Raw genomic sequence first — 72,089 nt, 5'->3', positions numbered from 1 at the left:
ATTTTTGAGCATATCGTTTGCCATTTTGGCACTCCTCTTGAGATAATATTAGATAGAGGACCAGGATTCAGAGGTGATGTGGTGGGAGAACTAATGAAGAAGTTAGGCATCACACGTCGGCATTCCACACCATACTATCCACAATGCAATGATCTGGTAGAGAACATGCATGGAATGATTTGAAAAATCATCACAAAATAGGTGAACAACCACACAGGGGACTGGGATAAACATCTCATGGCAGCTCTTTGGGCCTACAGAACAACGTTCCGACATCACTAGGTTTCACTCCTTTCCATCTAGTTTATGGGAAGGAGGCAATTCTACCCATTGAGGTACAAATAGCCACCTTACGAGATTTGGCTAGCGAGACACATCGTCCAATTGTAAACCTCCACAACCACATCTTGGATCTGGAGAGACTCCAAATGGATAGAGAAGAAGCAATCCATCACTATGCAGCACAGGTAGAACGACGTCAGCTTACTTTCAACCAAGGGCTTAAAAAAAAGGGACTGGAAAAAGGCATGTTAGTACTGCGATATGACAACATATTTGACACTGGAAAGGATAAGAAATTTCAACCCAGATGGGAAGGGCCATTCATCATCAAGAAACGCTATGACAATGGCAGCTATAAGCTGATGGAAGCAGATGCGAGAATTCACAAGACTAGGGTCAATGGATGGAGACTGAAAAGGTATTTTCTTAGGTTTGACCCAGAATTTGTGCTAGACATTCCAAAGGAGGGAGAACCCTCTAACTCTACAGCTGAGGAAGCAGAAGAAGGGCTAGACGCATGAATGCCTCTAGCCAAAGGGAGAGGGCTAATGATAGCCGACTTTCGAAAATCAAAGAAAAAAAACTTATTCCCCCTCCCCCCCCTTGGCCCGCTAATATTCTTTCCCCTCCCCCTCCCGCTCTTCCCCACCCGCTCGCCTCACCCTCCCCTCGGCCTCATTCCCTCCCCCTTGGCCCACTGATATATTCCCTCACTCCCACCCATTGAGTTGCTCCCCTCCTCTCATCCTTAAGCTCCCATGCAAGACAGTAGATACTATTCCCTCTCTCTCTCACCCACACATCTCCCCTACCCCACTCCATTGCCAACCCCCCCCCCCCCCCTTCACTCTCTTGTCCGGCAGCCCACGAGGCGCGACCTCCCCCCTCTCTCTCCCTCTCTCTCTCTCTCTCTCTCTCTCTCTCTCTCTCACGAGCCAGTGGAGGCACAGGAAATCTCTCTCTCTCTCTCTCTCTCTCTCTCTCTCTCTCTCTCTCTCTCTCTCTCTCTCTCTCTCTCTCTCTCTCTCTCTCTCTCTTATCCACACACCCTATCCCTCCCTCTCCCTCACAATGTCCCTCTCTCAGCACGACACTCTCCCTCTCTCTCCCTCTCGGGCGCTCAAGCCGCGCAGACCTCACATTCTCTCTCTCCTTCTCATGGACAGCAGGAGTAGAACCTCCCCCCCCTCTCTCTCCACACACACACACACACCATCACTCTCCCCCCTTTGGCGCTGTACACGAGCTCACAACAGAAACCTCTCTCTCTCTCTCCCAGCCGGGCGTTCAGGCCGCAGCAGATCCACACACACACATACACAATACACACACACACACACACCGCACACACTCACGCTCTCTCTCTCTCTCTCTCTCTACCCCATCTCCCCCTCTATCCACCTCGCGTAATTTAGCAGGCAGCCGGCCGTGAGCCATCAACAAAAGAAAATATATATATATATATATATATATATTAAATCCCCCTTCCCACGCACATTTACACGCACACACACATATACATACACACACACACGCATATACACACCGCCCCACAAAAAAAACAAAGGTTACGACTACGACATCGACGAATAAGAAGAAGGATCCAAAGCACGCGCCGCCAACAACAGAAAGAGAAAATGCATCGAAGGCATGCCCCGGCCAACTCCGAAAAGAAGTATGCTCGACATCAACGCACCGGCAGCACACCACTCGCCGACAACACGCAACCACGATGCCATTCCAGTAATTTATAGGTTATTTTCATCATTATCTTTAGTTTTCACCCGAACCATTGTAAATTTCTATTTTTTGTAAATATCCTCTCTCTAAGTGATGGTCACAAAGGCCCACCTAGAGATTCTCATCTTTTAAATAACCTCCCAAAACAAAGCAAGGGTCAACCACACCGGGCCCACCACTTGCTTTGTCTCCCGGATTAAGCTTACCCTAACCACACTGGGATTACCATAATCCAAGCAGCCCACACCTATAAATTGGCACTGAGAGGTCACTATCAGGGGGGGGCAATTTATGAGGAGTCAAGCATTTGGTAGAGTGTAGTGGGAGGGATTGACACCATCACCATCACGGGAAGGGAGGGTTTGTGTGTTGGGTTTGCCTTGGGAATTGCACCATGCGAAGGGAACCACATCCATCTCTCAACTCCAATGGTCGATGCACACACGTATACACGCTCTTGGTAGTAAGTATTCACAATCATTGAGTCGTCTTAAAGAACGCACCAAGTAGGTTGCACCACATCCTCTCCCTATCTCTCTACCACCACGGCATGCCACTTTGTAAATGTTGCATAAATATTTCACCCTCACACCCCCGAGGGTTTTCATCATTTGCAAATTTCTCTCTCTCTCTCTCTCTCTCTCTCTCTCTCTCTCTCTCTCTCTCTCTCTGTGTGTGTGTGTGCGTGTGTGTGTGTGTGTGTGTGTAAGTTTGCGGTGTTCATATCATCGTGGTTTGTGTCCTAACCGCTCAAAGCTAGGTGGTGCCCCCTGTTCACTTTATCATGGGACAGGCTCGAGGCGCGCCATTTGGCCTCCGTCGTTTTAGAGGCCGTCGAAGGTCGGGGTCCACTTTGCGTACGTCATCGCTACTCGCGACCTTTCTCTCGCTCGCCTCGCGATGACAATTATTGTTTTTTTGTTCGCCCAACACTAGCAACAGATACACCAATAGTTTGCACCACCCCACTCCAACCACCCTAAATAGCTTCATATACCTTTAGCCAATATAGCTGAGTCGTGGGTAAGAGCAAGCGAGATAGGATCGCGTGAGCCCGTAGTCCTAATTTTCCCTTGAATGTAATCCCACCACCCAATGGAAACATGACATTCAACGGATCCAATCAAACCCTAATTATTTCTCACCACTCATGCAAAATGAAGGAAAAAGTCTTTATTTTTTTATTTTCTTTTTTTAAGTAATGTTTTCTTTTCACCAAAAAAAAAGGCAAAAAATTAAATGGCCCACTGAAGCTACGTGGAAGGGAAATGTGGCTGGACGAAAAGCAAATATTGCGCGTGCGTTTCTCGCACGGGTACATTTCAACCTACATTCTAAGGTTAAAACCAGGTCTGACAGAAAGCAGTCTTTTTAGCAGAGTCTCGCTCAACAGCTAGGGTAAGGCATTGAATAACCTTAATTAGGGTAAACTCTCCATTCAGAAAGCAGTACAATATGGTACAGAATGTGCAGGCGACGGTAGGCTGTAAGAAGACCTCAAGCTTCAAGGTCACAGCCAAGGATTCTCGAGCACGTTGTAATTCTCGGGATGTCCTAGGCGCTTGCACTCCTCCTGCTTACAAACTCTCGGATAGCTGGCAGCGCTTGGAGGCACAAAGCCGTGATGGGTGCCTCTCCTTCAGCACCCGAGGCTATTACTCAGCCACCATGGACCAGACCTGCCCTTCCTTAAACACAGCCACTGCTTGATTCATCCTTTCCCTCACCATTGTGCGATGGCTTCATCTGGTTAATCAAGCAGGTACCATCGACGCAGGAAGACGGTTATCGTCTCCTGGTACTCTTGACCGCCTCCTGCTGGAGGGTTCTTGGCGATGGAGGCGCTTTCTCCCCCTACCTCAGGTGAGGGCGATGAGTGGATCAGATGGTTTACATGAACTGGATACGGCGTTGCGATATAGCAAGATGGGAGTGAGAGCGGATGATACGCACAGCTTCACAGCGTTTTTCCAACCACCATTGCCCGCGGGGAAGGCAGTAATTGCACCTGCTATCAGCTAGCACCTGTCCTAATCATTGTAGTCATTTCTCCCATAAAGTAAGATTGTTTTATTTCTTCTCCGTTGTAATTGATGATGTTGGAGTTGCACTCCATCTACCTTCCTAATAGTTTTATGAAATTACTTAGGCACTTTCAGTACTAAAGCCTCTTTGGTTATATCATGCCGGTCTTCTTTGGGTAATGCTGAGCTGCATGTGTTAGGGCATTTTGGCCCTCAGATTCTCTTGTGTTAGCACGTGCTGGCCAATTTTACACAAATTTTAAGGCTCAACAGTGAAACTTTCAATTTGGTAGTACATGCTCAAATTTTCAAAAAAACGTAAAATTTAGAGAATAGTGAAGAATAAATTAGAAAAAAGGAAAGTTTACAAAAGGCCCCAATTATAAGGGAGGACATGGGCTATCGTGATCGTGAGAGAAATGGCCAAAAATTTAAAAGACATTTCCCAAATTTTCACATTTTATGAGGTTCTAAATTTGATTTTTCCCGAACAGTGGTCCGACGTTACAAAAAACGATGCAACTGAACCCCCGTTGACATTGTTGTAGCGTTTTACATTTGTCATCTTGGTTTGTGGGCTTCTGGAAATGCACCCTCCACTCTGCCAATTTTGGCAGAGTTTGGAAAACGCTGCCCCCCTCTCTCTAGTCTCTCTCATGCGCCGTCCAGAAACGACAAGTAGCTTTACTCGCAACTGCAAAGAATGTTGAGCTCACGCAAAGCTGCCCTTGCAGCGTGCAAATGCGCTCTAATTCATATTCCTAGTGGCAAATTACAATAAATTACATGCAGTTTGAGCATGCCTCGACTAATAGTCGACGTAATTTTGACTAGTAGCTTAATGCAGCTTTCCGTCAAGGTCCAAGGTCGGGCGGTAGAGCATCTTGGCCCTCCATTTACTGTCTATTACACACCGTAATTTCAGAACGCATTGTCAGATGTAGCTAGGATACATCAGTAGCTGGAATTTGTTTGATAGTAGATACTCTATGCACCCAAACGCAATCATTGCCTACCAAGTAAGAAATGGGAAGGAATCAATGCCTGTTCTGCGCTTGAGAATTTTGCACATGCAATGGCATGGTGCCACCCTAGCACAGGTAATCTATAATTACATTCTGCAATGGATGTCCACTTGAAGTTGCTTCCCACCAATGTTCCCGATCACTCCTGATTGCCTTTGCTGCACCTTCTCCCTTGATGCCTCATGAATAGATAGTGTTGGCCCTCTTGGCCCCCCCACCCGGACCCTTGACGGTCAGGAATGGTCCCTTAGAGACCATTCACCACAATCCTCCTCCCCCATGGCTCCTGGCATCTGCCGATCGCCAAGGGGTCGAAGGATTATGGAGAATGGTCAGTGAGGGACCATTTCCTACTCCGTCAATAGTCCAGGGGAAGGGGTTACACTGTACATCTATTGATGATCAGAATATGTTGTAGTGATGTCTTGTACTGTACTGTGAGCCTGCAGTTGCCTCTTGTGCTATAATTCAGTAGACAAAAATCCGAATCACTTTGATGATGACACATCATCACTCATTACGAGGCTTTTTGCAAATTGTGGGCTGCTTGACAAGTCAGCACATGGAACATAAATTTGGCGAAATATGGCACCCTCGTCTTGGGCTATGACGGCCGAGAATGGTCTATCAGTGACCATTCCTGGGAATGGTCACTAACAGACCATTCCCTACATTATAATTTATATTTGTTGTTGATAAGAAAACGAGAACATCTTCCTCTTGAGCTTCCTCTTGAGCTCTCCAAATGAAAGTTTTCTAGCAAACATCGAGTGTCTGGCAATATTAATGCCAAAACAAATCCAAATCTAAATACAATCATGATAATTTGTGTGCGTGTATATATATTATCATATTCAATTTGAAGCTTTTCCTCCACCCCCAAATTCCTCTACAAGGAGCACAGTGTTATCTCCAAAGCATGCATGCTTACTCCCAGCCAACACGACACATAGTACAGATAATCCTCTCTCTCTCTCTCTCTCTCTCTCTCTCTCTCTCTCTCTCTCTCTCTCTCTCTCTCTCTCTCTCTCTCTCTCTCTCTCTCTCTCTCTCTCTCTCAACACTATATATATATCACACATGTAGCTTCTAATGGATTTGTGGTTGGGGGAATTAGGGCATCCATGTATAAATTTGGGTAATTTTTCAAATTCGGAGATGAATTGTGAATTCGGACCAGTTTGCACCCCATGTTTTGAACCCATGACCTCCCCGAAACTAGTTTTTCTTGGTGGGCCTTTGACATACATTATCTGATAATTTTTGGAGTGTAGCTGGTTACTTGGTTAGTTGGTTGTGATTGTTGTCACGTTGGGTTTTGTGGTGGAAAACGAGAAAATGAGTAGATCAACCAATTGATAGGCACCAATAATAGCTTAGCTTGGGACTTGATGAGCATTGCAAAGAAGCAAGTTGTGTCCCATAGCGCTCTCCCTATACAACAAAGGGCTACTAAAGAGGCTAATTACATCAAGCAAAAGTGTTGCAATTTAACCACTTTGGTAGTTTTTTGCAGATTGCACTGTTCAAACTAGTAATATTGACCATTTATTCTCTAGACCGTGGACCCATTTTCGAGACACACATCTTATTCTCAATCAAGCTTAGTTAACTTTCTTTATTTCGCATAAAAGATGAGAGAGAGAGAGAGAGAGAGAGAGAGAGAGAGAGAGAGTAAACATGTACATAATGCATTGAGTATTTCAATATATAAGTTGAATTGCCAAACTATGAGAAAAGAAATGTGTATCTATTTCATATATAGATATGATGATCGAGATTGAGCATGCACAGGTGAGGAAAACATGGAATTATGACCAACATTCAATATAAGTTGATAAAGAATAGTGTAGAGCAAATAAAGGTCTAAAGGTGTCTTTCCATTGCCATCTTCTACAACTAATTTGTGCGGATGGATAAATGTTTTCTATTTCTTTTGAAAGTCAATCAAATTATTGTTAATTAGGCCCATACATCTTTGAAAAATCCCTCAATAGGTATGTGATAGATTTACCAAGCTTTTTTTACCATATACAAAGACTGCCAACGTTTTTTACTTCTTCAAGTTAAGAAGTGAAGTGCAGTTTCGCGTAAAATTTGCTAATTTTAGAAAAGTAAATTTTTTCATTTTGAGCTTTTTATGTATTTTGTATTTAGAAACCTTTTTCATATCTTGAACCCATAATTAAGAAGTTTCATGAAATTTTGATGTCATATACAAAAGTTATGTTTCATTTACTAGAATCTTGATGTGAGCCATTTTGTGGCTTCAGCTAGTTTTGTGGCTCATTACAAGTCTAGTGGTAAGGAAGCTTTTAAAAACTCAAAGAATATAGAAAGCATAAACAAACTATAAAAAATGAACTATACTAACGACCTGATAATCGAGTACGAATGTCATCCAATTATGCAAGCTGGAGGACAATGTTTGAGTCAAGCTGCAAAAAAGCAATGTGAATAGTTAAACATATTTTCTTGTAATGAAAGGTCATAGATTGAAACTGCAAAGTATACAACGCACGTCATGCAGAGGTGCCATACAAAAGTATGGTGGAGAGCTGACATTGTGGTCTCTCCAAATATAAGAAACGAAATCCATGCCCTACTCCGTAGAGTGTATGTGTTGCGCCAAGCAAATGCATAGGCAGGGGAAATTGAATGCAAATAATGGACCTTGCAATGTTGTCAAGTTGGAGGCATGCTTGTGCAATCGAAACATCCAGTGTTGTGAATATATGTCCCTTCTGCCATACACAAAATATGCGTCAAGAAAAATACAGAAGATGGAGGATACAACTTAGACTCTTTTTTTTTTCAAAACTCACAATTGTGAGTGATTGTATTAGATTATCACTAAGAAATATACAAATCACCCCAAGCTCATGTCTATCCTAGAGGAATAGAACGTTACATCAAAGCCTAGCAACGACCTATTACCGATCCTTCAAACTTGATAGCTCGATCGAATGGCGAGAGTCACCCTAAACCAGTCATCCAAGTTTTTGTCCTTTTCCTAACACATAAATCATCTCCTTACTTTCTTGTACAATCTTTGAGCAACTAGCCATAGAGAGTTCGTTCCCAAAGACATGGCAATTCCTGCCCTTCCAAATATTACTAAAGAAACAGTATCTGTTGGTTTGAGTGCAGATTAGAAACACATGACTTCAAAAATGTTTCCCACCAAGGCACAGATCCTTCTTGAAGAATCCTATCTTCCACGTTCTTTTTATCCATTTACAGACCTTTCTTGCTAGGCCTCTAATTGATGGGCATTCTATGAACAGGTGGACGAGGTCTTCGATAGCCAATCTGCACCTTGAACATCTATAAGACCCAATACCACCTAAATATTGACACCTGTTGGCAGAACCCCCACAACACCTTCCACATATTGAAAAACCTTCCACTGAGGCCACTTTAATTTAGATTCCAAATGTTCTTTGTGATCTCAAGCCATTGAGCTTTCGAACATTGTATCTTCCATTGTTTGTTAAGGGATCGAGCTAATCAGCCTTGTTCATTAATTCTTGGTAAATATCCTTGGCACATGGTTTTAAAAAATGGCTATTCTTGGGCCATTTCCAAGATTTCCACTCGAAAGTAAAATCCCAAATCGGCATCAAAATATTGCCCAGGCCTTTTACAACTCTACTAACATGTAGCTTCTCACTGCCATTAAGTTGAAACCGGGTAGTCAGCTGGTCTGAGTTTTTTCAGCACTTGCTATTTTCATCCTAGAAGTTGGTCAACCATCAGAGTCCTTTATTGTTCACCCTTCTTGCAATTTCTCTCGAGTAAGGGTTCAAGATTATACCAGTAGTGTTACATACCAAATGGGATCGATGCAAGATATATTTCTAGAATTATCTGGTTAATTCACCCCATTCCAATACCCATGTTTCTCTATTGCACTTTCGCACCAGCTCTCCCATGATGCCACCTAGTCTCAAGCTAGACCACCTTGGGGCTAATAGTTTGTCATGCACCTTGATCCCTTTCCACTGCCCACCTTTAGGGCCAAGTTTATTCATTTCTATCATATCCTTGGTCATGATAGCCCGAGACTGGTCTTGTTTTGCAATTGAGACCACATATTTGGCACACAGGGCCTCAACATGCAGAACAGGGGTGTGAATTTCGAGGCCACCTTGTAACACTGGTCAAGCGATAACATCCCACTTTGCTCATTGCCATGGCAACAAGGCTTTAGTGTTGTTCATCCATAAAAATCTTTTAATAGGTTTCAAAAACTCCTTATAGTTACATTGGGCTATCTTGAGGAGCAAGCTAGTAAAGGTGATATAAGAAAGCATAAATAAATTGATCACTTTGACCGGCTCGGTAAGGGAAGCAGCACATACTCCCACCTTCTCTTTTTTTTTTGGATCTTCTCCAAGACCCACTTGAACCTTTGCTAACGTGTACATTGACCCCCAAGGGGATACCCAAGTGTCAAAATATCCTTCCTCTAGACAAAAACTTGCTATTTTGACGAACGAGCTGGTGAAGGCAATATAAGGAAGCATAAATGAATTGATCACTATGAACCAACTCGGGAAAGGAAGCAACCCATACTCCCACCTTCTCATTTTTCTTTGGATCTTCTCCAAGAACCACTTGAACCTTTGCTTGTGTGTAACATGCACCCCCAAGAGGATACCCAGGTGTCAAAATATCCTTCCTCTAGAGAAAATATCCCTTCATCAGACTGATGGATCAAATGAGTCATTTTTTATAAGGCAGACTTCTCAATACTACACTTCGGCCCCAAAGAACAGTAAATGTCAACACAATCCCAAGTGCCTTCCTGAGTACCCGAGGGCAGGCTTTCAAGAAGAGGAGGGAGTCCTCTACAAACATCTTGGCCAGAAGCTGGTCATTGTCGGGTAAGGATAGCCCTTGAATTTCACTCTGCGTAATAACAGCTTGAAGGGAAAAAGAATCGAGATCATAAGGATGCACATTGTGCAAAATTATACAAGAGAGCCACCAATCCAATTCTTAGGGTATGAATACCCATATCTTGATAGAAACCGTTTGATTGAAGTCAGGATAAACTGGAGTAGCTAAATTATTACTTAATATATTATCTAATTCCAATTGTTAAGTATGGCAGCACATTGGGAATTAGTTCAAGTATAGGAAAAGGCATGCTGAGGTCTCCTATGATCCTTCAAATGGGAAAGAGAGGAAAAAACAGAATCTGGAAAATCTACAAGATCTTACTCACAGACCTTGTTTTATGAAGTCTCGGCCTGCTGTGCCCTCTGTGTATGCCAGCATGTGTGTGAGTGTGTGTGTGTGTGTGTGTGTGTGTGTGTGTGTGTGTGTGTGTGTGTGTGTGTGTGTGTGTGTGTGTAAGAGGGGGAGAGAGATCATACCATGCCACAAGCCAAGGCCAACACGATGCAGCGGTTGATTTGCTCGCCGAAAACCATCACGATTAAGACGGATCAAGGCCACCAGCAAGGTGAGTAAAAGTGTGTGTACTGGGGGGCTACTGTAAAAACATACGCCCTGAGGGTTGCTTGGAAACAGTAATCTCGCAGGCTATGAGTGGATGAGGTGGAGAAGAGTTGAAACACGCTACACTGTTGTGGAGTAGCAAGCATAGATTATGTGTGTGTGTGTGTGTGTGTGTGTGTGTGTGTGTTGAGATGTATCACCTGGGCGGCATTAAAGCATGACAAGGGGGCTGCAGATCCACTCCTCACAAGGCGGATGTGCCACATGTAACGAGCGCCATCGGTTGTGAAGGCTGAGAGATGGGATTGCAACTTGACGAGATAGGATTGCAACGAGAGGCCATCAAAGTAATGCAAACTGCTGTATGGAACAAGTGTGCACGGATATTTAAGTGTTTATAGAATCTCTAAGTTAAGGAGATAATACACCACATTCAACTCTCAAATTGTGAGGCAATCTGTCCATGGATAGCATCGCTATCCCTTCATTAACGGAGAGTCTGTTCATACCAATAGGGACTCCATCTCAGAACAGGAGAATTGATATGCATTCAAGCATCCAAGGGACTTAGGAGGAGGGCTAGTAGGGAGAGTGCCACAGGAGAAAGCGAGAAACTCCCAATTGTGCCAAGACACTGTCGTCAAGATAAGTGTGTGTGTGTGTGTGTGTGTGAGAGACAGAGAGAGAGATGCATATTGCAATTTGCAAGCACCCATCCTTCCCGCCTTACCTCTTCTTGCTCCTATATGACGAAGGTAGAAGGATAAGAAATCCAGAGACTTGAGACCGACTCTACGCAACGGCCAATAGTGGCCTTCCACAAGCTCTCTAGGCAGGCGAACTAGGTGAATGTAGTAGCTATACTGGATGATGAATTGGTGGACACAACACATGGGGCAACCATGCCTTTTTTCCTTGGCAAACTCACTGACTCGATCGTATGGTCAAGCAAGTCTCCAAGGTAAGTAATAGCTAGCCCATTCTATTGGTTTCCTACTATTCCTATCTAGTCCTTGTGCTAGTAGAAACAATGACAACAAGGCAAAGGAATGACGTTGAAAGGCTTGGGATATATCTCAAATTATGTGTTTGTTTCTTTGATTTTCTTTCTAGTGCTCCAACATTCTTATTGATGAACAGCTTCATTGAAGCTTGCTCAAGCAAAGAGCTTGAATGAGTGATTGAGAGTTTACATTGTCTTTAGTATTGATGCCATGAAGAGATGTTATATTTATCCTCTCATTTGAAACATTTCCCCTTCGTGAATATTTGCAGCATGCACTCTATTTTGTCTACCCAAGCTTCATGCAGATTGGGACTGACGTTCTATCGTAATTATCAAAAAGGACTCATGTTTAATCTAAATGCGAATGAGAACGTAGACTAACCAGTCTATCCTCCCTCCCTAGCCTCTATTTCAACCTACAGAAAACCTATGAGACAGCTTTAAAAAAAGCCTATGAGAATACCTTGATTCAATGTTCTTGTCTCCTAAATCACACACATTTTCAGTGTTAATTCCTTAAAATTTGGGATCCTTAAGACCCTTTTGCGGTTCATATTTTTTCTAATAAGGCTTCTTACCCACAACCGCTACTCGCGACCTTTCTCTCGCTCGCCTCGCGATGACAATTATTGTTTTTTTGTTCGCCCAACACTAGCAATATATCCACCAATAGTTTGCACCACCCCACTCCAACCACCCTAAGTAGCTTCATATGCCTTTAACCAATAGAGCTAAGCCGTTGGTCAGAGCAAGCGACACTGGATCGCGTGAGCTCGTAGCCCTAATTTTCCCTTTAATGCAATCCCACGACCCAATGGAAACATGACATTCAACGGATCCAATCAAACCCTAATTATTTCTCACCACTCATGCAAAATGAAGGAAAACGTCTTTATCTTTTGGTTTTCTTTTTTTAAGTAACGTTTTCTTTTCACCAGCAAAAAGAGGCCAATAATTAAATAGCCCACTGAAGCTACGTGGAAGGGAAATGTGGCTGGACGAAAAGCAAATATTGCGCGTGCGTTTTCCGCACGGGTACATTTCAACCTACTTTATAAGGTTAAAACCAGGTCTGCCAGTTTCATTCCTACAGAAAGCAGTCTTTTAGCAGACTCTCGCTCAACAGCTAGGGTAAGGCGTTGAATAACCTTAATTAGGGTAAAATCTCCGTTCAGAAAGCAGTACAATATGGTGCAGAATGTGCAGGCGACGCTAGGCTGTAAGAAGACCTCAAGCTTCAAGGTCACGGCCAAGGATTCTCAAGCGCGTTGTAATTCTCGGGATGTCCTAGGCCCTTGCGCTCCTCCTGCTTACAAACTCTCAGATAACTGGCAGCGCTTGGAGACACAAAGCCGCGACGGGTGCCTCTCCTTCAGCACCCGAGGCTACTACTCAGCCAGACCTGCCCTTCCTTAAACACAGCCACTGCTTGCTCCATCCTTTCCCTCACCATTGTGCGATGGCTTCATCTGGTTAATCAAGCAGGTACCGTCGACGGAGGCAGACGGTTGCCGTCTCCTGCTACTCTGGACCGCCTCCTGCTGGAGGGTTCTCGGCGATGGAGGCGCTTTCTCTCCCTACCTCAGGTGAGGGCGATGAGCGAATCAGATGGTTTACATGAACTGGATACGGCGTTGCGATATAGCAAGATGGGAGTGAGAGCGGATGATACGCACAGCTTCACAGCGTTTTTCCAACTACCATCGCCCGCGGGGGAGGCCGAGTATATGGGGGAATTAGAGGTTGCCTGCGGGGCGTTAGGGTTTGAGAGAGTGTGGGAGAGTCTGGTAACGGAAGCCTCGGATGAGAAGCAAGGGATGACGTATGTGGTGGGCTGGAACGGCCATTATTTTGTGCTATACATACCGCCGGGGTCTGCTGCCAAGCGGGGAGCCTTTTATGTGGTGGACACGCTGGGACGGAGGCTGTCGGCGGATTGCAATCAGGCTTACATTCTCAAGCTGGACTCCTCCTCTACATTATTAATGAACTCACCTGCGCATGGTGGCGAAGGTTCTAATACTAAAATAACGAGCGGCGCAGATGCATGCAGGGTGTTCCTGCGCGATCTTTTAGCAGGTGCTGCTGTGAAGGAGGTGGTGTCAGACTACAAGAAAGGCCTGGTCTCACAGCAGAAGATTCTTCAGACTATGCAAATCGACTTTCGGGCGGTAATTGCACCTGCGATCAGCTAGCACCTGTCCGCCCTAAGCTAATCAATTGTAGTCATTTCTCCCATAAAGTCAGATTATTTTGATTTCTTCTCCGTTGTAATTGATGCTGCTGGAGTTGCACTCCATCTACCTTCCTAATAGTTTTATGAAATTACTTAGGTACAGCTTGTCTTTTGACGGTTGGCACTTTCAGTACTGTAGCCTCTTTGCTTATATCATGGTGGTCTTCTTTGGGTAATGCTCAGCTGCATCTGTGAGGGCATTTTGGCCCTCAGATTCTGCTGTACGTGTGTTAGCACCTGCTGGCCAATTTTACACAAATTTTAAGGCTCAACAGTGCAACTTTCAAATTGGCAGTAGTACAGGCTCAGATTTTCAAAAAAACGTAAAATTCAGAGAATAGTGAAGAATAAATTAGAAAAAAGGAAAGTTTATAAAAGCCATGTAAAAAGTTTACAAAAAGGAAAGTTCACAAATTCAGAGAATAGTCAAGAATAAATTAGAAGAAAGGAAAGTTTACAAGGGCTATCGTGATCGTGAGAGAAATGGGCAAAAAGATTAAAGAAATTTTCCAAATTTTCACATTTTATGAGGTTGTAAAATTGATTTTTCCCGAGGAGTGGTCCGACGTTACAAAAAATGATGCAACTGAACCCCGGTGCATGAGGGCGCATTCGCACGACATCGTTGTAGCGTTTTGCATTCGTTATCTTGGTTTATTGGCTTCTGGAAACTCACCCTCCACTCTGCCGATTTTGGCAGAGTTGGGAAAACGCTGCCCCCCTCTCTCTAGTCTCTCTCATGAGCCATCCACAAATGACAAGTAGCTTTACTCGCAACTACAAAGAATGTTCAGCTGACGCAAAACGCTGCCCTTGCAGTGTGCAAATGCGCTCTAATTCATATTCTTAGTCGAAGTAATTTTAAGTAGTAGCTTAATGCAGCTTTCCGTCAAGGTCCAAGGTCGGGGGGTAGAGCATCTTGGCCCTCCATTTACCGTCTATTACACACCGTAATTTCAGAACGCACTGTCAGATGTAGCTAGGATACATCAGTAGCCGGAATATTTGATAGTAGATACTCCATGCACCCAAACGCAATTATTGCCTGCCAAGTAAGAAATGGGAAAGAATCAATGTCTTTTCTGTGCTTGAGAGCTTTGCAGATGCAATGGCATGGTGCCACCTCAACAAAGGTAATCTATAATTACATTCTGCAATGGATGTTCACTGGAAGCTGCTTCCCGCCAATGTTGCCCGATCACTCCTAATTGCCTTTGTTGCACCTTCTCCGTCGATCCCTCATGAATAGATAGTGCTGGCCCTCTTGGCCCCCCACCCGGACCCTTGACGGTCAGGAATGGTCCCTTAGAGACCATTCTCCACAATCCTCCTCCCCCATGGCTCCTCGCATCCGCCGATCGCGAAGGGGTCGAAGGATTATGGAGAATGGTCACTGAGGGACCATTTCCTACCCCGTCACACAGTCCAGGGGAAGGGGGCAGTTGATCTGCATCGTACATCTATTGATGATCAGAATATGTTGCTGGTGATTGTCAACCTGAACTACAGTGACGTCTTGTATTGTACTGCGAGCCTACAGTTGCCTCTTGTGCTATAATTCAGCAGACAAAAATCCCAATCACTTTGATGATGACACATCAGCACTCATTACGAGGCTTTTTGCAAATCGTGGGCTCCTTCACAAGTCAGCACAAGGAACGTAAATTTGGCGAAATCTGGCTCCCCTGGCCTTGGGTTGTAACGGCCGACAATGGTTTGTCAGTGACTATTCCTGGGAATGGTCACTAACAAACCATTCCCTACATTATAATTTATATTTGTTGTTGATAAGGAAACGAGAACATCTTCCTCTTGAGCTCTCCAACTGAAAGTTTTGTAGCAAACATTGAGTGTCTGGCAATATTAATGCCAAAACGAATCCAAATCTAAACACAATCATGAAAATTTTGGTGCGTGTATATATTTTATCATATTCAACGTCATTTGAAGCTTTTCCTCCACCCCCAGATTCCTTTACAAGGAGCACAGCTTTATCTCCATAGCATGCATGATTACTCCCAGCCAACACGACAGATAGTATAGATAATCCTCTCTCTCTCTCTCTCTCTCTCTCTCTCTCTCTCTCTCTCTCTCTCTCTCTCTCTCTCTCTCTCTCTCTCTCTCTCTCTCTCTCTCTCTCTCTCAACACTATATATAGATCACACATGCAGCTTCTAATGAGATCTGTGCTTGGGGGGACTTAGGACATCCATTTATAAATTTGGGCAATTTTTCAAATTTGGGGATGAATTGTGAACTCGGACCAGTTTGCACCCCAAGTTTTGAACCCAGGACCTCCCCGAAACTAGTTTTGCTTGGTGGGCCTTTGACATACATTATCTGATAGATTTTGGAGCGTAGCTGGTTACTTGGTTAGTTGGTTGTGACTGTTTTCGCCTTGGGTTTTGTGGTGGAATTAGACGAGAAAATGAGTAGATCAACCAATTTATAGGCACCAATAATAGCTCAGCTTGGGACTTGGTGAGCATTGGGAAGAAGCAAGTTGTGTCCCATAGCGCTCCCTATACAACAAAGGGCTACTAAAGAGGGTAATTAAATCAAGCAAAAGTGTTGCAATTTAACCTAGTCCTTAACGTACTTTGGTATTTTTTTGCAGATTGCACCGTTCAGACTAGTAATATTGACCATTTAGTCTCTAGACCTTGGACCCATTTTTCAGACACCCATCTTATTCTCAATCAAGCGTGGTTAACTTTGTTCATTTCGCATAGAAGATGAGAGAGAGAGAGAGAGAGAGAGAGAGAGAGAGAGAGAGAGAGAGAGAGAGAGAGAGAGAGAGAGAGAGAGTAAACATGTACATAGTGCATTGAGTATTTCAATATATAAGTTGAATTGCCAAACTATGAGAAAATAAATGTGTATCTATTTGATATATAGATATGATGATCGAGATTGAGCATGCACAGGTGAGGAAAACATGGAATCTAAACTTAACACTAGTCATGTAAAAAATCAGCCACTTTTGTGGCTTTTTGAGACTTTAGTAAATAATTTCCCAACATTATGTTAGTTATCTAAAGAGAAAATGATTTCTGGGAATTATGACCAACATTCAATATAAGTTGATAAAAAATAATGTAGAGTAAATAAATGACTAAAGGTGTCTTTCCATTGCCATCTTCTACAACTAATTTGTGCGGATGGAGAAATGTTTTCCATTTCTTTTGAAAGTAAATCAAATCATTGTTAAGTAGGCCCATACTTCTTTGAAAAATCCCTCAATAGGTATGTGATAGATTTACCAAGCTTTTTTGACCCATATACAAAGACTGCCAACGTTTTTTACTTCTTCAAGTTAAGAAGTGAAATGCAATTTCAATGATTTGCTAATTTTAGAAAAGTAAGTTTTTTAATTTTTAGCTTTTTATGTGTTTTGTATTCAAAAAACTTTCTCATATCTTGAACACATAATTAAGAAGTTCCATGAAATTTTGATGTCATATACAAAAGTTATGTTTCATTTACTAGAATCCTGATGTGAGACATTTTTTGTGGCTTCAGCCAGTTTCGTGGATCATTACAAGCCTAGTGTTAAGGAAGCTTTTAAAAAGTCAAAGAATATAGAAAGCATAAACAAACTATAGAAATTGAACTATACTATCGACCTGATAATCGAGTACGGATGTCATCCAATTATGCAAGCTGGAGGACAATGTTTGAGTCAAGCTGCACAAAAGCAATGTGAATAGTTAAACATATTTTCTTGTAATGAAAGGTCATAGATTGAAACTGCAAAGTATACAATGCACGTCATGCAAACGTGCCATACAAAAGTATGGTGGAGAGTTGACATTGTGGTCTCTCCAAATATAAGAAACGAAATCCATGCCCTGTCCCGTAGCGTGTATGTGTTGCGCCAAGCAAATGCATAGGCAGGGGAAATTGGATGCAAATAATGGACCGAACTAATTAGCCTTGTTCATTAATTCTTGGTAAATGTCCTCGGCACATGGTTTTAAAAAATGGCTATTTTTGGGCCATTTCCAAGCTTTCCACTCGAGAGTAAAATCCCAAATCGGCATCAGAATATTGCCCAGGCCTTCTACAACTCTACTAACAAGTAGCTTCTCACTGCCATTAAGTTGAAATTGGGTAGTCAGCTGGTCTGAGTTTTTTCAGCACTTGTTGTTTTCATCCCAGAAGTTGGTCAACCATCAGAGTCCTTTATTGTTCACCCTTCTTGCAATTTATCTCGCGTAAGGGTTCAAGATCATACCAGTAGTGTTACATAGCCAATGGGATCGGTGCAAGATATATTTCTAGAAATATCTGTTTAATTCACCCCATTTCAATACCCATGTTTCTCTATTCCACTTTCACTCCAACTCTCCCATGATGCCGCCCAATCTCAACCCCGGGGAGGTCACCTAAGAAAAATGTAACTTATCACGTGAGTTCAACAGAAGGGTATTTAAAGTTCTTAAAACTTACATAAATATATATACAGAAGGAAATTATTTTTTCAAATTTGAAGAAAACTTACAGATTTTAAAAGAAAAGGCTACATTATATTCTTAACAAAATTCACAGATAAGGGGTTTTACAGACATATCTTGAACGCACGTAATATGGTAGTTTTACACATAGTGAACCCCCCAAGGTCTCAAGCTAAACCACCTTGGGGCTAATAGCATGTCATGCACCTCGATCCCTTTCCACTGCCTACCTTGAGAGCCAAGTTTTGCCATTTCTATCATATCCTTGGTCATGATAGCCCGAGACTGGTCTTGTTTTGCAATTGAGACCACATATTTGGCACACAGGGCCTCAACATGCAGAACAGGGGTGGGAATTTCGAGGCTACCTTGTAACACTGGTCGAGCGATAACGTCCCACTTTGCTCATTGCCATGGTAACAAGGCTTTAGTGTTGTTCATCCATTAAAAAAAATTAATAGGTTTCAAAAACTCCTTACAATTACATTGGGCTATTTTGAGGAGCAATTTGGTAAAGGCAACATAAGGAAGCATAAATAAATTGATCACTTTGACCGACTTGATAAGGGAAGCAACACATACTCCCACCTTCTCATTTTTCTTTGGATCTTCTCCAAGACCCACTTGAACCTTTGTTTGTGTGTAACATCCACCCCCAAGGGGATACCCACGTGTCAAAATATCCAAGTCCTCTAGATAAAAACTTGCTATTTTGAGGAGCGAGCTGGTGAAGGCAATATAAGGAAGCATAAATGAATTGATCACTATGAACCGACTCGGGAAAGGAAGTAATACATACTCCAACCTTCTCATTTTTCTTTGGATCTTCTCCAAGACCCACTTGAACCTTTGCTTGTGTGTAACATGCACCCCCAAGAGGATACCAAGGTGTCAAAATATCCTTCCTCTAGAGAAAATCTCCCCTAATCAGATTGATGGATCAAATGAGTCATTTTTTATTAGGGAGATCAGTCTAGACTTCTCAATACTACACTTCGGCCCAAAGACACAGTAAATGTCTACACAATCCCAAGTGCCTTCCTGAGCCCAAGGGCAGGCTTTCAAGAAGAGGAGGGAGTCCTCTACAAACATCTTGGCCAGAAGCTGGTCATTGCCAGGCAAGGATAGTCCTTGAATTTCACTCTGCGCAATAACAGCTTCTAGCATCATTCACTTTCATGAAGGGAAAAAGAATCGAGATCATAAGGATGCACATTGTGCAAAATTGAGCCTACATGATTGTTCATCAGTGGTCAGGGCTTAATAACAAGCTAATTTTATGCTAAATGTATGGAAAATTCTCCTTTAACGAGACAAATTTCATGTTATTAATGCTAAAAATAAGTATTTTATAAGTAACCACTAAGGGTATATTATGGACTAGCACTGCAGTACTCGAAGTGATCTACAGACCTGTCTTTACGGCTTGTTGATTGGAGCTATGGAGAGGCATACATTGCAGAAAGCTACTCTCAATTATAAGTGGATGCAATTTGAGGGCATCTCTCCAAATTCTATCATTGATGTTTGCACCTTCACATGGGCGAGAATCTAAAATAAGATTGCTAGTTAGAAGCTGTTCTAGAAAGCTAGCTATGTTGGTGATGCTTTAGTCGACATGTAAATCAAATGTGATATGTGACATTCAAGTGGTTTTATAGAGAGAAAAAGAGAGAGGGCAACGACGAAGACGTCGTTGCCCCTCTTCAAAAGCATTGAGAATACTTTTTTTCTATTTTAGGGGGAACATAAGTGGCATAGCATGCAAAGTTAGGAAAAAGTAAAAGAAAGAGGTGGAAAAAGAGGTGTTTCTTTGGGATTTTTCTCTCTCTCAAGTTTTGGCATCGAAGATCTTAGGAGGAGCTTAAGAAGAGTAAGCGAAGGGAATCGAAGAAAGCAAGAGGAAGGCGGTTCTCATTCAGATAATCACAGAGAGAGAGAGAAGTGTTGATATCTCTTCTTGGCATCGATGTTCGTTACGATCATCAATGCACTTTTCCTCAGATAATTCAATTTCAATCATCACCATCATCAGCTTGAACTTTGTTAATCTTCTTGATAAGTGTTGGAAACGTTAACGACCCGCTTAATCTTCACAGGGAGCTTAAACTCCTAAGTTTTCAATTAACCTGAGTGACAAAGTCGTTAACTACCCGCCTTGGTTATCGATTAAGCTATACTCAAAGCTTTATTCAACTTATTTATGATTACGGCGATTGCCAAAGCTATCAATGTTTTTTATTCTCTTTCACACACACCTCTCACAGTGAGAGGCCCCGCGCCTTCTTAGCTCATGATTCAAACACATACCCCCTGACAACGGAATATGCAAATCCTCCGGTATTGCAATCCATTAGTGTGTGTGTGTGTGTGTGTGTGTGTGTGTGTGTGTGTGTGTGTGTGTGTGTGTGTGTGTGTGTGTGTGTGTGTGAGAGAGAGAGAGAGAGAGAGAGAGAGAGAGAGAGAGAGAGAGAGAGAGAGAGAGAGAGATGCATATTGCAATTTGCAAGCACCCATCCTTCCCGCCTTACCTCTTCTTGCTCCTATATGATAAAGGTAGAAGGATAAGAAATCCAGAGACTTGAGATGGACTCTGCGTAGCAGCCAATAGTGGCCTTCTATAAGCTCTCTAGGTAGGCAAACTGGGTGAATGTAGTAGCTATACTGGCTGATGAATTGGTGGACACGTTTTTCCTTGGCAAACTCACTGACTCAATCCATAGCTTTTCTGACTCTGATCGTATGGTCAAGCAAGTCTCCAAGGTAAGTAATACCTAGCCGATTCTATTGGTTTCCTACTATTCCTATCCCGTCCTTGTGCTAGTAGAATCAATAACAACAAGGCAAAGGAATGACATTGAAAGGCTTGGGATATATCTCAAATTATGTGTCGTTTCTTTGATTTTCTTTCTAATGTTCCAACAATTTTATTGATGAATAGCTTCATTGAAGCTTGCTCAAGCAAAGAGCTTGAATGAGTGATTGAGAGTTTACATTGTCTTTAGTAATTGATGCGATGAAGCGATGTTATATTTATCTTCTCAGTGGAAACATTTCCCCTTGGTGAATATTTGCAGCATGCACTCTATTTTGTCTACCCAAGCTTTGTGCAGATTGGGACTGACGTTCTATCGTAATTATCCAAAAGCACTCATGTTTAATGTAAGTGCGAATGAGATTGTAGACTAACCAGTCTTTCTAGGAGTACAATTTATTTGATAAAGAAACAGAGACATCCTGTCAACTGTGTAGTGCAGAGGTGTCAATGTGGATGTTTACTAAAGAAAGACAATCTACACGATTACGGATACGCTATGTGAAAGCTTTACTTTCACAAGATGTGGGCTTCTTTGACACCAGTATATCTACTGGTAAGTTGTAGTTGGCATTGCAAGTGATACCACTCTTGTCCTACAGGCAATTGGATCTAATGTTCAAATTTTTAGCTTCTTATTTTCCTTGTAAATATTGCAAAAGGACAATTCACAATGTCAACATGTGTCATTTCAACATTCTTTTGTGAAAACTCGATGAACATGCTTGTGGTTTTTGTGTATTTTTTATAGATGTGGAACTTGTTCCATCACATGGGTCATTTTGTGTGCGGTATGGTGGTTGAATTTCTCTCTGTGTGACAGTTATCTTTGGTCACTCTGGCCATGCGGCTTGCACCTATTTGATGATTGGAATTTCTGTTACAAGCCAAGGAGCATACTTATGAACATCGAAAGTGGCTTTCAAGGTTAGAACCTTTATTGCGATTGTGCGTGTATCAAAAATGTGTTCCCTTGCCTGCTTGTTCAAGGTACATATATATCTCTTGTAGGCTATTGCACAAATGAGGTCAGTGCACTCTTTTTTTGGAGAGAAAAAAGCATTTCAATCTTATTTAGATGTTTTGCAATCTATCAAGAAGGCGAGGATGAAAATTGGGTTTTCCGAGAGGTTTGGAATAGGATTACTGTATGGAATGACCTTCATGTTGCAATTATGCATCGTATGTTGCATTTGCCTTACTGACATATGTGGTATGCATGGACAGATTGGGGAACTACTGGAATTAAAACCATTAGTGTCACCCTTGCACTGCCTAATACTGATGTGTCCTTCACTGTTGGCCAAGCTCATTTGGGTGCTATCTATTTTTAGTACAAGCAAGGTGAACAACTACTAAAGCTTTGGATTGAGTTTTCCATGTATTTTTTGGCCATTATTTCAATAGACCAGGGCTGAAAGGCAGCTAAGCTTGTAATTTTTTAACTCAAGTACCAAGAAAAACTTATATGTATTGAATCATGAAACTTGGCCTGAGCATCCAGATGTACATATGTATAAAGTAGCAAATGTATTGCGTAAGTGTGTAAGCTATTTTTACTTTATAACTTGATGATGCATGCATCAATGATTGGAAAAGGACGTGATGGTTGCACGCAATAGCATTCCTTGCTTGTTATTTTGGCTTGAGAGAAGGAGTTGTTCCATTTGTAGGCCATAAGGATCCTTGAGGATATCAAATGTGATGCTACATGGTACGTTTCTTCTCAATTACAGCCGTGGTCTAGTGGCTTGGTCTGCTAGTTTGTTACAAAATTGTTTTAAGAGACCAAGGTAAACACAAGTGCATCCACTGTGCATGCACTTTGAGATGCCATTGTTGAAAACCATCAGCAGTTGTTTTGTGATGGCAAGGATCATTTGGGCACTCGATTGACATGCCAAACTCTGGTATGTTACGTAATGCCCTCATACTCTCATTTACAAAACACACATCTATACATGCTTTATGTAATTGTATGAATGTAGCTAGCATGCTCGTTGGCCATGTCTCTTTGAGTTGTGTGCATACATCTTAATGGTGGCTAAATTATATGCACGTAAATGTATGTGAAGGAAATGGAATACATGTAAATACATAATGGTCAATGGAGCTACTATTTTTTTGTCATACGGATGCATGTGTATGACTTAAAATACAACCAGCAAAGATTATGAGTGGTCGTCCAAACATCTAGCTAGAAAGCCATTAATCGTACATTGCAAACATACCTTGGGGCTGCAACCCCGCGAATACTCCCACTCCTCCTGAGTCACCTATTCTCGCCACATTGTTGTGTACTTTTCAGTTGGTTGTGTAACCATATTAAGCTCATGAATGCTGGTAGGCTCTCAAGACCCACCGGATAATGCATCCGTGGCTGTCTTCCCCGTCTACACTCGCTACGTGCTCTTTGTTTCTCTTGCTTTGCATCCTCGTACTATGAAATCCACTTTTGCATCACTAAATTGTGAAGCATGCAGAATCGATTGATCTTAGCCTCTAGATGTTCCGTCTTTTTCTTTTCAACATCGAGATTGCATATCAGAATCGCAGATATGCACTCATCATCTCTGGTGCACCAAAGTGTATCTTGGCATGATCAAATCCATCTATCTACTCTCCAATCTAAACTAAGGACTCTGATACTAGCCAGCCCTCTACCATGCTACCCTCCGTACGTGCTATCTGACACACATCTCCCTTGAGTATTTTCATGAAACGTTCTAAAAAGAACATCCATCTGGAATGCACTATGCCTGCTATTTCCACCTCATCAACTATGTGAACAAGAAGATGCGCTTGAATGGTTAGCATGGTATTAGGAAAGTGTTTCTCGAACATGCAAACAACCTCCACAGTGTTTAGTTTGGTGGATGGCCTGGAGCCTACATGGATCTCCTTTGGAAGATCCATTGCACCAACTTTGTGATGTTGTGCAACTCCGCTCCCATGATAAGAAAGATACCAAAAAGATGCACATCGAGCTTAATTGAAGCTTACCTGATTCATGATCAGTGTTCAAGGCTTGCTAACAAGCTAGTTTTACAATTAAGTATGCGAGATGCGGCTTTAATAAAAAGGCCAAAAGATTCCTTAATGATGTTAAAAGAGAGTATGTTTGAAGTGAGCACAGATCAGAGTTTATGATCTAGAACTATCTTTACGGCTTGTCGATTGAAGCTACGATGAAGAAGTTATATTAGTTTGAAGATGAGTCAGTTGCAGATCTGTATCGGATTGGGCAAGTGCAGGTGAGGGATGAGAGATGAAGAGAATGAATGCTCAATCAGATCAGTTGGAACCGGCCTACCCATTCTAAACTGAAAAGAAAAAGCATTTGAATCAAAGAAGGTGATAAGTTGTCATATCTGTCATAGCTTGAATGGTAAAAAAAAAGACATTGTTGAAGCCAATGATCAACGTTATATGACAAAGACAGTGAACAAAACAATGAAATAAAGATGGCAGAAGTTCGCAGTTATATTTTCTTGTTTTCTTTCAAAAAATAATATTCTCTCAACCTTAATGGATGTCTAGAACAAATGTTATAACCTAATGGAGTTGTTGTTTTATGTTGTTTAATATAGAAAGGTTGTAAGTTTCTAGCTTTGTGTATATTCGTACTAGTTGCTAAAGTGGTAATTTCAAAATTTTCCTCGAAAGGTCTATGTGTCTGCATGTCCGCTCGCATTCGCTTTGAAGGATTGCGCTTGTGCTGGCTTATGCATTTATGGATGTTATTCGTAACTGCGATATATCTCCTATGGTTTTTCGTGCAGCGTATACTGTAGACTATGTATTCTTCCCGCGACACTGCTTTTTTGGGGTGGAAGGCCGATACTTGTCTCTGGTTGTTCATGAGTGTCTAAATCTGCAGTCCATGCAGATTGGTTAGGTCAATAAAAGATGATGGTACTACGGAGAAATGAATGGAAGCTAGTGATACTTGTTATCCATACTTGCCTTGGTCTATTGCAACTGGCTCGTGTGGAGAGGCTGGTTGGCGGTAATTTACTGTCTTGTGTTCGTTGTAGTGCCATGCTACCTTCTGGATTGTGATAGGTGGATTAGTTGCGTCGTGCATGTGGTTTGCCGAAGTCATGAAATTTGTCAAGATAGCGGCACAGTTTTCTTGAGTAGCTTTTGAAACTTCAGCTAAATCAATATTGTAACCAAACCGCAGCTGCCTTATCGTGTACAATGTAATTCCTTCAGTTTTTGTGTCGAGGAGTTGTTGTGCAGTAGGCAACATACTCTCATCATCCTCGTACTAGATATCAAGCTCTTCAAGTATTTGCTTCATGAGACCTGCAAGATGTAGGAGCAAGCTGGTTAGCATAACAGACAGAAGGCATTATATTTTTCTTTTCTAATAGTACTTGTTGTCATTCTGTCTGTGTTTGGTGTGGCCATCGTTTGGTTTAGAGCTTTATATCTTGCGTCGCACTTATTCATGAAGTTGCAACGCTCTTGAAAAGTATGGAACCCCTCAATATACGCATGGGGTTTCTCGCCTGCTGAGTTAGCCAATCTCATTTTCTTAGTCAGTGTATACATAGGTAGATGCAAGATCAGACAAGCGTGCAAAATGTACCGTGTTGTGATCCATTGTCTGGTTTAGTTTCCTGCACGCAAAAAATAATTATTTTGATGATCTCTTACAGTATTTCTGAAGGATAAGATCCGACAAACGTTTAAACGCAAATGAATGAAGTGAAAAAGGGAAGAGCAGTAAATTTACAAAAGGTGGATCAGAGTGAGCAGGGGTGATAGGGAGGAACTCTATGAAAGCGATATCTTTTGCATGGCGCACTGAGCAAGACATAATGTACGTAGTAGCAGTGGACCAATAAGTGGAGCTTGTGATGTGGCATGAGTAGCACTGATCACTTTGATGCCTGCATACTGGCGGCAACTGTGCCAAATCACCAAACAAGAAGACCTTTTTATCTTTGAATGGGTGTAGCAGTGTGCCGTTGGTGACATTCACAATTTGTCGTACTATGAGATCAAAAGTTTGCTTTGTCAACATAGAAATCTCGTCTATGATAATCGTGTCTCCTTCTTTAATACTAATGTATCTGTCATCAGTTTCGGAGATGACAAGGGATACTGTTGTGTGCGTACTGGTATCTTGAATTGGTAGTGGACAGTTGTTGCGATGCTGCCTAACCTCGTTGCTGCTGTACCAGTCGAATCAACGAGTGTGACAGTTTTCCCTTGCATTATGAGTTGGCTTGTGATATATCTAATGAGGAAGCTTTTGCCACTCCCAGAAGTGCCTGTGATCACACGCACTCCACCATTTGCTGCTGTGAGCTTCCTGTAGATGTCTTCTTGTTCAGATGTCAGTGACGCGTTTTGGACATTTTAAAGCTCGTTTAGAAGGGAAGAGATATGAGAAGGCGTGTCCTGTTGCTCATAGTCTGTTTGCACATCTGGAGATTGAAATGCGGTAGCCTTTGTTGAGGATATCTTCTGTAGTATCATGTTGTGAAATTGGTGTGTTTGATCTGTTGTGAGTATATTTCATTGTGTACTCTGTAATGTACATCTCAAGGTCCTCATCTGTCAGTATCAAATTTCTAAGTTTGCACTCAAGATAGTATAACCTGGACGTGTTCTCCGGTGAGATCAGTCGGGATTCATTTCTGAAGGTGATGCTCTTTAGCAGCATGTTGTAAAAGAAAGCCTCCGGATGATGCCCTGGGTGAAAGTCTGTGAAACGTACCAGTCGGTGTTGCCGCTGCAGCGATTGGCCGTAGGTATTCTCCTTTGAAATGCTTTTCTTCCTTTCTTTTCACTTCGTCACTTTGTAATTCTTGTGGAAGTCATAGAATGCAAGCTTCTCGAGAGTTTGTGATCGTGCGCAATACAGATCAACAGGGTGCAACACGACATCATTGTTGTGAGAAATGATTCGTTGTCGTAGTGCCCGGGGTGATGAGTCGATGTATTGGAGGCTATCACTCTTTGAAATGATTGGGATTTGCAAACAATTTAATGCCACTTCTGTTGCTGAGATAGGTTTCGACAGTAAGGAGGCTGAGATCAGCTTCAATTTTACAGTGTCAAGGCCACCTAGGCCTAAGCGCTCTGCATCTTCTGAGCGGATGTTGAGATGGCCCATTGGTTCAGTTTTGAGTGCATACTTCAAGAGGTAGTCGGACAACGATGAATTGGTGACCCACTGTATATTCATATGTGCACCCCATAACAGAAGAAGTGTAGGGTGGTACGGTACAACATTTCTGTCTTCATGTCGGGGCCTAAAGTATTGCCATCTGTGATTTTGTTCGTTGAAGACTGGGTTTGGATTTGGTTGCGCATGGAATGGAAACCCGTGTTTACATACTCCATCTCTTTGACCGTGGTAACAACTTGTACGGCACTTGTGAAATTGTTTCCTGAGTACGAGTTCTCGGAGGCGGCTTACTTCTGGCAAAACTACAGAGCTAGTTTCTGTCGGGATGTATGCAGCTATTGCAGCAGATAGTTGCTCTTTGTCTTCTTCATGCATCCACAGTATGACATGAGCATGCAATGATCCTCTATTTTGGACCTCATATCTAACCAAGTGGTGTTGCACACGGCCCAACACACCTTTCGAAGTATATATTTGGACATAATCATTTGGAACTTAGAGTGGAAGTTGAGGGCGCATTCGACTGGGCAGTCTCTCCAAGTCAAGGAGGCGTTCAACTGACGTGCAATTTGCTCGATCGTGTCAATCTCGGGCCATCTTGTGTATGTGACCTCATCGGCAGTGAAAGTCAAGAAGAAATTAGGCATTCCCCATTCGTCCACCATTGCTATCAAGTCCTTTAGGTTCTTGCGGTGCCACGAGCAAGAGCCTGGCATGCTGGAAGGGGTGTTGTACCGAAGCACATGTCTCAAAGTATCTTCGTCAGTTGTTGTACGATTGGCCCTCTTGTAGTTTCCAATGTCCCTTTGCAACAAGCTCGTGTGTGTGTATTGTTAGCCAATAGAAGTGCCTACTTCAGTTGGTACATTATGAGCAGGTATGGCTTGTACAGGGTGTAAAATGAGAACAGAACCGATGCACGTATCTTTACATATGTAATGAAGTTGAGTTTACCATCATACTGGCCTTTCCCAAAAGGGAACAGGAATGGAAACGTTGTTGTCTCTATTGTGATGTCGTTCACAAAGCTTGTTGCGGCAGGGATTCCATTGGGCTTGAAAATAACTATTCTCTCATGCAATTGTTGACGGCCACGGAGCTATAGAGAAGCAAATTCGTAAGTATCGCTAGCGGTGAATGCTCTTCGCCTGACTGGTTCAACGATGTTTTCAATGATACCAAACATCAAACTTGTGTCAAGATGCGCCATCAGTGCAAACTGTGTGTTGTCTTGTTGTTGTTGAATGATCTTGCTCACACTATCTTGACTTAGTATGCAGAGGCCAAGCTTCTTATTCGGTCGTTTAGCAATCGACATGTACTTTTGTAGTACGAAGTTGTTCTCAAGATTGAATGCAAGTATGTCTGCCACTTGTGATGTAGCTAGATCTTGCTCTATGAAGGTTTTTCTATGCTCTTTACTCCATGATAGTAGATGGTTATCTAATATGGAATGTCTGTCTAGTGTACCTCGTGCAATTGTTGTCGCTGTTGAGATGGCATTGACAGATATGTCAATGACGTTTAGTAGCTGCATGTGAAGCTGATTTCTGTTCAATATTCTTCTTGTGTAGTCTGGAAGTAAGGGCACACAATATCTGCGAGGTGCACTTGAGCTCTCACAAATGGAGCACTGCACCCATTGCATTTCTATTTGTGTAGCCGCTAAGCTGGATAACAATAGACTGCTAGCAATCATTGCAATCGATGTCTCGTCTGGAGCTCGAGTACAATCAAAAGAGGCACTTATTTGGATGAAAACTACACCACAAACAAAGCATATGCTTGAAGGTCTGAATATCACTATAACGTCTGAACTCCATCCGATATACTAAATTGACGATATCAATCCATGATTGTGAGCATGGTAGAAATCTAGCCTTCTTCTTGATTGAAGTGCGATGTCTCGCTTTCGATCTCTTGAGGTATATCCTACGCTTTCGGTGATGGTCCATTGGATGCTTAAGTCAGACTCAATCTTAATGATTCAATGCGATGAGAACCTTGTGACATTTAGTTACTAGTCACGTCTAACCAACGAACAGTTCAAGCGTTTGAAACAACCATGTACATGGTGCTGGATTGTGTTGTTGTGGGGTTTCGAACTGGGAAAAGGCAAGCAATAGCTGATTTCCTGAATGTCCCTTGCAAAGAATAAGTACGAAGCGTTAGAAAAGTAATAGCACAATGTTGAAGGTTCTAAGCATACTCTCATTATTTGTATGTGTTCTTTACTTCTTATGTTATAGAAAAAAAGAAAACGTGCTGGTGTCCCAGCACGGGGGAGTTTGAACAGTCCTCCCTAATTTTAATAATACGAGGGAACGTGCCATTCCCACGGTAGCATGCAATTTTCGGTGTGTTCCTTTTCACTGTGTCTTCAACGTTCAAGATTAAAATGTGGCACTTCTTACTCACCGCACGCTGGAATATGTCGTTGTTGCAAATGTAGAGGAGATGTGTCCAAGTTTCTCTTGATCTGTTTGCAGGGAAACATGGTAGAGTTAAACCATAAGTAGTTGCGCCTGCAAAATTGAGCTGAGTAAGGCAGTTGAAGGTGGACATACACACAAAGCTGCTATGATTTCTACGTCGGGAAGGCGTAGAGGCTTTACTGCAGATGAAGGTCAATTCGAATATGGCGATGAGGCAAACAGTGACATTGTCGACCTTCTACTGCTGGAATGAATAGGGAGGAGTTTGGCCTATAGAATCTACGACATTGAAGAATGCTCTTGCTATGTCGACGAGGTAGGATTTTTTTCTACGAGCGAGAAGGCCTAGTTATTATCGTGAACACTACTGCCATTCCTTCTAGCGAGACCTCTTTATCCTCAGCATGGACACCCCCTGCTCGTGCATAATAACTCTCCCCTCCTAGACGCTGCACAATGTGGACATGGTCGCAAAACATCAAATAAGTTATCCAAGCAATATGCACTAGCAAGGAATGAAGATCTACAAGACAATTGGCAGCATTGTGAAACAAGTAATCATGAAGCAAACAATTAGAGCTAATAAGAGAGATTTGCTAGTAGTGTCGTGTGTTGTGACTAGCCCCGGTCTTCTAACGCCATCTGTGTACTCCATGGCCCTCGAGGTCCTCCAACTACTCCTACCGACAGCATGCAATAGATCGTATTGCATCAACGCTAGTACCACACCCTACATCATCGCCACAAACCCTGGAGCAATGAGGGATTTTCTAGTAGTGTTGTGCGTGTGATTAGCCCTGGTCTGCTAACGCCATCTGTGTACTCCATGGCCCTCGAGGTCCTCCAAATACTCCTACTGATAGCATGAAAAATAGATTAATTTTGTAAAAATACTCGCTAGTATTGTAAAATTTCCAATTCAAATTTGTCTTGGAGGGATTTCTGTAGGTTTGTGAAAATGAATTTTCCCGAACACTGCTATAGATGAGTTGTGTCATTAGGTGCTTGTGTGTGTGTGTGTGTGTATGTGTGTCTCACAAGCATTTTTTTTGGACTAAGAAGTCGCATAGAAGGGCCGGATTAAGGATTTAGGTGGTCATTGACATAACAAGTTCAAATATCCCGATTCTAGATGATAGGTAATGTTGGTGTACCTATGGGTACAAAGCAATTGATGGCTCCCTTTATCATAGGTGAGGCATTTAACAAGACTGTATATTGTTTATATGCTTTTTTAGTTTTCGTGTAGCAAGGACGGAGTCTGTTTTCAGCACATCTGAAGTCTCTTCCAAGTTGCCAACTATGTACAGGTGCTGAGCCTTCTAGACTATTGTACACAATACAAAAAAATCCTGGTAACACACTATCCCCAATGTTCGACATCTCTGCATAATGGAAACAGATGGCTAACGTGAGCATCTTTGCATACCCAAATTGTGAATATGTCTGGTTTAAGTCTGTACTTCAAATCATGAGAGCCTGACTAGAGTTCTTCAAACTAAACATGTTGCGTCTCTCTAAATGAAGAAGTCATGAGAACGACCAGATCAAAGAAGTACCTTTTACCAAGCATCGCTATAGGAATCGCTATATAGCGACGTTTATAGCGATGCATATAGCGACTGTTATAACGATGCTTATAGCGACGTTTCCGTATCAATGCTGTTATCTACGGTCTTAACGATACCGGGGGTTATAAAAACCCAATGTATTTCCATCGCTAACAACGTCACAAGAGCACACAACCTCTTGTAGTGTCTCTCTCTCTCTCTCTCTCTCTCTCTCTCTCTCTCTCCTTCATTTTGAAGTCTCTCCTCCTATTTAAACTAGTCTTGCTTGGTGGGCCTTGCTATATAACATCTACAGAACATAACAGGACATGTGCAAATTGACTTTTAGCAGCTAGCAGTGAAGGAACAAGAGCAAGACTAATTTGGGAAGGGCGGCACTGCATGAAAGGGATACATACTTGAAAAATGATATAATGTATATGGGAGGAGACAAAGTTAAGTGCATCAATTATTAGAGAATATAGGGGTGGTTAGAATTGAGATTATATCCGAGTGAGGTTCTATGTCTACAAATAAATGTTTCTTCTAGTATACATGCTACATATAAATTCTTGCAAACAGAAAGTATTTCAAGAAGAAATTTTTCATTGAATGATTGGTAGTGCAACAGGTCGGCTCGCATTTTTGAAGGTGGATTTCGAGTGTGTTTTTCCTTTCTTCCTTTATAGTTGTTCGTGTTTTGCCTTTCTTCTTTTGTAGTTATTCCTAGTACAATGAATGAGGGTAATGTTGACAGGCACCCCTTTCGGTATTTCTTTTTATATTAATCTGTGTTCAAAGTACAAGAAAGTTGGCGGGTTCTCACTCTCTGACTTTGCGTCCAGATGCTCTGGGAAGTGAGGTCCAACCAACTTATTTATTGATACAAGGGATACCCAAAAGCAGAGCCCCAAAATAATTAATTAGAAAAGCTTTTAACTCGCAATAGGCCCAAAAGCTGCCACAAAAATCAGCCAGCTCCTTTTACGCAAATCCATACGAAAAGGCCACGTTAGCAGTGTCAACGCAATCTACGCCTTAAAACCTGGGAGTTGTACAATGCCACATGTCAGCCTGTCGATGCATAATCCGGGACCTACCACGTCAGCAGTGTGTGTCCATCTATGTGGGCACTTTCACGTCATCAATTTATGACAAACCCCCCTCTTGAAAGAATTATAGTCGTCCTCGATTATGCCTGCAAAAACAGACAGAGTCCATAAATTGTCTTAGTAGACACTGATTGTTAGTACCAACGTACTAGAAACGACATATCTAACACATGCACCAATCGACAGTCACATCAATTGACATCACAAGACATTACTTGACATCACATGACAAATCATGTGATGTATTAGTACTATAATACATCACATACATTTGGCAAGCAATTGTATGCAAAACGTTGCATGTGTAACTCACGTGCAGATCGACATTGAGTGTATAGTTTTGAAAATGAGATCCAAATAAACGAAAGCAAAGGAAGTAATGCAGAAAATTCTAAAACAAGTAAGTAGATAAAGCATGAATGAGTTGCAACAATAAATGAGGTGCTTTATTGACCTGCAATGCTGTACTCCTTCTTTTTTATTGTCTAATCTACAGGTCGATATGTGAGTCAAGCTACAAAAAAGAAATGTGAATAGTTAAACATATTGTCTTGCAATGAAACGTCACACTGAAAGTGCAAAGTATATTGTGCACGTCATACACAGGTGCCATACAAAAGTATGGTGGAGAGATGACACTGTGGTCTCTCCAAAAAATTGTAAGAAATGGAAGCCGTGCCCTGCCCCATAGCGTTTATGTGTTGCGCCAAGCAAACGCATGCGCATGGAAAATTGGATGCAAATAATAGACCTTGCAATTGTCGAGCTGGAGTCGCACTTGTTTAATTGTAACGTGTAGTGTTGTGAATATATGTCCTCCCTGCGATACACAAAAGATGTAGATGTAACTTTATGCTCTATGTCCTATGATCAATATTACCTTCTCTCTCTCTCTCTCTCTCTCTCTCTCTCTCTCTCTCTCTCTCTCTCTCTCTCTCTCTCTCTCTCTCTCTCTCTCTCTCTCTCTCTCTCTCTCTCTCTCTCTCTCTCTCTCTCTCTCACACACACACACACACACACACACACACACACATACACACACAGCTATAAGGTGCTTCGGTCAGCAATTATGTCTTCTTGTCTCCTTCTTGACTAACCTGCGTTATGTATTGATACCAAATTGATGTCTGCGTTTGCAACCATCTGAACTTGATTTGATAACTGCTCCGTACATGAACCTTTGCTCATAGGATCCACCACCGAATTATGGTCATTGGCAAGAAGGGAGATTCGAAGCAGTGACTGCTATGCGTTCGAATCCACACGACCATCATGCCCTGCTTCGTATGCATCTACTGAAGAGCAACATTGCAATATACTGTTGTTGCTAATCTCAACTGCGGCCGCATTGGCTGTCGATTCCACACGAAATTGGCCATATTTTCTGGAAAAATTCTAGTATCCCATTCAGATGTTGAATGGCTAGCAGTAAACTACTGCTGGAGGATAATAGGTGATGACATATTGGTATGGCTGTCTCCAGAAATTCCATTAATTCGCAGTCCTTGTTCTTCGGCTTCTCTTTGTGTGGAAAAAAGAATTAGCTTCTATTTCTACTCTTTGACTATTCTTTTGATTCTGGTTGGTAGCGTAGGCACCTGCATGATTGACTACTTGACTTCCATGGATCTCCTTGCAGCTACATATTAACCAACTTCCACGGATACCATATTTTGCGTTGAATTGGTCATGAGAGATGCTTCTATTTGTCTATAGATCATTCTGAAATGCTTGCCTCATCAAATTTTCAGATAGGCTATCAAAAAAGTTCGACGAGGAGTGTGACTGAAGTCAACAGCTCATCAGACCATGACTTGCACTAGTGGCAATATTCCCCAATGCCTTTCCCTCAACATTGAGTTGTCTCCCACTAATCCCCTCATAGTCTCTGGTAAAAGCACAAGCAGCTAGCATTGAAGCCGCTGGCTTAATTACTTGAGGATAACCATCATAAGCTTTGGTGTGATCGATCTTGCTAAGCTTTTCTGCCCTCATGTCCACTTCGACATTTATTCTTTCCATATCTTCAGCATCTTCCATCTACATCGCCAACAACAGAAAAATGTGTTGAATAGGCCTGCAAATGCAATGAGTTTTGGACGTGGTTCAACTCTAGATTAGGCCAACTAATCATCGACTGACATCTGATTATCTTCTGTTTTAGTAGCACTAGAACATACCTCTGCCATTGGTTGATCACACAAAATATCTGATCTTTGAGAATGCTCATTGCGTTGGGAAGCATCCGAAGTACCCTCTAGCTTGATCATCTACAAAATATAACCAGCATTTGAAAGGTCTCTGGTACTCCTTCTTGATTCTGCTCGGCTTACTTCTACACAGGCAAACTGCGCGAAAAAGAATTGGTGTGAATCTTGAGAATTAGGCATGGGGACCTGCTGCAGTATATCATTTCCATGAACATTGAAGGATGGTTGAGGGCACAAGGTTGTTGAGTCTGAATGAGCTATACTTGGAGTGGCATAATGCTGTCCGTAATTAATTGCACCTACAGAAATAAGCTGAGTAAGGCTTATAATTAGGTGTTGAAGCTAATTCACTGCAAAAGAAGGTCGATTCAAATATGACCATGGGGACAAACCTACAGACAAAGCTCCAAGATGCTTCTTCCTTCTGGGGAACCTTCGAACTGCATATGGAGATGATCGAACTGCTTCTGTACGAGAGTGGTTTTTTTATTTTATTCGGTTGGTAGCTTTTTGCACGGAGTTCTTTTTAGAGTTTTTCATGGCAGTGATGTTTTTTTTTTTAATTTATATCTTATTCCATGTGGTGGCTTCTACTACTTCAAAAGTACTTGGGCTCACCAAGTAAAAAAACTAGAGTGCTTCGTCAGCGTGTATAATCGGAAGTGGTAGAAGCATCGAAGCATTGAAGAAGAGTATAAATTAGTAAAAAGATCATAGAAGTGAAAGTTGAGAGAGAGAGAGAGAGAGAGAGAGAGAGAGAGAGAGAGAGAGAGAGAGAGAGAGAGAGAGAGAGAGAGAGAGAGAGAGAGAGAGAGAGAGAGAGAGAGAGAGAGAGAGAGAGTGCGCTTATTTTTTTTCCGACAAATCTTGTTAGCGCAAGGGAGTAGAAGTCACTCATACGTACAGGAATGTATATATTGTTTTCTTGTCATGCAAGCACTGAACAAGAGCATACATCCGCAAAGAAGAATGAAGAAATGAAAGGTCATAGGGGGGGGAGAGAGAGAGAGAGAGAGAGAGAGAGAGAGAGAGAGAGAGAGAGAGAGAGAGGGAGGGAGCGCTTATTATTTATTTTTGCACAAATCTTGTTACGCTAAGTGAGTGTAAGTCACTAAAACGATTTGATGTAAATAGTATGACCAAAAGTTGATGAATTAAGAACGGAACTAAGCAAACGAGAGTTGGGAAGACTTTGAATGTAGCATGCAATGACTTCTTTACAATGAAATGGACAGAAATTCTGTGGAGAAGAGGAGGAGGACTAGGTAACAACACATATCAGTGGGATTTTTTGATGCAGGAAGAAAGGGCTATATCGGTAAGATGCTCTTCAAAGTTGCACATGTGGCTAACTGGTTGATAGAAAAATAACGCGAAACGAATTGTTTAGCTGATTGAAGGTGGTTAGGGACCACGTTAGAGTAATTAAATTCTATAGTCTCGAGCGAGTACGTCCGCAATCTGCACGAACAACATACAATGGGGTTTTCTGGAGCAACCAGCCAGCACGACGATGTCAATGGTGATTTGTCGACCAAGTGTATTCCAAGTGATGTAATGTGGATGCCACGGGGTAGGTGGTTGAACTGGCCATGGAATGAACTCACTCCATTTATGCATGTAGTGTCTGAGCACCCGCTCTTGCAAATGTGGGTAAAGACAGTATTGCAACTTATACATTGCAGTCTCAAATTCTGGTTGTTGCTCAATCAGATCAGCTGGAACCGGCCTACCCATTCTAAACTGAAAAGAAAAAGCATTTAAATCAAAGAAGGTGATAAGTTGTCATAGCTTGAATGGGAAAAAAAAAGACATTGTTGAAGCCAATGATCAACGTTATATGACAAAGACAGTGAGCAAAACAATGAAATGAAGATGCCAGAAGTTCGCAGTTGTATTTTCTTGTTTTCTTTCAAAAAATAATATTTTCTCAACCTTAATGGATGTCTAGAACAAATGTTATAACCTAATGGAGTTGTTGTTTTATGTTGTTTAATATAGAAATGTTCAAAGTTTCTAGCTTTATATATATTCGTACTAGTTGCTAAAGTGGTAATTTCAAAATTTTCCTCGAAAGGACTATGTGTCTACATGTCTGCTCGCATTCTCTTCGAAGGATCGTGCTTGTGCTGGCTTACGCATTTATGGATGTTATTCGTAACTGCGATATAGCTCCCATCGTTTTTCGTGCAGCATATACTGTAGACTATGTATTCTTCCTGCGACGCTACTTTTTCTGGGGTGGAAGGCCGATGATTGTCTCTCGTTGTTGATAAGTGTCTAAATCTGCAGTCCATGCAGATTGGTTAGGTCAATAAAAGATGATGGTACTACAGAGAAATGAATGGAAGCTAGTGATACTTGTTATCCATACTTGCCTTGGTCTATTGCAACTAGCTCGTGTGGAGAGGCTGGTTGGCCGTAATTTACTGCCTTGTGTTCGCTGTAGTGCCATGCTACCTTCTGGATTGTGATAGGTGGATTAATTGCGTCGTGTGTGTGGTTTGCCGAAGTCATGAAATTTGTCAAGATAGCGGCACAGTTTTCTTGAGTAGCTTTTGAAACTTCAACTAAATCAATATTGTAACCAAACCGCAGGTGCTCCATCGTGTACAATGTAATTCCTTCAGTTTTTGTGTCGAGGAGTTGTTGTGCAGTAGGCAACATACTCTCATCATCCTCGTACTGGATATCAAGCTCTTCAAGTATTTGCTTCATGAGACCTGCAGGATGTAGGAGCAAGCTGGTTAGCATAACAGACAGAAGGCATTATATTTTTCTTTTCTAATAGTACTTGTTGTCATCCTGTCTGTGTTTGGTGTGGCCATCGTTTGATTTAGAGCTTTATATCTTGCGTCGCACTTATTCATGAAGTTGCAACGCTCTTGAAAAGTATGGAACCCCTCAATATACGCATGGGGTTTATCGCCTGCTGAGTTAGCCAATCTCATTTGCTTAGTCATGAGGTAAAATCTCTTAGGTTGTATCATTGGTTGCGTTTCCTTTGCATTGTTTGTGTATTGCTTGAAGAGCTGCATAGTAAGATGAGTAATTTGATTCGCATGTGTATACATAGGTAGATGCAAGATCAGACAAAGCGTGCAAAATGTACCGTGTTGTGATCCATTGTCTGGTTTAGTTTCCTGCACGCAAAAAATAATTATTTTGATGATCTCTTACAGTATTTCTGAAGGATAAGATCCGACAAACGTTTAAACACAAATGAATGAAGTGAAAAAGGGAAGAGGAGTACATTTACAAAAGGTGGATCAGAGTGAGAAGGGGTGATAGGGAGGAACTCTATGAAAGAGATATCTTTTGCATGGCGCACTGAGCAAGACATAATGTACGTAGTAGCAGTGGACCAATAAGTGGAGCTTGTGATGTGGCATGAGTAGCACTGATCACTTTGATGCCTGCATACTGGCGGTAACTATGCCAAATCACCGAACAAGAAGACCTTTTTATCTTTGAATGGGTGTAGCAGTGTGCCGTTGGTGACATTCACAATTTGTCGTACTATGAGATCAAAAGTTTGCTTTGTCAACATAGAAATCTCATCTATGATAATCGTGTCTCCTTCTTTAATACTGATGTATCTATCATCAGTTTCGGAGATTGACAAGGGATACTGTTGTGTGCGTATTGGTATCTTGAATTGGTAGTGGACAGTTGTTGGGATGCTGCCTAACCTCGTCGCTGCTGTACCAGTCGAATAAACGAGTGTAACAGTTTTTCCTTGCATAATGAGTTTGCTTGTGATATATCTAATGAGGAAGCTTTTGCCACTCCCAGAAGTGCCTGTGATCACACGCACTCCACCATTTGCTGCTGTGAGCTTCCTGTAGATCTCTTCTTGTTCAGATGTCAGTGACGCGATTTGGACGTTTTGAAGCTCGTTTAGAAGGGCAGAGATACGAGAAGGTGTGTCCTGTTGCTCATAGTCTGTTTGCACATCTGGATATTGAAATGAGGTAGCCTTTGTTGAGGATATCTTCTGTAGTATCATGTTGTGAAGTTGGTGTGTTTGATCTATTGTGAGCATATTTCATTGTGTGTACTCTGTAATGTACATCTCAAGGTCCTCATCTGTCAGTATCAAATTTCTAAGTTTGCACTCAAGATAGTATAACCTGGACGTGTTCTCCGGTGAGAGCAGTTGGGATTCATTTCTGAAGGTGATGCTCTTTAGCAGCACGTTGTAAAAGAAAGCCTCCGGATGATGCCCTGGGTGAAAGTCTGTGAAACGTACCAGTCGGTGTTGCCGCTGTAGCGATTGGCCGTAGGTATTCTCCTTTGAAATGCTTTTCTTCCTTTCTTTTCACTTCGTCACTTTGTAATTCTTGTGGAAGTCATAGAATGCAAGCTTCTCGAGAGTTTGTGATCGTGCGCAATACAGATCAACAGGGTGCAACATGACATCATTGTTGTGAGAAATGATTCGTTGTCGTAGTGCCGGGGGTGATGAGTCGATGTATTGGACGCTATCACTCTTTGAAATGATTGGGATTTGCAAACAATTTAATGCCACTTCTGTTGCTGAGATAGGTTTTGATAGTAAGGAGGCTCAGATCAGCTTCAATTTTACAGTGTCAAGGCCACCTAGGCCTAAGCGCTATGCATCTTCTGAGCGGTTGTTGAGATGGCCCGTTGGTTCAGTTTTGAGTGCATACTTCAAGAGGTAGTCGGACAACGATGAATTGGTGACCCTCTGTATATTCATATGTGCACCCCATAACAGAAGAAGTGTAGGGTGGTACGGTACGACATTTCTGTCTTCATGTCGGAGCCTAAAGTATTGCCATCTGTGATTTTGTGCGTTGAAGACTGGGTTTGGATTTGGTTGCGCATGGAATGGAAACTCGTGTTTACATACTCTATCTCTTTGACCGTGGTAACAACTTGTACGGCACTTGTGAAATTGTTTCCTGAGTACGAGTTCTCGGAGCCGGCTTACTTCTGGCAAAACTACAGAGCTAGTTTCTGTCGGGATGTATGCAGCTATTTCAGCAGATAGTTGCTCTTTGTCTTGTTCATGCATGCACACTATGACATGAGCATGCAATGATCCTCTATTTTAGACCTCATATCTAACCAAGTGGTGTTGCACACGGCCCAACACACCTTTCGAAGTATATATGTGGACATAATGATTTGGAACTTAGAGTGGAAGGTGAGGGCGCATTCGACTGGGCAGTCTGTCCAAGTGAAGGAGGCGTTCAAGTGACGTGCAATTAGCTCGATCGTGTTAATCTCAGGCCATCTTGTGTCTGTGACCTCATCGACAGTGAAAGTCAAGAAGAAATTAGGCATTCCCCATTCGTCCACCATTGCTATCAAGTCCTTTAGGTTCTTGCGGTGCCATGAGCAGGAGCCTGGCATGCTGGAAGGGGTGCTGTACCGAAGCACATGTCTCAAAGTATCTTCGTCAGTTGTTGTACGATTGGCCCTCTTGTAGTTGTCAATGTCCCTTTGCAACAAGCTCGCGTGTGTGTATTGTTAGCCAATAGAAGTGCCTACTTCAGGTGGTACATTATGAGCAGGTATGGCTTGTACAGGGTGTAAACTGAGAACAGAGCCGATGCACGTATCTTTACATATGTACTGAAGTTGAGTTTACCATCATACTGGCCTTTCCCAAAAGTGAACAGGTATGGAAACGCTTCAGTCTCTATTGTGATGTCGTTCACAGAGCTTGTTGCGGCAAGCATGCCATTGGTCTTGAAAGTAACTGTTGTCTCAAGCAATTGTTGACGGCCACAGGGCTATAGCGAAGCAAATTCGTAAGTATCGCTAGCGGTGAATGCTCTTCGCCTAGCTGGTTCAACGATGTTTTCAATGATACCAAACATCAAACTTGTGTCAAACTGCGCCATCAGTGCAAACTGTGTGTTGTCTTGTTGTTGTTGAATAATCTTGCTCACACTATCTTGACTTAGTATGCAGAGGCCAAGCTTCTTATTCGGTCTTTCAGCCATCGACATGTACTTTTGTAGTACGAAGTTGTTCTCAAGATTGAATGAAAGTATGTCTGCCACTTGTGATGTAGCTAGATCTTGCTCTATGAAGGTTGTTCTATGCTCTTTACTCCATGATAGCAGAGGGTTATCTAATATGGAATGTCTGTCTAGTGCACCTCGTGCAATTGTTGTCCCTGTTGAGATGGCATTGACAGATATGTCAATGACGCTTAGTAGCTGCATGTGAAGCTGATTTCTGTTCAATATTCTTCTTGTGTAGTCTGGAAGTAAGGGCACACAATATCTGCGACGTGCACTTGAGCTCTCACAAATGGAGCACTGCACCCATTGCATTTCTATTTGTGTAGCTGCTAAGCTGGATAACAATAGACAGCTAGCAAACATTGCAATCAATGTCTCGTCTGGAGCTCGAGTACAATCAAAAGAGGCACTTCTTTGGATGAAAACTACACCACAAACAAAGCATATGCTTGAAGGTCTGAATATCACTACAACGTCTGAACTCCATCGGATATACTAAATTGACGATATCAATCCATGATTGTGAGCATGGTAGAAATCTAGCCTTCTTCTTGATTGAAGTGCGATGTCTCGCTTTCGATTTGGTGAGGTATATCCTATGCTTTTGGTGATGGTCCATTGGAGGCTTAAATCGGACTCAATCTTAATGATTCAATGCGATGAGAACCTTGTGATATTTAGTTACTAGTCACGTCTAACCAACGAACAATTCAAGCGTTTGAAACAACCATGTACATGGTGTTGGATTGTGCTATTGTGGGGTTTCGAACTGGGAAGAGGCAAGCGATAGCTGATTTCCTGAATCTCCCTTGCAAAGAATAAGTACGAAGCGTTAGAAAAGTAATAGCACAATGTTGAAGGTTCTAAGCGTAATCTCATTATTTGTATGTGTTCTTTACTTCTTATGTTATAGAAAAAAAGAAAACGTGCTGGTGTCCCAGCACGGGGGAGTTTGCACAGTCCTCCCTAATTTTAATAATATGAGGGAACGTGCCATTCCCACGGCAGCATGCAATTTTTGGTGTGTTCCTTTTCACTTTGTCTTCAACGATCAAGATTAAAATGTGGCACTTCTTACTCACCGCACGTTGGAATATGTAGCTGTTGCAAATGTAGAGGAGATGTGTCCAAGTTTCTCTTGATCTGTTTGTAGGGAAACATGGTAGAGTTAGGCCATAAGTAGTTGCGCCTGCAAAATTGAGTTGATTAAGGCAGTTGAAGGTGGACATACACACAAAGCTGCTATGATTGCTACGTCGGGAAGGCGCAGAGGCTTTACTGCAGATGAAGGTCAATTCGAATATGGCGTCGAGGCAAACAGTGACATTGTCGACCTTCTACTGCTGGAATGAATAGGGAGGAGGTTGGCCTACAGAATCTATGATATTGAAGAATGCTCTTGCTATGTCGACGAGGTAGGATTTTTTTCTACGAGCGAGAAGGCCTAGTTATTATCGTGAACACTACTGCCATTCCTTCTAGCGAGACCTCTTTATCCTCAGCATGGACACCCCCTGCTCGTGCATAATAACTCTCCCCTCCTAGACGCTGCACAATGTGGACATGGTCGCAAAACATCAAATAAGTTATCCAAGCAATATGCACTAGCAAGTAATGAAGATCTACAAGACAATTGGCAGCATTGTGAAACAAGTAATTAATCATGAAGCAAACAATTAGAGCTGATAAGAGAGATTTGCTAGTAGTGTTGTGTGTTGTGACTAGCCCCGGTCTGCTAACGCCATCTGTGTACTCCATGGCCCTCGAGGTCCTCCAACTACTCCTACCGACAGCATGCAATAGATCGTATTGCATCAACGCTAGTACCACACCCTACATCATCGCCACAAACCCTGGCGCAATGAGGGATTTGCTAGTAGTGTTGTGCGTGTGACTAGCCCTGGTTTGCTAACACCATCTGTGTACTCCATGGCCCTCGAGGTCCTCCAAATACTCCTACCGATAGCATGCAAAATAGCTTAATTTTGTAAAAATACTCGCTAGTATTGTAAAATTGCCGATTCAGATTTGTCTTGGAGGGATTTCTGTATGTTTGTGAAAATGAATTTTCCCGAACACTACTATAGATGAGTTGTGTCATTAGGTGCTTGTGTGTGTGTGTGTATGTGTGTCTCACAAGCATTTTTTTTGGACTAAGAAGTCGCATAGAAGGGCCGGATTAAGGATGCAGGTGGTCATTGACATAACAAGTTCAAATATCGCGATTCCAAATGATAGGTAATCTTGGTGTTCCTATGGGTACAAAGCAATTGACGGCTTCCTTTATCATAGGTGAGGCATATAACAAGACTGTATATTGTTTATATGATTTTTTAGTTTTCGTGTAGCAAGGACGTAGTCTGTTTTCAGCACATCTGAAGTCTCTTCCAAGTTTCCAACTATGTACAGGTGCTGAGCCTTCTAGACTATTGTACACAATACAAAAAAAGCCTGGTAACACACTATCCCCAATGTTCGACATCTCTGCATAATGGAAACAGATGGCTAACGTGAGCATCTTTGCATACCCAAATTGTGAATATGTCTGGTTTAAGTCTGTACTTCAAATCATGAGAGCCTGACTAGAGTTCTTCAAACTAAACATGTTGCGTCTCTCTAAATGAAGAAGTCATGAGAACGATCAGATCAAAGAAGTACCTTTTACCAAGCAAAATTGTAGGATAATTTCTGAAGCGGTGCCTGTGACGACGTAACTGAGGCACCGGGACCCGGGTGTTTTATCTTCTCCGACAACCGTCTGCTTCCTGTGAAGGACTTCTTCTGTGCCTGCGAAGTGCTTCTGTTGCGAGCTGCTCGTGTTGATTTTAAGTTGACGGCGGCGTAGCTTGAGAGGCGGAGTTTCTTGAAATCGCTGCCACGCTAACGAAGTAAAAAAGCGCCATATACTGAGAAACAAGCATGGCAGGTTGCAACCTCACAACCAAATGTAGACGAATCACAGAAGAGCATCGCTGGAATCTCAAATGATCTAATCTTGAAGCCTTGGGAAGACGGCATCGACCTCTTCGCATTCTTCGGTTGGACCCAGATCAGACCAAGGAGAGGTGGTAGGGTATGCCAAGCGAAATTTGGGGTTGAGAGCTTGCATGGCTTTTAGACCGCGCTGATAGATATCTTTGGCATTTCTAGAAGCGTGAAGATACATCTTATTCGAGTCCCATTGAAGGTTATACAGAGCTTGTACCACTGATATGGTACTGTTGATACTGCCACGAGACGAGGCCTGATGGGATGATGCGGCGGTGATGGACATTGTTGGATGATTAGGCCATGTCATCACACAAGTCAGCAACCCACGCACCACACACGTGGTCAGATGCCAAACGGCATGCACCTTAATGAATCGCATGAACGTGTAACTGTCTCCATAACTATATAAAACCACTACCTTGGCAATAGAAAATATATCTCATTCTGGGCTATCACCTTCTTGGGTGCCTCAGCAATAGAAAATATATCTCATTCTGGCCTATCACCTTCTTGGGTGCCTCAGGTTTAACAACCTCCTTCTCTCTCTTTCTTGATCACGCCTCTGCGTGCTCTCTTTCTCTATTCCTTTCTCTCACATGGTATCAGAGCAGCATGCGACCCTGGCTGCCCTGTACCAAACCCCACCATGCCTCCTCCGCATACCTTGCAGCTATGGCGAAGAGCCTCATGGCTGGTTCTCCTCGCTGCCTTGCGGCAAGCACGCCATGCCTCCTGCTTTGCAAGCCCTGCTGTGGCAAAGCGTCGCACTTCCAACCCGGCCTAATGGTGATGCTACCATCATTGAAATTTTCCTTGGGAACTTGGATGCCGAAGAGTACCCTGCTGCAGACGAAGACTCTCATGTAGATGACGACCGTGCTACAAAAGCAGATGTTGCTGCCGCTGGTGCTGCCACCCCTACGGTCGCTATTAAAGCAGAACCTGCTGCAGTTCAACTTACCCAAGCCCTACCCCTTTCTAGCGCTGCCCAGCCAACAGGCCATGCTCTTGCCGCTGTTCCTTCCCACGCTGCAGACGGAGGTGCCACCACACCTGTGAAGGAAAACCTAGCACACCTGCATGCGTCCTGCGCAGCCAGCCCTTCTGCAGTCAATGCCGCAACTCCAATCTTTGGTATCGCCGATGCAGATGCGCAAGCACGCGCCTGTGCCGCTTGCCCTGCAGTCGAACTTGCTGCTGCCATCTCCGGCGCTGCCAATCCTGCAGGACAAGATCACGCTGATGCTGACGGTAGTGGTGCTATTGAGATCCCTGCTGAAGTCAACCCAGCAGACGTGACAAAACCGGCCCAACCTCCTTCTCCTGGTGCTGCGAAGTCAGCCGCAAACCGAGCAACCACCTCAGCAGTAGAAGCAGACGACCACCCGACTGCCGCTCTTGAGGTCATAACTGCAGCACAAGGTGATGTAGGCGCTGGTCCTGCCTACCCTCGAGATGCCGCCACCCTTGCGGCCATGCCATTCGTCAACCATGCCGCAGATGATGCTGCAGCTGCCGTAGGTCGTACCTCAACACCTTCATACGCTGATGCTGCCGCAGCCCTACCTGCCGCCCTTGATGCAACCGCTGCAGACGAAGTGTGGGCAGCCAGCGATGCAACTGTGACTGACGTCACGCCTACGGCACAACTTGCAGACGAGCCTACTGCGGTCAATATTGCCACCACCCCTCTCGACTTTCCAACTGCTACGGCCAAGAAGGATGCCCTTGCTGCCGCAGTTACTATAAGTGTAGCCATCATAGCAACCATTGTTGTTGTTGCGAACCTCGCTGCCATCAAAACTAATGGCACGCACGCTGCTGCCGCCCTTGGTGCAATCCCTGCAGAAGCACCACCTGCAGACGAAGTCAACCCTGCTGCAATTGAGTCAACCCTGCTGCAATTGAAGAAGCAGTTGCAGCCGACAACCTTGCTGTCGACAACGACCCTGATGCAATGGCCCTGGCAGACGGACCTGCTGCGGCCAAGATTGCCACCTCCCTTGCAGAAGAGGACGAAGCAGCCCAAGACGGTGCTGAAATTGTTGATGCTCCCAATCCCGCTATTGGTGAAGCGGCCTGCATGTCTCATCCCTTCTGGATGACTGCACCATGCCTCCCCGCTGCTGCTGAAGGTCATCTATGGCACTTTGAACCTCAAGTCGCTCATCTTGAGGCTCACCTCCCTAAAGCCAGCGCCCACAGTACTTCAGCCATGAGGAATTCAGCCTCGCAGTCTCCTCCAGCTTGCAACACTGCACTCTCCCACCCTCTGCATGATGCTTCTTATTCATGGAATGCTCCTGTAGCGCCCAACCTTGCTATGCACACCACCTTGCCCTGCAATTGCAATGGACACAATGCAGATGACCATTCAACTTCCTCGGCCTTACTCCCGGCTGCCATCCCAGTCTCTGGAGTCCCTCCAGGCAAAGAAACCACCCTGCTTCATTACCATAAAGCAATTGATGAAGCAATCTACCAAGCTCCATTTGAGGCTGTCAGCTCAGCATGCAATGCTGATCCGAACGCTGCTCCAACTTTCCTTCAAGCTACCTTGAATGCTTCTTCCAATCCAGCATCCATATTGGATTTACTTGATGCTTATATTGTTGTCCCTCTTTCACCTGAGCATCATTTCCACCCTCTACCCATTGAGAGACCCCTCCACACCAACACTGAGGGCGCTGATACAAGCATGTATTTTCCTTCGACACTTACCAAAGCCATTCATCTTTCACTGACAGATAGAGTGCTGCAAGGTCACTTGCAAACAACACAGGTTTTCCTAACCTCATGGCCTTCCATTGCCTTTGATCCCGGCGGACAAGTTGACACAACCTCTCGTCCCGAGCCACTCTCTTCAAACTACCACCTTACCATGCAGGAGATGCTAACAACCTTCCTTGACAGCCTACAGCAGGCTGTTTGCCTCAACGGTCTAGTCCTGCCCATCTCCATTCTCATATATCAAGTGGCCAACCTCTACAATCTACTCTACTACCAGTACACCTTATCCTCGACATCGACTAACACTCCCAAAGATGGATGTGTGCTTTCATTTCGCTTGTGGGGGCGAATATGTGGTGTTCAAGCTCTTGAAAGCATGCATGCCGCGGACCAGATCATAGAACCAATCAAAGCTCGTACAGCCTGAAGATCCGAGTTACTGGATTTCTTCATGGAAAAGTCAACAATTGATCCGGTTGATCAATTTGCAGCCGAGATGTCAAAATTGCATCATGTAAATTTTGCATAAGCATGATGTACAAACCTCAGGCATGTAGCCTTGCATTCACCATGAATCTGTATCTCATGGATGCCCTTGTATGACGACATGTCTTATGGGGGCGTGTTGGATGATTAATCCATGTCATCACACAAGTCAGCAACCCACGCACCACACATGTGGTCAAATGCCAAACGGCATGCACCTCAATGAATTGCATGAACGTGTAATTGTCTCCATAACTGTATAAAACCACTACCTTGGCAATAGAAAATATATCTCATTCTGGCTTATCGCCTTCTTGGTGTAGACAGCTACTGTATAGAACACAAAGAGAGAGAGAGTACACAGACAGTAACACCAGAAGTAGGTACGAACGGTTATGTTTTATTAAGGTGCACGTTGGTTCATATGTACAATAGACGACCCCTCGGTCATCATGTGACGATTCACATTTATAATTGTTAATCTGAAGTTACGTATTTGTTTATTTGCCAATACCCCCCCATAAACAAATATGTTAGCTGTCTCCAAACTCCATTCCGATTGTCTCTGCACACTTGAACAGTTGCACAGAGCTCAAGCTTTTAGTGAACATGTCAGCAGCATTATCTTTAGAAGGCTTGTATAGTAGAGCTATCTTTCGAGCTTCAACCTGTTCTCGCACAAAATGATTGGCAATATCAATGTGTTTAAGCTTGTCTGATTGCCTTGCCTTTTTAGATGACTCTATGGCAGACATAGAATCTGAATATAAAACCATAGGAAGGTGAACATTAAAACCAAGTTCAATTAGGAGATTGTTGATCCATAAAGCTTCTTTTGTAGCTTCAGATGCTGCTTTATACTCTGACTCAGTGCTTGAGAGAGAGATGGTTGCTTGCCGTTTACTTCTCCATGATATGGCGCCTCCTGAAAGGGTGAAAGCAAAACCACCAATCGAATGCCGTGATTTCCGATCTGTGGCCCAGTCAGCATATGTGTAACCAATAACTTGAAGACCACCTGTTGTATTTTCCCTTCGAAAGGTAATACCCATATTTCGTGTAGTATTTATGTATTCAAGTAGGCGGTTAGCTAGTACTAGGTGCTCATGTCGTGGAGAATGCATATACCGTGAAAGCATACCAGCAGCAAAAGCTAAATCAGGGCGAGTGCATGAGACTAGATAGCGTATACTACCTAGAATGCTACGATATAAATTAGCAAGTGGATCATGCTTCCATAATATTGTATTAGTCTCTAGCAATGTATATTTTTCATATCGCATCAATGGTAGTGGTGTCCAGCAAAGCTTGTGCAAATTAGTATTAAACTTCTTTACAATGCCTTCTGCGAATTTTGCTTGAGTGAGATGCAGTGTGCGTGTTGGGCGATGCCTAAATATTTGCATGCCTAGAATATAACTCAATTCCCCCCCATCACTCATGCGAAATGTAGCAGTCAATTCTGATTTTATTTGTTGTAGCAAAGGGATAGATGTTGCTAACAAGAAGATGTCATCCACATAGAGAGCCAAGATGACAAACTGGGATCCACGCCATCGAATGTAGACTGAAACATCAGTTTGGAGCCGCCAAAAGTGAATGGATTGCATAAAGGAGTGAAATCGTGCATTCCATTGGCGAGGAGATTGCTTTAGGCCATACAAGGCACGAAGGAGTAGGCAAACATACTCAGAATAGTCCGGATGGACAAAGTAGGGAGGTTGAACCATATATATTGCTTCTTCTAGTTCACCATTTAGAAAGGCTGTTTCAACATCCATTTGGTGCATTTCCAAGTCATACTGGACTCCAACAGCCAATAGAGTTCGCAAAGATGCGAGACGAAGTGTAGGAGAGAAGGTCTCAAAGTAGTCCACGCCAGGTTCTTGAGAGAAACCGCGAGCAACAAGGCGTGCTTTATAGCGCTCAATTGAGCCATCAGGACGATATTTACGCCGAAGAAGCCACTTACAAGTAATGGGTTTGCGATTCCGTGGAAGTGGAACCAATACCCATGTATTGTTATGTCGGAGAGAGGCCATCTCAGCCTCCATGGCAGCACGCCAAAGGTGAGCATCAGGTGAGCCAAGAGCAGCAGCAACACTAATAGTGCCATCAAGAGGAAGAGTATAATCATCGGGTTCTGAAGGAAGACTAGAGGGCTCAGCCAGAGCAACATTAAGGCGACCAAGTATATCAGACAAACTGCGAGTCTTTGCTGGAGGAGACTCAGTGGAGGTGGTAGAGGTTGAGGGAGAACTTCCCACACCTCGAGCATAATGGTTAACTCGTGAAGAGCTAGGGTTATTGGAAGGTTGAAACACAGGGCTTTCATAATGAAGGCGGGTGAAGGGGTTGCGAGGAACTCTCGCGGTGGTGGTATGATGGACTAGGTGAGATTTATGATGCAAGGGAGCAACAGGACTAGAATTTAACATGTGAGATGTGTGTGTGATGGGACTAGATGGTGTGAGTAGGCTTGCGGTAGGAGACAAGAGAACAGGGGAGACCACTTCGCGAGGAGCTGGTGTGACAGGTTGTGGACCAATAGGAGGAGCCAAAGGAGGTGGAGGAGGTGGAGGAGCAGCAGGTGCAGCAGGAGCATTAGGTGTATTGCTGGTCATCATCTCAAGAACTCCCCAAGAAGGGCCAGAACCTGCCGTAGTGTTGGAAGAAGCTGAAATATTTGCAGAAATGGAGCTCGAGGAAGGCTCGGTAGTAGAGGAAGGAGTCGCGATCAGCGCATGCTCTTGAAAGAAGAGATCACGACTAAAGGAGAAGGTACGAGTCGTAGGATGATAGACGCGATATCCTTTGATTCCAAAATGATCACCATAGCCAACGAGAATGCCTCTCTTGGCATGAGAAGAGAGCTTATCACGCTTGTCTGCTGGGATGAGAGTATAGCAAGGTGACCCAAATATGCGTAGATGCGAGATATTGGGTTTCTCGCCAGCCCACAGTTCATAAGGAGTTTTGTTTGGAAGAGTGCGTGTAGGCAGCCGATTTTGTACATAGCAAGTTGTAGCAGCAGCTTCTTCCCAAAAGGATTGGGAGACACCAGCAGTGAGGATCATGGCACGCACCGCATTCAGCAAGGTGCGATTTTTTCTTTCAGCCACGCCGTTTTGTTGAGGAGAGTAGGGCACCGTAAGCTGATGAAAGATGCCCTCTTGCATACAATAGTCCTTGAAAGCATTGGAAACATACTCACCGCCATTATCTGTGCAGAGATTACGAAGGGACTTATTTAATTGGCGTTCCACAAATGTCTTGTAGTGCTGAAAATGAGTAAGCACTTCAGATTTCTGCTTGAGGAAGTACAACACCGTGTACTTCGACCAATCATCAATAAAAGTAAGGATGTATGAAGAGCCTGTAAGAGAGATTGTAGGCATTGGGCCACACAGATCTGAGTGGACCAGCTCCAAGAGGTCTTTGGTCTTACTTGTGGACCTTGGGAATTTGGTCCGTGTCATCTTGCCAAAGATGCATGCTTCGCATAAAGAAATGCGGCTCAAGGTAGGTGTAAACCCTGTAACCATCCCATGAGTCTGGATAGTACGCATCGCTTGGACATGAGGATGTCCCAAGCGGTAATGCCACAATAAGGTCTCCTCATCCTGAGAGCCATGGGCTGAATAAGCTTCCATGCTTGGCGGTATCACCTCAAGGCCAAGAGGGTATAACTTGCCCCGTTTGGAACAGATTAAGTTTGTTGGAACACCAGAACTACAAGGCGTCTTGATGACACCATTAGGAAATTTTGGAGGTCATTTGGAGGGCCATATGAAGAGAGAGAAAAATAGAGCGCGTCCAATGAGCATGAAGGCTACGTTACGTAGAAAAGTACCTGGAAAAACTCAAAAAATAGGAAAATAGCATAAAACTTTCACGAAACTAGGATTGTAGCATAGTAATTTCTTTACTTTTACCGAGCTTTTAGGTGCTTGCGTGTGGGCCCACTTCTGATATTCTCTCATGGTCATTAACGTACTGGAGGGTGACCATTAAGCCCGCACAAGATATTGGAATTTTGAAACACTTTCCCTCCATTAGAATGCTTTCAAAGTGAATCTCCCTCCACTAAAGCTTTTCTCTGAGAGTTATGGCATCCACGTCTTCTCGCCCAAGAGCCTCAAGGTGTTTACTGTCTCTCACACCAACAAACAACAACGGCACTTTGCCTAGAAGGCCAAGTAGTAGCATATCCTCAATTACAATACCAGCTTCAATAAGTGCAGACAACCAATGGGTTGGACAAAGGATAAACAAAGGTTCATGGGTCCTCATGCAACCAAGAAGACCCAAGAGGTTTAGTGGTATCAACGTTTACCGCTCAGCATGGAAAGCCAGGGTGTTGGATTTCAAAGTTGAGATCGGCAAAAGATCTGTAAAGGAAGTTCTTGTTCAACATGTGTTTACCCATCCAGAGGTGATAGCAAACGGTGGAAATGTATCAAATATACATCAACCACGTTGCAATTGTAAGTACTCTTGACATGTGAACTTACTGATACTCTCATTATAACTTTTCTTATATATTTTGCAATGTTTCTCCCGCTTGTTATGAGTAATGTCTCTACTCTTCACAACTCAATTACATTAGATTTGTCATTTGTACTTATTGATACTCTTAGTTTAACTCTTCTTTTATATATTGCAGATGTTTATCCCTCTTCTTATGAGCAATGGGAGCCTGTGGAGTGCATAATAGGCCTCTTCCATGTTGTACATGCCCATATTGGTTCTCTACAGTATTCAGAGAGGAGCACCAAAAGATTGGCTGATGAGGGAATCTTTTTTTATGACCACTTTTACCAACTCAGCTCAGGCAATAAGAATGGCATGTTGGTGAAACTACCTCTACCGACTGATTGGAACACTGTGGACTGGCCAGTTCCCGAGGAAACAATGGTGGAGGCAATGCGAAGTAAGCTCTACAAGGATATACAAAGGTCTCTGCGTAGCTCTGTTCCTACCAAACTGGTTCGAATTGCAAACTTTTGTCCTGTTGCACTCTTCATAGAGCTGTTTCATAGCTACAACATCAGAGTTACAAAAACTATGTTCATGTGCAAGTCATTTCAGCAGTCATCCTGTGACAAACTTCTTGACAAAGGATGGTATGCAAAGGAAGAGATTGGTTTACGGTGCGAGGTCGCGCTTGATACTCTAGTTGTCAAGTACATGATTGCAAGCCAATCACTATTACTCTCATTTTGGTATATGCGATCACAAATGCTAAACGGTAAGTACATTCCTATGGACCAAGTTTCTGCAGGTTTGGAAGATAATCCTACTGTGGATGTGGAAGTGATTGATAAAGAGAATGGCCTACTATTGGTGGTTACAATAAGGGAGCTATGCAGTCTTCAGCATTTGCGAAATGACATCATTGAAGAGTCAATGGACAAGGAACTATCAGATTTTTCCTTTTTCTTAGCTGGCCGTAAGGTGATGCGGCGAAGAGAAAAAGATATTTTGTGCAAAGAGTTGGATGGTCGGGTTGTAGTAGTGTCAATGTAACAGATATTCTTGTAAACCCAAGTGTATACAAATGACTTTCAAGACATGAAGTTTATTGATCTCATTTTTCAATTGTGCCCTGTGAAAAAGTGTGCTTGAAATACATTTGTTTACCACGTCAAATCTCTCTCTCTCTCTCTCTCTCTCTCTCTCTCTCTCTCTCTCTCTCTCTCTCTCTCTCTCTCTCTCTCTCTCTCTCTCTCTCTCTGTCTATATATTAGAAAAACACAGATAGAAGAATCATCTTAATTCATTAGAAAGTACAAACTCGTCCGTGAACAATGGACTGAGATACAATTTCTGTAAGTATGGAATCAGAATATCTTCAAGGTAAAAATCGAAGGAATGCCCCTCGAAAGAAGGTGGTGAGATGGTTGTTCCCGGCGGATTTAGTTCTCCCTTTTCGGGAGTATCGTCAATTAGTAGTGTATTAGTTGCATCAAAGGGTACACCGATTTGGCTAAACGGTTTGTACAAAAGAGGTAATCCTGGTTTTTTAGGGTGGTAGTGGCCCTCAACAGTAACGCATTTTCTTTGATCATACAAAAAGGCAAAATCTGACGTGTGAGCTTGGCATACACTGCAAACTATTGCAACTAGTGGCGATAAGTTTTGCCTTTGCATTGAAGACCATATGCCAACTCTGAAGCGCGGAAGAAGAAACTCAATAAACTCCTTGGTTCCTGGACGAACCACGACTCGACAAGTTCCCATCCGAAACGTTTGCAAATCATCAAAGGGTCCTCTGTCACCGAGAGGCACCCGCATCAGCAGCAATCCATTGACGTCCAAGATAATCAACCTCTGTAAAAGTTGACAAGTACATATAAGTAGTTAGAAGCTGAACATATTTTGCCATACTTGAATAGACATTACCGGAACAACCGTATCTACAGGTAGCAAGGGTCCATACTGGGTCTCTGTAGTGTTCATGTCATTGTTGCTCTCCTCCGCTTTATCTTCATAGTCATCATTCAAAGCTTCATCAGGGGTCTCCCCCATGGCCCTTTCTGCCTGATTCAAGGTTGATCGGCTTGCCTCATACATCCTTTCCTGATCCGTATCATTTTGCTCGTCCCGAGGCCTGCTTTCCTCATCCATAACCTTTTGCTCATCTATAGGCCTGCTTTCCTCATCTTCGGTTTCAGCCATAGGCTCTTTTGGCTGTTCCACAGGCTGACTTGCCTCTTTTATTGTCTCCTCCGGTTGAACCTTAGCTGCTTCCATATGCTCATTTGTCCTTTCCTCATCCTCGACTCTTTGATCTTCTGCTGATATGACACCCTCGGCCCGATGCGATTCCACTGTATCGGATGTAGGGGTTTGTCGTGGTGGCACGTCATGTTTTGTAAGATCAATAGTGCGCTCATCCAAGCCGCTATCTTCAAGCTCTCTAGGGCTAGACATAGTAAGCAGGTGTTGTATTAAACTTACCCGGTATCTTTGCAAATAATCATATGTGTAGTTTTTTAAAGCACTCTGCAAAATTGAAAGACCACATGATGAGAATTCTTTTATAGACTAAACCAAAACTAACTGAATGCATTGCAAAATGGGTACCTTAGTCGTGAAAGGTTTTAATGCAAAGTAGCTTTGCAGGACATATTCTGCATGGAGAAGACATCTCCAGCCGCAAGAATTCCCATCGGTTTGATTTGGGACAGGTACTTCTTTGATTGTGGCCTTGTATAGTTCATACCTTCCACATAGCTTGCCATAGGCAAGCAACAACCTCTTTATACAACTGCATTAGGCAATGTCAAGATGTTAGCATGAGGCTTCAAATTTACATGGATATCTATAATAAACACTTTCTGACACAAAACACTTACAGCCTAATTTCAGGGTGGGTTCCTTTTATTGAATTGAACACCCACACTGCTGGTTGGTCAACATCAAGGCATATGAGACTCCAGTGATGGTTGTTCTCATATGGGAAGATGATCACAGTAACTTCCAGCATAGCACAGTGGCGGAACCAGCTCTCAAATGTCCCAGATGGACTATTCTTTTGTCTAATAATTACAGACATTTGTGGATCAAGGAGAAACACCTCTGTGTGAGTGTGCAGTGGGAGTTGACTTTTGATCAGGCTGCAGAGACCTTACCTGAGTTAGCAAAACTATTATCTGAGTTTTCAAAGCTAGCAAGATAGTAACACTTACTTAAGACAAGCATAGATAATTGTGTCTGAAATCTGAGCATCTGGATTCTGCAATAAATCAATGTCCACCTTTTCCAAAGCTAGGCTTCTGGTTCCATCTACAAATGGTATGTCTGCAAGCAAACCATTCTTCATTGAAAGCAGAGCTTCTTGATTCATTGCCTCTATAGACAGGGTCACATTGCACTCTGTTTGTTTCTGGGACACCTCTGCTACTTTTGCTTTCTCCTGAAGCTCTGCTTCCCTCATTTCCTCTGTTTGGCGAGCAATAGTCTCTGCCTTTGCCCTTGTATTCACATCATGTGTGACATCTACAACTGTGAGCTGAGGCACTAGCTCCGGGGGGTATAACAAAATTTCTCTCATTTTCTTGTCCTTGCACACATTGGGGACCAGCAGTTTGTCATACCTCCACCTTATTCTTTTCAATGTCTCACTATCTTTGTCCATTATAGTAACCCTGTGGGCATGGGCTGCAACAATGGTCATGTCACTGAAGTACTCCAGTAGAAAGTCCTCAGCTGCTTCCTGTAAAGCCATCAATGCCACCACCTTCCACCTTTTGGTGCCCCAGGTAGCTTCATCACATATGGACCTCACCATCCTCTGGAAGGGCAGTTTTGGTATGCATAAATCTACACATTTTTGTGCCTTTCTGATTTCTCTGAAAAGTCCCATGCAGGTTTGGAGCTTCTTCATCCTTGGCCCTTTCAGAATTTTATTTGGTTTTCCAAGTCTTTTCTTTGGGGTTGCTGATCTACCACTTGCTTTCGATGCTAATCCTGGACCCTTGCCTGCCTTCCTTGCAGTGGCTTTTGTTCTAGCCATCTTACTGTACACCAAAAGAAGAGTCTCAATCCCCTTCTCTCTTTCTATGAATCTCTCTCTCCCTCTCTCTCTCTCTCTCTCTCTCTCTCTCTCTCTCTCTCTCTCTCTCTGACTCTCTGTGTCTCTCTCTCTCTCTCTCTCTCTCTCTCTCTCTCTCTCTCTCTCTCTCTCTCTCTCTCTCTCTCTCTCTCTCTCTCTAGCTTAGCATATATAACTAGAGAGAGAGAGAGAGAGAGAGAGAGAGAGAGAGAGAGAGAATCCACATTACTAAAGGCGCGCATAGACCACCGTTTAACCTCAACAAACACGTCCGCGCGCCGTTAGTATAGGTTAAAATAACACACCGATACTATCTCTCTCTCTCTCTCTCTCTCTCTCTCTGCTCAATGGACTGTACTAACGGCGCGCATAGATACATGAACTACGTGTATGACTCTCTACGCGCGCCGTTGGTATAGAGAGAGAGGGAGACAGAGAGAGAGAGAGAGAGGGAGAGAGATTGTGTGTGTGTGTATTTTTAAGATGTGTGTCTCTGTGTAAGTGTGTGTGTTTGTGAGTGTGTGTGTGTGTGTGTGTGTGTGTGTGTGTGTGTGTGTGTGTGTGTGTGTGTGTGTGTGTGTGGGTGTGTATATGTGTGTGTGTGTGTGTGTGTGTGTGGGTGTGTATATGTGTGTGTGTGTTTGTGTGTGGGTGACAGAAACAGAGATAGAGAGATTAGGCAAAGCCAGAGGGAGAAGCAGACCTTCTTTATCTCGCTGCGTGGGGTTGCTGTCGGAGACGCAGGATTTGCTCTTGCACACTCTCTATCTCACTCTCTCACTCTCTCACTCTCTTTCACAAGGTGTAGTTTTTCTCTCTCTTCACCGCTTTATATGGCGTACAAAAAGTATACGAAAATAATTATGACCACACGTGCGACCGCATGCAAATATATTTTAATTGATTGTGACACGTGGGGCGCCGCCGTGTGTATCCGTTAAAGGTGTGATTTTGAGAGAGAGAAAGAGAGAGAACAATAGAGAGAGAGTGAGAGAGAGAGAGAGTCTTAGAGAGACAGAGAGAGAGAGAGAGAGCAGATTGTCACAAAGAGAGAGAGAGAGAGAGAGAGAGAGTCTTAGAGAGACAGAGAGAGAGAGAGAGAGAGAGAGAGAGAGAGCAGATTGTCACAAGAGAGAGAGAGAGAGAGAGAGAGAGAGAGAGAGAGAGAGAGAGAGAGTCTCAGAGAGAGAGAAAGTGTGATCAGCTTGTCACAGAGAAAGGGAGAGGGAGAGACACAGATTGAGAGAGATAGAGAAAGAGGGAGTCCTTACTCTCAGAGGGAGAGAGAGAGAGAGAGAGGGAGGGAGAAAGACAGACTCCCTTGACACAGAGAAAAGCAATGGAGGAGACACCTCCCTTTGAGTTCCTGCAAACCCCACCAAAAAAAGGTGATCTCTCACTCTTTCTCTCTGTATATCTAGCAGTTGGTGTGTGTGTGTGTGTATGTGTATGTGTGTGTGTGTGTGTGTGTGTGTGTGTTCTTCAACACACACACACACACCTCAATACCCATAGTTCCATAGACAAATACACAGACACATCCTCTCTCTCTCTCTCTCTCTCTCTCTCTCTCTCTCTCTCTCTCTCTCTCTCTCTCTCTCTCTCTCTCTCTCTTTGCATTAGTCCATTGGACTAAAGGCGCGCGAGGAAGGGAAAGTTCCTTTGGCTACTCTCTCCGCGCGCCGTTAGTAATGCTATTTCTCTGGCAGTTGTACTTAAGGCGCGCGGAGAGGTTTGCACAAGGCACATTTCCTTCTTCGCGCGCCTTTAGTCCTATAGACAAATGCAAAGTGAGAGAGAGAGAGAGAGAGAGAGAGAGAGAGAGAGAGAGAGAGAGAGAGAGAGAGAGAGAGAGAGAGAGAGACTAGGTGTGTTTCTGTTTTGGTGAGAGACAGATATATTTATTTATTTATTTATTTATATTTATAGATATATTTATATCTATAAGGGGAGAGAGAGAGAGATCATGATGGTTGGGTTTTGGCAGAATTGTGATGTTTGCTCTTGGTTTTGACTTGTTATGTTTCTTGATGATTAGGATTAAGGTCCAGTAGGCAGAAGAGGCTGAAACCAGATCCAGGGCTTGTGCCAGGATTTCAAACCTTGCAGGCTCAGTTGCTTAATGTATCTGCCAAAAGAACTGTTGACTTTTGTCAGGACATATCTGAGGAAAAGTTTGTTGGTGAAGACCAATCAGAGAGGTCACCAGGGCAAGAAGATTCCTCACCCGACAAGGGTGTGGTGCCCTGTAAGGTACATCTCAAGAAAAATACCAGAAAGAGAAATATAGACTTCTCCGATGATGCAGATGTGCTAGAAAGTACAAAATGTAAAGAAAAGGAGGATGTAACTTCTCTGGAAGACCCAGCTGCAACTGATGAGAGGCTGTTTGATTTTGCAGCATCTTGTGGTGCTGGGGACAAGTATGATCTAATTCATTCTATGTTTAATCCAAAGTTTGACATTGAAGACCTATTAGCTCAGCACAGTAATTTCTTGCAGTCCTACAGAGATAAGTTTGAGGTGATGGTGCAGGTAGGAAGGGTTGTTCTGCCTACTATGACTCTTGTGCATTTAAATGACTGTGGTGGAAAGGGACAGGGAGTGAAGAAGTATAGGGAGTTACCACCCTCTTGCCGACATTCAGTCTGCCCTTTGCACCAAAAAGAATGCAAACTCATTCAGGAAGCCTTTGGCTTTATGATTTACCTCAACAGCCTGTTTGGATTCCTCATGCAGAATCCTGATGAGGTGTTAGAGGAGCAGGATGCAGCACCAGAAGAGGAATGCGAGGAGACAACTCATATGCAAGAAGTCGAGGAGGTTGAAGACACAGTTGACCTTGAGGTTGAGGCAATTGAAGTACAAAGAAGTAAGATGCTCTCCGTGAAAACCACAGAAATCAAACTTCCATTGGATGTCAGTAACTTCACTGAGAAGCATGCTCAGATGATGTTGCCAGCTGTGCCTGAGTTCAGGATTGGAGACAGGACCTATATCTTCTTACATGATGTGCAAAGTGTGTTTTATTTAAGGGAGGATTTCTCCCTGGCTATTATTTCCAGAGTCCAAGAGGAGAGGAGTGGATTTGTTTCAGAGGATAGTAGTGATGATGAGGCAATGGAAACATCCAGCAATCCAATGGAATGCCTTCGAAGATGCTTTGAGAAAGCTGAAAAATACAAGGAGACACTACCTGATGAAGCCACCTTCCAAGCAATAAGACAAAGCCTAAGACCATCGAAAAGTAACAAAGAAGTGGAGGATTGGTTTAACCATTCAGGTCAGGGGTCAACTACATCTGTAGACCTGTGGCAAGAAAACCTCTTTCTGCAGGATGAGAGCTTCATGGTATCTCTCTCTCTCTCTCTCTCTCTCTCTCTCTCTCTCTCTCTCTCTCTCTCTCTCTCTCTCTCTCTCTCTCTCTCTCTGTTTGTGTCATTTCTGACATTGTATGTGCAGTCTTGGATTGCTGACAAGGATGACTTCCTTCGGCGCCGGACAAGAGAGTATCGAGGAAGGGATGCGGCCCTAGCACAGTACCTTTCAAAGCTCTGCGAGTCACCGATAGTAGTTTTTCACAATTCCATGTCACAAGAGGGTTCAATAGCAACTTACACATTCAAGACACTATCACGCTTCTTGGGTGGACCGGTGCTGCCCAAAAGTGCAGATAAAGTCATTCTTGTTGACAAAGTGTTTGCTAGAGATTGTTTTGGTTACTGCCCAGGCTATACAGGTGGTCGGGCAGCGTATTACTACACGTACACAGCAATGGCACTAGCTCTTGGTAGACAAAACCCAGATGAACTTTTAGAGTATGGCAAACATCTCATGATTCGTTACAAGGGTGACGTGCCAAAAAACAAAATTGAACCTGCAAAATCTTGATACACTTCAAGTAGCAATTGTATAAGATCATGTATTACATAAATTTTTTACAATGCCATCCACTCAGAGTATCTTTCTCCACTTGTGATTCACATACACCATTGTCTCTCTCCACCTTCGTTGACTTTCACGAGCTCCGGAGTTGTTGTATGCCATTGATCTTTTAGATTTTTGTTGTTGTAAATGTTTGATTGCTTGTGCTGTTGCTGAATTTGCCAAGACTTCTTTTGCCTGCATTCGATGAATGATTCTACGATAGAACCATTCAAATAGTTCTCTCAAACTGTTAGCCTTGATTCGAGAGCCACCATGTCGTGTGTGCCTGAAATAAGCATTTCTCGCCATGTAATGAGACTTTTCCATCCCTTGGGTATTCCATATTGCCGGGTTCCCATACTTCTGTATAAAATATGGCAAATGATTGAAGATGATGTGCTGCATATGAAAACAGATTAGTTAGAATGTTTTACACTCACATATTTGCACATAAGAGAGAATGAAATACACAATAATACCATGTAGTGAGTAATCTGGGTGTCTGTCCATGCTGTCTTGAATGATTTTTTCAGAAGGTTGAGATTTTCCTTGAACTTGTTCATATCACCTTGTGACCAGTCATCTTTGTCGCACATCAAAAATAGGATGTCTATTGATCGCCAAACCTCAGCCTTCGCGTTACGAGTAGTTGGTTCGTGGTCTTTGACTGCAATATGTAGCTTTTTCCAGCTCTGATACTCTACCTTGCTAACATAAGATGTGTTATATATTTTTCCATGTTTTGTTAGCTTTGGATCTCTTGTACCTTGGGGCTTAGATAAAAACCTCCGTGCCTTCACCCCACCGATGGATGGTTTGCATGGGACATCCTTCTCAGCAGTTGATCTCTTTTCATCCCGCTGGATTTTCACATTGCCACCATGAAGCCCCATATCCGACAGTACCATTTCTAAGCACTGCAAGGCTACTTGTCGTTCTGCAGAGTTCTTAATCTTCCAAGCAAACCCGATGTATAAGTAGACCAATTTCTCTAAAATTCTACAAAGGGCATGCATTGTACAAATGTGAACATTCACAAGTGGTATTTTCAAAACTGGTCGAAAAGCAGGATCCTCAATGTGACGTGTTGGAGCTTTTCTCCACCACTTTGGGTTCATGACCTTTGCAGGCTCCATGCAAAACAAACACGGTGACTTTGCCATTGCACCCATTCCACAATTATACATGCACTTTAATGTTTTAAGGTCACCTGCAAGATGCCACTGAACTTGAAAGTCTCCCCTTCCATCTAGACGTAGTACCTCTCCCTGGTTAGTCTGTCGATCAATCAGCTCCGGAATATTAGTTCGATGGAACACCCAATATAGAATCTCATGATCTTCTTTCTTTACCTGCAACACAAAATAAATGAGACTTAAGTAGATCTGAATATTTGAGCTTACTTGAGAATATCGCTTACCTCAAACGCACCAAGCCACCATATGTTAGATTCTGATTGAACACTAAAATATAAAGGATCATCACTGGGACACTTTGAGAGGGCTCTATTCATTAAAGTAATAGTAACACGCTCTAGCTTTTTCTCTTTAACAAGCTCACACTCATCCAGTTTTAACACAAAATGTAATAGTCCACGTGACTCTTCAAATGTGACGTTGTAAAACTCCACCATTCTCTTCTGTAGTATCCGCAGGTCCATAAAAATATTGTTGAACTCATCATATGCCACAGTGTTGGCTCCATGGCCACTGTAAGTTGCTTTAATATGAAAGGGCTGTCCAAGATAGTCTCCCTGTGCCTCGTTAAGCTGAAGCCTCTCTTTCCAAACACTTGAGGCTGATGGTAGAAGTTTGGATTTTATACCCTTCCTAACAAAGATGGTTGAGACAGACTTTTGGATAGCCGAATATCCTCTTTTGCTTACACCAAGTGAATCAAGTGTGCCTTGTATCTCTTTTGCAGGCACTGAGTTCTCTGAAATAAAGCGGTCCACTACATTTCTTTGTAGAACCTTAAACTTCTTGTCATGTACTATATCTGCTGCCAGGCTTCTACTTATAAGTGGCTTCAATCTCTTTCCTATATTGGCTTTGGGGTCAATGTTTTCCTTGTCAGGATAGATTGAGTCTCTACATGAAGACAATGCATAAGTAAATAACAGAAAATTTGCTTCGCTAACACTATTTAGGCACATGAAAACAATGCATAACAAGAAAGAACAAAGTGATTACTTAACTAAGACAATGTAGCCAACCAAGAAGCATCACCTTAATGCTCGGATTCTTTTCTTGAGACCTCCTGATGCAACCTGCAATGTTTCAAGATTGCGCAATTTCTTCTTTCGGATACGACCACCCAAGATGGTGTCCTTCATTTGACAACTTCGCACCTTTTCTTTCAGTTCTTGTACCTCTGTTTTTTGTTGCAAAATGGTAACCTGATCTGTAGAATGTAAATGTGAAAGGCGAACAATCTCACATTGTTGAGATTGGAAAATGCTCTTGTAAGTTCCAGCTTCTCTTGTAAGTGATTTACAATAACCCAGAAGGCCGTTTTCTCCATCACCAGCAAAGGTCAATAAGCTTGTAGGATTGACAAACGGTGGAGACGCATTAGTTATTGGATTCTTAGGGTAGAGAGAGCCTCTCGTCCAGATATCTATGTGTTTAGCTCCTTGAGCTCTGAGCGTGTCTATGGAGGTGGGAGGTATATGTGTGTTTGTTTTACTGCGCTTAATCAATGGTTGGTACTCATTGTCCAAATCAATGTGAAGGTGATATTTGGCTCGTTTGTGGGTAACATTTGTGCCATTTGAGGAGTGCGCCATTAGCCAAATGTGCAGGTTTAATGGAAAGTGAATAGCGGCTGCGGATTTGTCCCTCCATGTTAGCCTCATTCCCTCCGTATTGACGTTGTTCATTCAATACAACTAAAAAGAGTATTATCCCTCAATCACTACGAACGAATGTTCAGAGGGGTAAGGAATGTACTTAAAGTACACTTTTTGAAGTTTTACTATGAAAGACCCAGCTCTTTTATTTGTCATTTTTTCTAGAGAGAGAGTGCAAAAAATACATTTTCTTAGAAGGCCCTCCAAATGACCTCCGAAATTTCCTAATGCAATAATTATATTGGAACTCCACACTAGTACCATGGCTGGTCAGCTCATTAACCGAGAGAAGGTTCTTTGTTAAATCGGGAACATAATAGATGTCAGGGACCATAATAGTGGTGCCATTTGGTAGCCTCAAATGGAGGGATCCTTTTCCGGCAGCGTTATAGAGAGCGTCATCACCAAGTCGAACCTCCAATGAAGAGGTGACAGGTTGGTAATCATGCAGCCAGGCTTGTGTTCCTGTCATATGATGTGTAGCGCCAGTATCAAGGTACCAGTCCTCAGCATGAGAAGTGGAAGTGGCAATGGCAGCATAGAGATGCATTGTGTTTACATCTTCACTCAGGTCATCAGTCCCATAGGCTATGTTTGCATTCATCCGAGTGTTGGAAAAACGAAGCTGACGCCTCTTTGTGCGGCATTGACGCTCTGTATGACCTCTACGATGACAAAAATTACATGTGGGTACAACTGAAGCAGAGGTGGAAGATCTAAAACTGTTACGAAAGCGAGGAGTGTAAGGTGTTGGACTAAAGGTTGGTCCTGATTGTCTAGAGAAGGAAGATCCTGCATTTGAACTAGATTGCCTAAGCAAGTGAGATTGACGGGATAGAAATTGTCTAGGTCGGAAACGAGTGTGTGTTCTAGAACCTCCTGCAAGCATAGCTAGGGGAGTGGTGGAAGATGTGCTGGAAGGTGTCAACAGTGTATTGGTCCGCCGATTTCGAATTTGATCTTCCTATCTTATATTAGCCAGCAGAGTTATTAGCTTCAAATTAGGTGTATTAGAATGTTGAGAAACGAAAGACTGCCATGAATCAGGTAAAGCATTCAACAGCACATTTACTTGAACCTCCTCGGGGAGGGTGAGTCCAGCAATTAAAAGGTTGTCATTCGCAGCCTGCCATGCTTCAAGAAAAGCCTCAGTCGTGGCATAGGATTCCATTTGGATCTCATTCAGTTGCTTGTGCAGGAGAACTCGGGATACGACATTTGTCTGTTGGTACTGTGTCTTCAAAAATGTCCACATCTCCTCAGCAGTTTCCAACGTTCTAACCAATTGGAGTTGGCGATCACCAAGATGTAGCACAATTTCTGTTCGGGCTTCAAGGTCTTTCTTTTTCCAGGCTGCAATTTCATCCGCAGTAGGTGGTGCTGCACCAGCAGCAACAGGTTGTTGTGCAGGGTCAGGTTCAGCACCATTTGTCACGCCCCAGTTTCCAGCCTTTTCCAGGACCATCTTTATTCTAAGGCTCCAGGGAAGGTAATTCGAGCCTTGAAGCTTTTTGATCTGGTAGAATTTGGACACGGTGGATGAAGTGCTCGCTGCAGCCATGCTTCTTGATGAGTCCGGATCAAACCAAGAATCAGAGCGTGCAGGGAGAAGCGTGAGGGCGCTAGTACTCTAGAGGATTAGTAGTTGTCAGCGAATGATACCATGTAGACAGCTACTATATAGAACACAAAGAGAGAGAGAGTACACAGACAGTAACACCAGAAGCAGGTACGAACGGTTATGTTTTATTAAGGTGCACGTTGGTTCATATGTACAATAGACGACCCCTCGGTCATCATGTGACGATTCACATTTATAATTGTTAATCTGAAGTTACGTATTTGTTTATTTGCCAATACTTGGGTGCCTCAGGTTTAACAACCTCCTTCTCTCTCTTTCTTGCTCACGCCTCTGCGTGCTCTCTTTCTCTATTCCTTTCTCTCACAGACATGAGGATCATCCCAACGGAATGAACAAGGTTGTTGCAGAGCCTTGCCCTGTACAACTCGTGCGCATTCGTGAAATCGTGGGAATTGGGAAGCAAAGTCGTAGATTTTGAGGAGATTTCTCTCCTCGCCTCACTGGACATTGCGGACGCCGTCGTCAACGACGATAGTCCTGCCCAAATCAAGGCCTTCTCTGAGGCCCTTGAGGATCTTCTTACCACGGTTGCCACTTGGTACGGAGAAGGCCTCCAGCTTCTGCGTGAAGCGATACCCGAGTCGCTTGTCCATGGTGTCAACGAGGGCTTTGGCAAGCGCTCAGTTTCGCGTCTTAGGGCCATACAATTCCGCTCTGATCCTAATAGGGGTTTTTACTTGCTGAAGAATCTGCGGCATCATGAGTACTAGTTGTGTATTGATCCAGGGCCACCAGGAACTCCAGTGCCCGCCACGGTGCGAGAGGGATATATATGGATCCGGATCATGAGAATTAGCTGCTGTGCAGGACTGCTGCCGCTGGGATACACCAGCGTGGCATCGATGTCCACCAACACATCCACCATCTGCTGCTGCACACCTGCACGTCAACGATGGCAGCTCATGCAACATGTTACCATGGGGAGGACGACGGGCATCTGTGTGTGTGTGTGTGCGCGCGCAAATTGAACTGCTTCTGGAGAACCTGCAATGCTATAGTTTTTATTATTATTATTAACAGGGGTTTTGTTAGCTTTTTGTTAGTGTGAAAAACTGCTAGTCAGAAGCTGCCACGTGGTTCGTGCGATCAGATTAAAAAAGGGAGCCTTTGGTTCACCAAGTAAAAATATCTTAGACTAATTAATAGCATCAAATAACTGTTTTTTGTTTCAATTTGAGAAGTGCTGAAATGGCATATATAATTTTCGATATTTTACTTGATCTTAATTCGATACAAACGCAGCTAACAGCTAACGAAGTTATTTTTTGCTTTTCTCTTTTTAAGTAACGTTTTCTTTTCACCACCCAGCAAAAAGACTGAAGCTACGTGGAAGGGAAATGTGACTGGACAAAAAGCAAATATTGCGCGTGCGTTTTCCGCACGGGTACATTTCAACCTAGGTTAAAACCAGGTCTGACAGTTTCATTCCTACAGAAAGCAGTCTTTAGCAGAGTCTCGCTCAACAGCTAGGGTAAGGCCTTGAATAACCTTAATTAGGGTAAAATCTCCATTCAGAAAGCAGTACAATATGGTGCAGAATGTGCAGGCGACGCTGGGCTGTAAGAAGACCTCAAGCTTCAAGGTCACAGCCAAGGATTCTCGAGCGCATTGTAATTCTCGGGATGTCCTAGGCGCTTGCTCTCCTCCTGCTTACAAACTCTCAGATAACTGGCAGCGCTTGGAGGCACAAAGCCGCGATGAGTGCCTCTCCTTTAGCACCCGAGGCTACTACTCAGCCACCATGGACCAGACCTGCCCTTCCTTAAACACAGCCACTGCTTGCTCCATCCTTTCCCTCACCATTGTGCGATGGCTTCATCTGGTTAACCAAGCAGCTACCGTCGACGCAGGCAGACGGTTGCCGTCTCCTGCTACTCTGGACCGCCTGCTGCTGGAGGGTTCTCGGCGATGGAGGCGCTTTCTCTCCCTACCTCAGGTGAGGGCGATAAGCGGATCAGATGGTTTACATGAATTGGATACGGCGTTGCGATATAGCAAGATGGGAGTGAGAGCGGATGATACGCACAGCTTCACAGCGTTTTTCCAACCACCATCGCCCGCGGGGGAGGCCGAACATATGGGGGAATTAGAGGTTGCGTGCGAGGCGTTAGGGTTTGAGAGCGTGTGGGAGAGTCTTGTAACGGAAGCCTCGGCTGAGAAGCAAGGGATGACGTATGTGGTGGGCTGGAACGGCCATTATTTTGTGCTATACATACCGCCGGGGTCTGCTGCCAAGCGGGGAGCCTTTTATGTGGTGGACACGCTGGGACGGAGGCTGTCGGCGGATTGCAATCAGGCTTACATTCTCAAGCTGGACTCCTCCTCTACATTATTAATGAACTCACCTGCGCATGGTGGCGAAGGTTCTAATACTAAAATAACGAGCGGCGCAGATGCATGCAGGGTGTTCCTGCGCGATCTTTTAGCAGGTGCTGCTGTGAAGGAGGTGGTGTCAGACTACAAGAAAGGCCTGGTCTCACAGCAGAAGCTTCTTCAGACTATGCAAATCGACTTTCGGGCGGTAATTGCACCTGCCATCAGCTAGCACCTGTCCGCCCTAAGCTAATCAATTGTAGTCATTTCTCCCATAAAGTCAGATTATTTTATTTTGATTATTTTGTAATTGATGCTGCTGGAGTTGCACTCCATCTACCTTCCTAATAGTTTTATGAAATTACTTAGGTACAGCTTGTCTTTTGACGGTTGGCACTTTCAGTACTGTAGCCTCTTTGCTTATATCATGGTGGTCTTCTTTGGGTAATGCTCAGCTGCATCTGTGAGGGCATTTTGGCCCTCAGATTCTGCTGTACGTGTGTTAGCACCTGCTGGCCAATTTTACACAAATTTTAAGGCTCAACAGTGCAACTTTCAATTTGGCAGTACAGGCTCAGATTTTCAAAAAAACGTAAAATTCAGAGAATAGTGAAGAATAAATTAGAAAAAAGAAAAGTTTACAAAAGCCCCTAATTATAAGGGAGGACACGGGCTATCGTGATGGTGAGAGAAATGGCCAAAAAGTTAAAAGAAATTTCCCAAATTTTCACATTTTATGAGGTTCTAAATTTGATTTTTCTCGAAGAGTGGTCCGACGTTACAAAAAACGATGCAACTGAACCCCGGTGCATAAGGGCGTATTCACACGACATCGTAGTAGCGTTTTGCATTCGTCATCTTGGTTTGTCGGCTTCTGGAAACGCACCCTCCACTCTGCCAATTTTGGCAGAGTTGGGAAAACGTTGCCCCCCTCTCTATTGTCTCTCTCATGCGCCCTCCAGAAACGACAAGTAGCTTTACTCGCAACTGCAAAGAATGTTGAGCTCACGCAAAACGCTGCCCTTGCAGCGTGCAAATGCACTCTAATTCATATTCGTAGTGGCAAATTACAGTAAAGTACATGCAGTTTGAGCATGCCTTGACTAATAGTCGAAGTAATTTTGACTAGTAGCTTAATGCAGCTTTCCGTCAAGGTCCAAGGTCGGGGGGTAGAGCATCTTGGCCCTCCACTTACTATCTATTACACACCGTAATTTCAAAACGCACTGTCAGATGTAGCTAGGATACATCAGTAGCCGGAATTTGTTTGATAGTAGATACTCTATGCACCCAAACGCAATCATTGCCTAGCAAGTAAGAAATGGGAAAGAATCAATGCCTATTCTACGCTTGAGAGTTTTGCACATGCAATGCCACCTCAGCACATGTAATCTATAATTACATTCTGCAATGGATGTCCACTAGAAGCTGCTTCCCACCAATGATGCCCGATCACTCCTAATTGCCTTTGTTGCACCTTCTCCTTCAATCCCTCTTGAATAGATAGTGTTCTCCTCTTGGCCCCCCCCCCACCCGGACCCTTGACGGTCAGGAATGGTCCCTTAGAGATCATTCGCCACAATCCTCCTCCCCTATGGCTCCTGGCATCCGCCGATCGCCAAGGGTTTAAGGATTATGGAGAATCACTACAAGAGGCTCTTCACATTAGCGACGCTCACATAGCGACGCTCAAAAAAAAAAAAATCCCGGCGTCGCTATGAGCGTCGCTATAAGCGTCGCTATGAGCGTCGCAAATTTACAAAGAAATTTGCGACGCTCATAGCGACGCCAGCTGGGGTAAAAAAAATAACCGAGCGTGCTCAAAAACTCAGATCTCAGATCTGAGTTTTTCGGCGCCCTCAAGCAAAGAGCAGGTAACGCTCTCCCTCACTCTCTCTCTCTCTCTCTCTCTCTCTCTCTTTTTCTTTTACACACACACACACACACACACACACACACACACACACACACGAGGAGAGGAAGGAGAGCCAGGTATGCTCCTTCCCTCTCCTCATTCTCATGTTCCCTTCCCCTCTCTCTCTCCCTCTCTCTCTCTCACACACACACACATACACACACACATAGTGTTTTTGAGAGAGAGAGAGAGAGAGAGAGAGAGAGTGCAAAAACGCACACACATACATAAACAAAGAATGCACACACACATTGAGAGAGAAAAAGAGAGAGAGAGCATGCATAAACAAAAAACGCACGCATTGAGAGAGGAAAAGAGAGAGAGAACATGCATAAACAAAAAACGCACACATTGAGAGAGGAAAAGAGAAAGAAAACATGCATACGATCCAAAAAAACGCACACACATTGAGAGAGAAAGAAAGAGAAACTAAGGGAGCGTCGTAGGAAACTAATTAAAATTAAAAGACCTAAAGATCTAGCCGACGAGGAGTTGAACTGAAGACCTATTATTCAAGAGAGAAATGGCATAATCAATCTATCATACTTGGCATGGGTGATAGAAAGGTTATACCATTTATCTCTTTTTATTGGCACACACATCCACACACGCGCACACACACAGGAAGAAGAGAGTTATAACGTCGTAGGAAACTATCTTAAAAGACGTTAAAGATTAGGTTATATGTAGACTTACATTAAATTAGATTTAGGTTTATTTTTAACTAGATTTACGTTTATTTAAGCTAGATTTAGATTTACGTTATATTAGATTAGATGCGGGTCTCCATAGACTGCGATGCCTGCATGAAGCGGGTGAAGAAAGCCCTCAATGGAATATAGGGTATTGCTGCCTTCACTCATGGTGGGCTCCGTCGATCCAAAAGTACTGGTGAAATGTCTTCAGAAGATAGGGAAGAAGGTGGATCTTCAGGGCGGCAAGAGTCACTACATCCCCGACACAATGACCATCTAGACAACCTCTAGTCATTAGACTTACGTTAAATTAGATTTAGCTTTATTTTTAGTTAGATTTACGTTTATTTAGATTTACGCTTATTTACGTTAGATCGAGTCCACGCAAGAATTACTTACGGTTTAGGGTTTAGAGTTAGACGAACAGTGAAAAGATCTACTGTGAAAAGATGTTAAGATGAAGTGAAGTGCTACAGCTAGAGAAGAGGCAAAGGGATTTTGTCCACTACATGCAGTATCATGTAGACGTGGGTGTCTAGATTTCTTGTACCCACAAATATAGGTATTGACCAATAAAGACGAGATTATAACCCGGTGGTTCTGATCTCCGTGCACCTCTAGACCGAGGTGTGCGGGGATTGGACATGACTAGAGAATGTGAGGTAAAGAGAGAGAGAGAGAGAGAGAGAGAGAGAGAGAGAGAGAGAGAGAGAGAGATAAAACGAAGAATGCCAATAGAATATTAAATTTGTTGTCCAGGTTATAAGTTTTTTATCCTCATTATGAGTAGCGACGAGGATGTGGGACCGTCCAACCGAAACACCTATCTCTCAACGAGGGTCTTATGTCCTTGTAATCAATGCAAGCATGCTGTGCGACGGACAAGACGTGTTTCTTTGCAGCACGTTCGCGAATTTGGCGAGTTCGATCCATCTATTATAGATCGAGTTGTTGCCAATTATAACTCGTCGGACTCTGACGCTGGCCAACAAGCAGCAATCTTGCAACCCAATAGACGTATTCGCAGGCGCTTTGGTCAAGCAGCATATGTGAGGCCACAAGATGTAGCCTCTGACAGCTCGGGGGATGATCATGCAGAGCACATTCCCAACGAGGCAATGTTTGAGCCCGAGATTGATGAAATGATCGAGACGATCATGGATTCAGAAAGGCTTATCTATGATGATATGAAAAGTGAAGCCGATACATCATTGTATAATGGAGCACGTATGTCTAGATTGAAAGCACTCCTGGTTCTTCTCAACATGCAGGCAAAGTTTGGATGGAGTGACACTAGCGTCACAGCGCTTTTCAGGTGATCTATTACAATTAGTTTACTTTAATAGAACTCTAAATGTATAATGATCTGATAGATTTTTACACGACTGTATCATATTTTTATGTTGTGTAGATTGCTGAAAGAGCACATTCTACCAGCTGACAATGTGATGCCAGATTCCCGAGATGAAGCAAGAAAGATTTTGCGAAACTTGGGGATGGATTACAATTCTATCCACGCTTGTCCTAATGACTGCATTCTTTTCAGAGGGGAATACACAGACATGGAGAAGTGTCCGAAATGTGATTCCGAAAGATATCGAGTAGATCTCCACGGGACAAAAATTCCACAAAAGGTTTTGCGACATTTTCCTTTGCTTCCTCGCATCAAGCATTTCTTCGAATGTAAGTCCATGGCCGCCCTAGCATCATGGCATGAGGAGAATAAATCTTCGGATGGTGTGCTACGAATTCCTGCAGATTGTGCAGCCTGGAAACATATAGATGGAACATGGTCGGATTTTGCCAGGGAAGCTCGAAATTTGCGCTTAGGCCTGGCTATGGATGGCGTAAATCCATTTGGTCAAAGATCAACATCTTACAGTGTATGGCCCGTTGTCATCGTCAACTACAACATTCCCCCGTGGTTGACTACGAAGAAGGGGCACCTATGGCTAAGCTTGATTGTGCCAGGGCGATATAAAGTGGGGAATATGGATGTGTATCTTCGTCCACTATTGGAAGAGCTACAACAATTGTGGATTGGCATAGAGGTGGTGGATATGAGCCGACACACAGGACGACGGAATGCTTTGATCAGAGGTATTCTAATGTGGACCATGCATGACTATCCCGAGCTAACAGAATGCTCAGGTGATCTATTGACACTCCTCTCTCAGACACTGTAAATCTTGTTTTTCCCCATAGTTGATCTATTATCATGTGTATACATGCAGGGCTTCAAACAAGCGGATACAGAGCATGTGTCACATGTGGACCTAGACTGAATGCACGTAGGGCACCCTCACTGAAGAAGCAAATCTACGAAGGTCATCAAGCGTATCTTCCGGAGAATCATGTGTTACGCGACGGCTTTTTGGGAAGAGAGCCACCAAGGATGTCTGCACAAGCATGGTTAGAGCAGAAGGAGATGTGCGATGACGGATTGCCTCCAGGGATGAAGAGACTATCTCTATGGTACGAGTTACCATACTGGCCCCGACTCGTGATCAATCACTTGCTCGATCCAATGCACATATTCAAGAATGTGGGTAATCTACTATGGGACCATTTGACCGGCAAGAAAGATACTTTGGGAGCCAGAGTTGACCTTAGAAATGTGGATCGTATGGAGCAATATTGGCCGCAAACAGCGTCTGATGGATCGATAAAACTTCCTAAAGCACCATGGATTTTCACAGGAGCCCAAGAACGCAAAGTAAAAGAGGCCATTCGATCTTTGCGGACCCCCACTGGCGTAATGCACTCGCTCCGAACGTGTTTTACTAAAGAAGGAAAGCTTACCGGTTTGAAGTCACACGATTGGCATAAAATGTGTCAGGTACGTTCATAGTGGACTTTAATATCATTGCATAAAATGTGGACTTTAATATCATTGCTGCACATACTTTACAGTTTATTTTACCGGTTGCCATTGAGGGATGTTTGTCTCTCGACATCCGTAACACAATCTACAAACTTGCAAAGCTGGTGCAATGGATCTCACAAAAGGAGATCGACGTAGACTCCATACCATTCGCCAAACTAAATGTTGCGGAGCTTGTGTGCATGTTTGAGAAACATTTTCCTACTACAATACTAACCATTCAGGTGCATCTTCTTATTCACATAGTTGATGAGGTGGAAATAGCTGGCACAGTTCATTCCAGATGGATGTTCTTCTTAGAGCGTTTCATGAAAATGCTTAAGGGATATGTGCGTCAAAAGGCACGTCCGGAGGGTAGCATGGCAGAAGGTTGGTTGGTATCAGAGTCCCTAGTGTACATTGGAGAGTGGCTAGACGGATTTGATAAATCCCGGGACACGCTATGGCGAACCATAGATGATGAGCGCATATCTGGGATTGTCATGTGCAATCTCGGTGTTGAGAAGAAGATGACGGAAGATCTAGAGGCTAAAATCAACCGATTTTGCATGCTTCAAATCCAGTGATGCAAAAGTGGATTTCAC

The 72,089-nt window shown here is 43.2% G+C and overlaps 1 protein-coding gene and 2 pseudogenes across 1 annotated transcript; all 3 read left to right on the top strand.

The window, feature by feature from the left end:
• The first annotated feature begins 44,174 nt into the window (after window positions 1-44,174).
• LOC147439894 (uncharacterized) lies at window positions 44,175-45,721 on the top strand (annotated as a pseudogene).
• Window positions 45,722-45,825: 104 nt separating this feature from the next.
• Window positions 45,826-46,568, top strand: LOC147439893 (uncharacterized; annotated as a pseudogene).
• An 18,658-nt stretch (window positions 46,569-65,226) lies between these two features.
• On the top strand, window positions 65,227-66,243 carry LOC147439892 (uncharacterized). The gene has a single exon (XM_086484080.1). The coding sequence runs from the start codon at window positions 65,227-65,229 to the stop codon at window positions 66,241-66,243; it is 1,017 nt and encodes a 338-aa protein (XP_086340206.1).
• Window positions 66,244-72,089: the final 5,846 nt, after the last annotated feature.

This window comes from Adiantum capillus-veneris, chromosome 16 (genome assembly GCF_014529385.1).
Source record: "Adiantum capillus-veneris isolate H3 chromosome 16, ASM1452938v2, whole genome shotgun sequence".
In the NCBI taxonomy this organism is placed as follows: Eukaryota; Viridiplantae; Streptophyta; class Polypodiopsida; order Polypodiales; family Pteridaceae; genus Adiantum; species Adiantum capillus-veneris.
The sequence above is the reverse complement of the archived record's forward strand: the minus strand, read 5'-3'. Positions and strand labels throughout refer to the sequence as shown.

Coding starts and splice junctions, on each gene's coding strand:
- LOC147439892 (XM_086484080.1), top strand. CDS start 65,227: ATGGTGCAGAATGTGCAGGCGACGCTGGGCTGTAAGAAGACCTCAAGC.